The 72,089-nt window shown below is 33.7% G+C and overlaps 6 protein-coding genes and 1 long non-coding RNA gene across 14 annotated transcripts in view; 3 read left to right on the forward strand and 4 right to left on the reverse strand.

Annotated features, from left to right (window-relative positions):
• Positions 1–719: 719 nt before the first annotated feature.
• LOC108480532 (uncharacterized) lies at positions 720–3,677 on the reverse strand. Its single transcript, XM_017783563.2, has 6 exons — positions 3,436–3,677; positions 3,172–3,299; positions 2,243–2,412; positions 2,096–2,173; positions 1,491–1,635; positions 720–1,404 (listed from the first exon to the last, which is right to left on the reverse strand). The coding sequence occupies exons 1-6, from the start codon at positions 3,548–3,550 to the stop codon at positions 991–993; spliced, it is 1,050 nt and encodes a 349-aa protein (XP_017639052.1). The 5' UTR covers positions 3,551–3,677; the 3' UTR covers positions 720–990.
• Positions 3,678–5,921: 2,244 nt separating this feature from the next.
• LOC108483168 (protein translation factor SUI1 homolog) lies at positions 5,922–6,722 on the forward strand. The gene is made up of 2 exons (XM_017786406.2): positions 5,922–6,067; positions 6,176–6,722. Exon 2 carries the CDS (start codon positions 6,211–6,213, stop codon positions 6,547–6,549), a length of 339 nt encoding a protein of 112 aa, XP_017641895.1. The 5' UTR covers positions 5,922–6,067; positions 6,176–6,210; the 3' UTR covers positions 6,550–6,722.
• Positions 6,231–11,090, reverse strand: LOC108483167 (calcium-dependent protein kinase 33). 3 transcript variants are annotated; one of them, XM_053030287.1, is made up of 9 exons: positions 10,975–11,090; positions 9,713–10,479; positions 8,857–9,000; positions 8,602–8,754; positions 8,375–8,490; positions 8,042–8,209; positions 7,830–7,957; positions 7,539–7,638; positions 6,231–7,452 (listed from the first exon to the last, which is right to left on the reverse strand). In XM_053030287.1, exons 2-9 carry the CDS (start codon positions 10,443–10,445, stop codon positions 7,381–7,383), a joined length of 1,614 nt encoding a protein of 537 aa, XP_052886247.1. In that variant the 5' UTR covers positions 10,446–10,479; positions 10,975–11,090; the 3' UTR covers positions 6,231–7,380. The 3 variants fall into 3 exon arrangements, with proteins under 3 accessions (XP_052886247.1, XP_017641892.1, XP_017641894.1); XM_017786403.2 differs by having other exon boundaries at positions 10,605–11,020; XM_017786405.2 differs by lacking the exon at positions 10,975–11,090 and adding an exon at positions 10,605–10,958 and having other exon boundaries at positions 9,713–10,511.
• A 7,925-nt stretch (positions 11,091–19,015) lies between these two features.
• On the reverse strand, positions 19,016–21,453 carry LOC128290174 (uncharacterized). The gene is made up of 3 exons (XR_008279817.1): positions 21,370–21,453; positions 20,816–20,901; positions 19,016–19,223 (listed from the first exon to the last, which is right to left on the reverse strand). It is a non-coding gene; the product is annotated as an uncharacterized LOC128290174 (long non-coding RNA).
• Positions 21,454–31,462: 10,009 nt separating this feature from the next.
• Positions 31,463–32,761, forward strand: LOC108482190 (NEP1-interacting protein-like 1). Its single transcript, XM_017785307.2, has 4 exons — positions 31,463–31,706; positions 31,800–31,951; positions 32,062–32,322; positions 32,409–32,761. Exons 1-4 carry the CDS (start codon positions 31,556–31,558, stop codon positions 32,553–32,555), a joined length of 711 nt encoding a protein of 236 aa, XP_017640796.1. The 5' UTR covers positions 31,463–31,555; the 3' UTR covers positions 32,556–32,761.
• Positions 32,762–63,220: 30,459 nt separating this feature from the next.
• LOC108480392 (OVARIAN TUMOR DOMAIN-containing deubiquitinating enzyme 2) lies at positions 63,221–66,522 on the forward strand. 5 transcript variants are annotated; one of them, XM_017783378.2, is made up of 9 exons: positions 63,221–63,350; positions 64,018–64,102; positions 64,206–64,251; positions 64,902–65,010; positions 65,152–65,243; positions 65,334–65,396; positions 65,755–65,873; positions 65,992–66,067; positions 66,174–66,522. In XM_017783378.2, exons 2-9 carry the CDS (start codon positions 64,038–64,040, stop codon positions 66,228–66,230), a joined length of 627 nt encoding a protein of 208 aa, XP_017638867.1. In that variant the 5' UTR covers positions 63,221–63,350; positions 64,018–64,037; the 3' UTR covers positions 66,231–66,522. The 5 variants fall into 5 exon arrangements, with proteins under 5 accessions (XP_017638867.1, XP_017638866.1, XP_052886249.1 ...); XM_017783377.2 differs by having other exon boundaries at positions 63,345–63,599; XM_053030289.1 differs by lacking the exon at positions 63,221–63,350 and adding an exon at positions 63,408–63,617.
• A 2,191-nt stretch (positions 66,523–68,713) lies between these two features.
• The window catches only part of LOC108483417 (uncharacterized), a 4,424-nt gene continuing 1,048 nt past the window's right edge, over positions 68,714–72,089 (reverse strand). The window contains exons 4-5 of one of the 2 annotated variants that reach the window (XM_053030290.1): positions 71,370–71,498; positions 68,714–70,678 (exon numbers count right to left, since the gene is read on the reverse strand). In XM_053030290.1, coding sequence (XP_052886250.1) covers positions 69,113–70,678; positions 71,370–71,498 — 1,695 coding nt within the window. In that variant the 3' untranslated portion in view covers positions 68,714–69,112. The remainder of the gene's footprint in view (positions 70,679–71,369; positions 71,499–72,089) is intronic. The other variant, XM_017786799.2, reaches the window with a different exon arrangement.

Consider the following 72,089-nt stretch of genomic DNA (forward strand, 5'->3'; position numbering starts at 1 on the left):
ATTGAAAAATTAAATTAAAAGTTCAGATTTATTGAAAAATTAGAGATGAATAACACAAGGGTTAACCCTTGAATGCCAATGAAAAAAACAATTTTGGATGTGAATTTGTCGTCAATATATCCTTATTATGTGCCAAAGGCATGAGACTTAGATCCCACATAAAAAAGTAAGAGATTTCCTAGTGAAGTTTATATGGATTTAGACTAGACTTGATTTAATAATTAATTTTTGGGAAGTGATTCTCTAAAGATCTGTACCACCTTTAATCGAATAATTCAAATATTACGGAATTCATTCTTAGATTTTTAGTCTTTTAGTTGTTTAAATATGAAATGACACAAATCTTGAGAATTTACACTTAATTTTCTTTAGTAATTTGTGAAAATTAAATAAAATTAAATTTTCATGTATAAAATAACACAAAATCATAATTCATATATAACATTGCACATTTGACAAAATTCATATATAATTTTGAGATTTATCCCATAAGCACAAAAGATAAGACCTTGAAGCCAAACATGAGAATCAAACTCATTTTTTACCAAGTTAATGACCTTAGTCAAATGAGTTCCAACATTCAATCTTTTATCTCGAGTGGACTTGATCTTTGAAAGTGGAACTCAATTGACCTCGAGCCAAACTTTGAGCTTGAGTTTCGACTTGTGCTCTACTTGACTCAATTACACCCCATAAACATACGTCCATGAAAGGCGACGTTATAGAACAAAGTAAGTATTAACATTTGCATACAAAAATCAACAACTTATACTAATTTAAGCGTGCCCTCCGAAGTTCCATTTGTCTCCGAGAGGATGATGATGGATATAGGCAAAGAATGCAAAATCAAAGTTATTGCCAAAGCCCTTGCTTACTCCATCATGTATTTTACAGGTTCTATTACACATCCCCGTTCCCCCCAAAAACGAAAATAAGGTGAAATGACGATAGCTTATGGTCTATTAGTGCTGCACATTTAACATATCTTGATCAGCTTCGACCATGTAGAGATTTGGTTGCTTTTGAGGCCAAAGCTAATGCCTTGGCTCGTGTACTTGTCATCATCCACTCCCTCTCTGCACGGCGCTGATGCTGTCTTGCATTTTTCGCACGCTTTGGAGCTAAACGTGTGTCTCTTTCCACAAAGGCAAGTCTAAACTTTTCTGCTATGGATAACTCATTGGCACTTGAAAGTGAAGGAGACATTGCCTTTGGCATAGATCGACAAATAGACCATGTTTTGGGATCAATGTCCTCAACAATCGGATCATCCAAAGCAACATCTGGAAATGCTTCCCTAGGAAATTCAGTCCCTTTAAAACCAAAAAGTGAGGGCTTCGGATTTACAATTATCCGTGGGCATTCAGCCGACAACATCTCTAATGTGTCTTCATCAATTTTCGGCTGCCGAAGAAAAGCAACAAGGCCTATTAACAAGCCTTGACCACATAGATTCAACGGGATGAAAATAAGAAAAAGCAAGTCATTACCCACACAAGCCAACGCAAAGACTGTGCACCATGACCAATCTCCATGGTATCAAGCTCCTCCCAAGAATCTCCCTCCACATCATTCAGCTTTGGCTTCAGTATGCCTAAGCATCGCCAGGCTGTAGACTCGCTTGAAGGGCACCCTCTGCAATATTAACTTTGGTTCATAGCCTGTTTATGAGGTTTATACCCCTTGTCAAACCTTAATGTCCTGCTTCAATATCATTGCATGCGATTGAAACAGGAAAAAAAAAAAAAAAAAGGTCGAAAGTACCAAGTCTAACTATTTTCATGCACAAAACAGTTCAGTAAGCTACAATTCTCTGTCTTCAGGGTCTGACAAGTTCAGAAAATTTTAGAATCAAAGTGCTTATTCATTAATTGAAAACTAACAAGGTTCAACCAAAATACCGCACATCTATTGATTCTACACAAACCATCTGATATGAGATCATTATTATTTATAATGTTAAAGCATTCAAGATTATCTTGTTAGTGAACCCATAAATTTGAAGAACTTAGAGTGGAACTCAATTATTCATATATATAAAACATGAAATTTGCATGAACCCTAATAAATAACATGCATGGAGATGAGAGTTTACCCGCATCTCATTGTCTCCAATGAATGACAGTGCCGTACAAGTTCAGAAACACCATTGGCAGTAATTTTTTTGCATTGGCTGCATAGAAGCTGTCTCAGTAACCAGTTTATCAATTGACTTCATAAGATAAATTACATATTTTCATACCTTATATCCACAGCCCGAAGAGATTTGCACATTTCAGCTACTTTAGCTAAGCCAAAATCGGAAACATCTGAACCAGAAAGGTCAAGAATTTCCCAAGAACTATCGGCCAAGGAGATGATGACATCATCATTCAGTAATTTTCTTCTCCTTGCTATTGCTGCCAATGGTATCTGTCATCATCCAGTAATGTGACTAGGAATACTAATAAAACACTTCTTAAGCAAAGATTGTAGAAGTAAAATCAGAAAATACAATTAAACAATCCAACAATGCAGTTCCCATAAGCATAAAAATGAACCCTAGAGAAACATAAGATAATACATTAATCATCTTCATCATCGCTCTAAAGCTAATCCTTACAATTGCTGCCAAATTTATCTGTCATCATCCAACAATGTAGCTTAGAAGAATGCTAATACAAAGTTTCTTCAGCAAGGATAGTTGACATAAAATCGGGAAGTATGATTAAACAATCAACAATGAATGAAAGCAATTCCCCCAAGCACTAAAATGAACCCTAGGGAAATAAATGACAATACATTAATCATTTACGGGATGGAACTATCAACCTAAGAAAACAAAGTCTTACAAATACATTATCTTCTCAAAAGCTAGTCTTAAAATTGCTAGCAATGTGCCCAAGAAGAATGCCAAATACTAATACAAAGTTCCTCAAGCATGGTTCCAGACATAAATAGACATATCATTAAGCAATTCAATGAATGAACGAACGCAATTCTCCAAAGCATGAAAATGGAACCACAAACCCTGGGGGGAAAATACATTAATTACCTACGGATGAAACTATTAACCTAAGCGAACTAATTCTTCCAAATTAATCATTTCTTCGGAAACTTTAGGAAGCAAACCCTAATACAATATTATTTACCACACACAATTAAGGATTAACAGATAAAATTAAATTTCACCTTAATATCCGCGGGAAAATTAACAGCAATTTCACTTAAATCCTCGATAATTTCCTCCAGATGCCGACCAATAACTCCAAGGCACAAGCTCACTAAACTAGGAGGTTTCGTCTTCTCAATGCGTAACTCTATCATAAAAAATCGTAGTCTTTTTTAATTAATTCATTTACAAAAATTTTCTTGTTCTTTCAATTTCAATTACAAATAACATAGAACTTGCATCAAAATTTAAGAGAAAAAATGCAAAAGAGAAAAAGAGAATACTTGATGAGTGAAGAGAAGATATCAAACGAGAGGATTTAAAGTTTCGATCAGCGTTCAGATTGAGCTTCTTCAACGAGATTTCTACGGCTTGTCGAGCAGATTTTCCCTTTTCCATCAAAATTTTATTTTTTTTAATTATTCAATTTCGTATAGAAAGAGAGGCGATGCGATGAATTTGGATTTTTGATTAATTTCGCTCCTCTTTTATACGATGAAAAAACCATACCAAAATGATTGCCGACTTCATCAAGGGAGAAAATAAATAAATAAATAAACTTCACCAATAGTCCCTATATTTTATTTAAAATTACGTTTCAGTTATCAAAATTTTAAAATTAACAAAATTATCCGTTATTAAATTATTATAAAATGACGACTCTCAATTTTAAAGTGTTATTATTGAATAATGTACATTTGATATCACAACATTTTGCACATGTATTGCCACATAATTAGCTGATGTGGTGATAAAATGTTCTTACAAGAACATGATACATATTTAAATTATTTGGCAATCTGCAATTGTAGCACATCCTAGGGCAAGTACTTGGAGTCTTTAGTAAGGTTGCCAAAGCTGCCATCTGTGTTGTTTAGCATATCTTATAGTATAGCCTTTTTATATGTCTCAGGGTGTTGGTCTTCGCTTGAAACTTATGTAAAGGAGTTGATATCAGGATTACATAAAATTTACTTTTTAAGGGTGATTGCACATAATGATGAGTACAAATTGTGGCTCTCAAGCTCAAGACCATATAGATCATGTCAAGGCACACAGGTCTGAATACGGTTTAAGAAGGCATAAATGCCATACCAATGGTCATGTCGGAAGAGCTATGCCCCAAGGGCAGCCATTCTGTCGAACATGGAAGAGATGGAAAACCAAATGAGTGAGCAACAACTATTAGTGTGAAATTCATTCTCCCTAATGCGTCAACTTGATGAACAAAACCAAAACCTATGACAAGAGTCAGAAGGGCTATATGAAATACAACAAAAGCAAAAAAGGGAGTTAGCACCGTCCAGCCTCGGTGCACAAACACCAAGCCCTTTGAGGCCAATCGCAAAGCAAAATAAAAGAAGCATAATAGGAAAACTGTAGAGATCGTCAAAACCAAACACAAAGGAGCAAAGGAAGAGTGTCATTCCAAATGGGCAGAGAGGAAAGCATGATGGTTGAAAGGTGGGGCGTGAGCGCAACCAGCCAAGCCACTCACATGGCACTCAAAATACATGGTTCTGCATTACAAATTATGCATCTAAATTTGATATATAAGTAAACTTATACATTAGTTGGATTGCATTAGAGGTGTAAATGGGTCGAGCTAGGCCGGGTTCAATTAAAATTTTAAATCCATTTGTTAGGCTCGGGCTTAAAAATAAGTTTAAAATTTTGTCTAAGTTCTATCTGGATAAAAAAACTAAAATTTAAATCTAACTTGATCCGACAGTATTAAATTTTTTATATAAAATATATTTTTAAATATAATATATCAAAATACTAAAAATATTAAAATAAATTTAAAAAATGTATACTTAAATAACACTAAAATAGATACAACTTAATAAGCAACTACCTCTAAAATAGTAACAAAATTAATAATAATACAAAAGTTATACAATATATCCAAATAATAACAACAAAATAATAGTAAAATTGTAGCAAAATAGTTAAAAATAGTAAAAAAATAACAACAAAACAATAAGAAAACAACAAAAAATAATTTTTTTTACAAATTCGGGTTGAACCGGACTCGCACAAAAGACCTTATCAAGGCCAACTTGTTTTCTAAACGGACTTTATTTTTGTCCAAATCTATCTTTAGGACTTATGTTTTTATTCAAACTCTCTTACTTTTTAAGTAAGTATTAATCGAACCGACAAGTCTAGATTGTATTTGAAAAGTAACTCCAATTAATGAACGTGTGTGCGCCGGGGTAACAGCTGGTGGGAGTTAGCAGTCGACGGCCACCCTTTCGAATCACGGTGGGACGCGGATGCTGACCTTTACTTGCTTTACTGAAGAAGCAAGTAATATATATGGTCAACCTTGTTGACAGAAAAAGAAAAAGAAAACTAATATCTTATCTAAAATTTCAAACAACAAAATGTTGAACAGAAAACAAAATTCAACAAGAATATGTGTATGCATTATTTACCGAGTTCCTTTTAGCAAAAGCAAAATCAATTTGTTGGCAAAAAGAGGCCAACTTGCCAAGCATCAGTTCCGATGGCCAAATCAAAGCAGAACAGAATAATATAATAATATTTGATGGAGTATCTAATTTTTTTATATATCTATGATTAATTCAGATAATTTTTAATTTACTAATAATATATATTCCAATGGATTTGGATGGAGTTGGGAACCATGGCTTTTTCTTCGATTTCCAGATTCTTCCCCCTTTTCTTCTGTTTTCAATCAAACTCCATCTCATAATTATTCCTACTCAAACAATCTCGACTATCCACGTGTCAAGATTCTGATCACAACTCATCCAAAAGACAACCTTAACGTTAACCACAGTTAAACCTCCTCCTCCTATATAAACACCCCGCTTCCCTTCTCATGTATTCATCCTCATCATCGTATCAAATCAAAACAGAACTTCCAAAGCTTTCAGACGAGACTAGGTTTGGTTTCTTATCAAAAACTCTTTTCCTTTCTTAGCTTCATGTTCTTGTTTGGTGCTTTCATGGGATGATCTTCTAACAATTCAAGGTCTGTTTGTTCTATTGCAGTGATTCGTGTTCAAAGAACCAAACAAGCCAAGTACATGGTTGATTTGGACGTTCAGATCCCTACAACTTTCGATCCATTCGCCGAGGCTGGGGAATTTGGTGGCACTGGAACCAAGGAGTATGTTCATATACGGATTCAACAAAGGAACGGGAAGAAAAGCTTGACGACGGTTCAAGGCCTGAGGCATGACCTGAGCTACGAGAAAATCCTCAAGAGTCTCAAGAAGGACTTTTGTTGCAACGGCAACGTTGTTAAAGACAAAGAGCTCGGCAAGATCATTCAACTCCAAGGCGATCAACGCAAGAACGTGTCGCAGTTCCTCGTTAATGCCGGCATCGTCAAGAAAGACCAAATCAAGATTCATGGTTTTTAAGGATAACCCAAGTTGCTATTTATTAAAAAAAAAAATCAGCACTGTTCCTTTATTAGCTTAAATAAAACACTAGTGCTGCTGTCTCTCTAATTTATACACCCTTGGTGGTTTTAAACTGTCATGGAATATGGGATTTCTTTAATAAAAAATGGGTTTTTTATTTGCTTTCAGAACATTGTCATTTGAATTCTTTGCAAAGGTCTATGAAACTTGGTTATTGGTTCAACTGATCTATGGACCTGTGATTTTAAGGCAAAAAAATAAGGGCATCATGTACAACTTTATGTTTAGATTTATCTGCTTGACCATGTTGTCCGAGTGGGATCAGGTAACCGGTCGGTTCGACCGGAAGAACCCGTGTCGAATTTATAGATTGCCCACCAAAGGGATTGTTGGCAACAAAGATGGAATCTAAACCTTGTAAGAGAAGTATAAATAACAACTAGTAATGAATCATATGAAAACTTTCCATAAACCCTTTCAAGCTAAAGTTTTATGGAGTTTATAAGAAAAAGGCCGTTCATGGAGGTAGGTTCAATATTTACTTTAAACAAATGGAAATCAACATAATATGCTGTGCATTCATGGGTTTGAGTTTTCCTAGCTCTGAGAAACCATAATTGAAGCGATATTCTATATCTTAAACAATCTCTCTTCTCAAAATCCGTCGATAAAAAACCATATGTGAATATATTACATTCAAAATGAAAAACCAAACCAGAGAAAGTCATGTAATTGACTGCCTACACAATCTCTTTGAAAGTCATTTTGCACTACATTTGGGGGGAACCTTTTAGCTGATTTCTCCAAGTCCAGTCTCGTGTATAAAATCTAAAAGAGTTGTGTGTGTTGGGTTCCGCTTCTCATCATATCGCGGAACTCCTCGTAGTTGATCTTACCGTCCTGTAAACAAAGGCATAAGTGAGAACCGATGCATCATATGCAAGAAAAGAGAATGTGCTTCAAAAGGTAGAAAACAGGGGGCTTACGTTGTCGGTGTCAACTTCGGATATTATTTCCTTGATTGTGTCATCATCACCCATTCCGTATTCTTTCATGGCTGCTTCTAGCTCATCTCTTGTGATATACCTGCAAAATGTTTCAAACAAGTTATTCAATCCGATCATATAATATGATTTAATGGTTAATTCGTGTCATCGACGGAGTGTTGCCCCAAATGTGACTAATTCACAGCAGCCAATTCTTATACGCTTCGCACAAAACTCGGAATTACGAGCTACTGTCCTAAAATGATGCTGCAATTATACAAAAATACTCACCCACTGTTGTCCTTATCAAAATGTTGAAAAGCTTTGTAAAGATGTTCATCTCTTTCAAGCCTATGTCTATGCATTGTAGCAGTGATGAATTCAATGTAATCAATACTACCATTTCCATCCACGTCAGCCTGCAACAAGTAAAAACCGAGAGTTGGAAGCTATGATATGAATCGAAAAAGATAGACATACTATGGATCGAATTATTATCTTACAGCTTCCATTAGTTGCTGCACCTCTGCCTCTGTGAGCTTTGATCCAAGTCGAGCTAATCCGGTCTTAAGTTCTTCATAGGTGATCGTGCCACTGTTGTCAGTGTCGATGTTTGCAAACATTTGCTTCAGACCCTGGATTTCTTCGCTAGAAAGATTTTCCGCAATGACCTATATTATAATCCACCAGGCTTGTTACTTGATGGCTATTAAAGTTCACATTACCAATGGTATAATTGGAGATTGCAAAATGACTACCTGGTTGCTATCGTATATCGGTAACAAACTACAAATTCCGGAAAACAATTATAGCATATAAATAAAACCAAAACTTACCTTTAAGGCAAGTTGCTTTAGTTTGTTCATTCTTCTGAATTGCTTCATTCTAGAAAGGACTGCACTATCTATAGGCTTGTCTGATGCACTTCCACCTTCTCTTATCCATGGATGCTCTGCATAAACCACATAATATCAATCTTGTTCGGCTTGACATGAACTACAATAATCCGTACGCAATAGAATAACACACACATGTATAGAATGTGATTGAGCATCATAAGTACCTAGGACTTGAGTAGAAGTAATCCGCTTTTTCGGATCCTGTGTTAACATCCGGCGCACTAGGTCCTTGGCACTCTCTGAAATAGAAGGCCATGGTTGACTTTCGAAGTCAATTTCTCCTTCTAAAATAGCATCAAATATCCCCTTCTCCGTTTCTGTGAGGAAAATCGTTCGTTTAAATTATTTACTAACATGAAATAGCAGTTCTGAAGGCAATTCAGTGAAGTATTTTCCTTGATCAAGCTTTGAACTTTTACCTGCCCAAAATGGAGGCACACCACTGAGTAAGATATATAATATAACCCCTGCACTCCAAATATCGATTTCTTTCCCATATTTTCGCAGTAATACTTCAGGAGCAACATAGTACGCGCTCCCGACTATATCCTTGTACACCTTTCCTGCAAAAGGTACCAAGAACAATCAGAAAAAAGGAATGCCAATGGTTATGTTGCACATGAAAATTCAATTATTACTATGCTAGTACATATCACGCGGATGGATGTGTGAATCAATGTATCCATATGTAGAAAAAAACTACAAACAGCAGCTATGCCTCTTGCTACAAACAGCAGCTATGCCTCTTGCTTAAATGAAACTTAACCTTCTGGTTCGGTTTAAACGAAACTTATTCACTGCTAAACATAGCATGAACATTAGACCACTGACCTATTCGGCTTCTAAATACAACTTAATCGGCAAGGTAAAACAGACTGCCATTCACGATCTTATTTAGTAACTAATGATTATCTCAGAGAGCAGAAGTTGAAACTTCAAAATGCCATAGTCACACTCACTAATCTTTTACAATTAAACCAATTTCAAATCCACATGAAGACGATGAAGTGAAGGACATGGTCAAAACAGTTGGGAAGATTACGCTACCTTCCATCTTAATCAGGAAGTAAATGAAGGCCTAACCAATAATATTTCAGAATTCAATTGAACTTAATTGACTTATTCTCCTTTCACTACTCATAATATCATTTAGGGGTTAAGGATAAGGTCAATTAACCAATTTACACGGACATCATATAGATCCTCAAAGAGAACATGCTAAAACAATTGGAATATGCATAAATTTACTGAAAATTAGGAGTGGCAAGAATCTACCATCTTCAATGAACACCGACAAGCCGAAATCGGTGGCCTTCAAAAGAGCATTCTCACCCTTGCTAGACAACAAGAAATTCTCAGGCTTAAGGTCCCTGTGCATCACTCCCATAAAATGGCAAGCATGGACAACATTCACAATTGCCCTACAAATGGAAGCAGCTGCCCTTTCACTATAATGTCCCTTGGCAATAATCCTATCAAACAATTCACCACCAGCACATAATTCCATTACAAGGTGAACAGATAGCTTATCCTCATATGCACCTTTAAACTCCACAATATTAGGCTGTCCACTCAAATGCTGCATAATTTGTATCTCCCTTCTCATATCCTCCTTATCATTCCTCGTGACTAATTTCTTTTTGGATATGGTCTTGCAGGCATATTGCTTTCCAGTTGAATTTTCAATACAAAGATAAGTCACACCAAACTGACCTTTCCCTAATTCTTTACCAATTGTGTAGTGCATCCTTATATCTTCAAATGGTTTACCAAGAATGGTGTCAACCCTTGGGGCAACAGGCTTGGGGCTTGGCGATGGAGCCACCGGCTTCCAAGGTGTTTGAGTACCTGGTTTTTCAGGGATGTGGTGGAATTGGGGTTGAACTGGTGCAGGCCTAACAGGCTCCTGGTACCTTTGTTGGTGCACAGCAGCCGTAGTTGTCGGTCCTGATCCATACCCATTATGCGTTGGCTTCGAGTCTTTGCTTTTCGTCAGGCAAGTACCCATCTGGTTTCACTTGTAACACCCAAAATCACCAATACTGAAAAAACAAAAATGACCCAGATTCAGAAACTGAAAGAAAATTAAGAAACTGGATCAGAATTCAATGATTTACTAGAAACAAAAACAACCCAGATTCAGAAACTGAAAGTGAAAAAAGAGTACCAAGATAGTGACTCAGGAATCTACTGAGAGATTTGATGAAAAAAGAATCAAACTTTAGGCTTGTAAAAGAGAAGGATTTAGATGGGATTAAAATAAATATATAGAAGTTTCAGGCTTTGAAGGGGCTAATTGCTATGAGACAAAGAAAGAAGGGGAGGCTTGGCTTGGGTTGCTTTGAGTTGGTCAACTGAGTTATGTTGGAAAGATTGAAATTTTGATGAGACCAAAGACAGAGAATCTTCTTGGCAAGAGAGGACAGCAAAGCCAAAGAGCAGCCAATGCATCTGAAAACCTGTCAATCAAAATATTAAATAAAAATGAAGATGCATTAGCTGTCTCAAGTCTTAGAATATTTTTTACTACATCATACCATGTTTTGGGGGAATAAGATCTACATCTTCTTTATTATTTACGCTGCCATATTCTTTTAAGTAACTAATTATTTTATCAATTCTTGTAATATATGATTTACAAAAACACATTTTACTTTAATTTCCTTTTTAATACCAAAAAAAAAAAACCTACTATGCGTTATGCTTGCTTGGATGCTAAGATATTAGTTTATGGCAAAATTTTTAAGTAATGTTCTTTTCGATAAAGATAGGTTGTTAACGTTATTCATATATAGGATCTGAGATTAAGAATATCCACTTGTGAGTTAGTATATAAAACTATTTTAATGATTAATGCATTATTTCTCTTGAATATGATTTGATTAAAAGGTGGTGTACTTTATTCTTTTTAAATTTTAATTTTTTATCTGAAAAAAATCAAATTATTCTTAATAAATCTATTTATAAACCACAGGATCAAGCTTTTGAAATTTCTTTATTTAAGATTCATATATTTATTCCTTAAGAAATAAGATATTAAAATTATTTTTACATTTTATTAATTATTAGAGAAAGAAATAATAATAAGTTTTGTTTGTCACTGAAAAACATGGCATAAACAACGGGGAGATGAACCCAAAAATCAGAGAGCCGAGATTCAATGATCATGAAAAGATGTGAGAAATCCCGAGCCACACGATCATCATAGGAATTTTCACAAAGTGGGTCCCAATATGAAGAATCATGGCTTGATAAAGTGGGGTCCAGCAAGTGGTAGAAAAATTGACAGAGGAAGAAAACGTGGAAATTGGTTGGAATTTTTATTAATTTAATTTTGGCAATAATGACTCAATATTAGACGCTGGAATTAACACGGTTTTACTAAAACCCAATTCTATTTCCAAATATAAATTAAGGAACGGAAAGAATTGCAGGATACACGGTTTTCTTGTATAGAATGTTTCTTACGTAGAAAAATGAATGACTAAAATTCAAGCTTCCTATTTGGGTTTAAATGACATGAATTTTCTTTATGTAATTTATTGAGGTTTCTTAATTCTAAATATGATATGAGATTCAACATTACTATAATTGATTGGATTTAATGTTTAAGTATGAAGATTCATTTCATTAAGATTCGCTTTTTATATGGATCAAATTTAGAATAATATTATTTTATCTAACTTAACCCGATCTAAATATATTTTGTTAAATAATAGTTATATATATTTATATTTATATATATATATATATATATATTAATTCACTAATTTAATAATAATTAAACCCGTTTCTCAAACATAAAAATAACTTACCCAACTAAATAACCAACCTAAAATGTAAAATTTTAAAATTTATCTAATAAAATAAAATAAAATATTTATTATATTTATGGTAGTATTTTTAATATAAATACTTTTTAATGTGTTAGAAATATTTTATTTTAATTTTTTAGTGCATTTAATGTATTATATTTTAAAAATATTTTAAATAAAAATTAATTTTAAAAATCAAATATGAGCAGGCGGGTTGGGTTTGAATTTACCTTTCTTAAATTGACTCGAGCTTAAGCAAAAATATAAGTTCATTTTTTGAATCAAACCCAAATTTTAAAAATTAATTTAAATACCTTGTGTCAATTTAACCCAAACCTAACCCCTGACTCATAAATACCTCTAATTATATATTTTTTAAATAATAGATGTTTAAAAAATCAAAACCGAACCCATCGAAAATCTAACCTAAGAAAGATGTGAAAGGGTTGCGTAAGATAGGCATGTTGGTGTTGCTTTAGAGAAGCGAAACCTAAGGAGGAAAATTCTCTACTTTAGAAGTTTGTGCTTTTTAATCCATTTGTTTTTTCTTTCCTACAAATATAATTATTTTTATATTAAATTATAGAATAAAAATTTAAATAATATTATATATTTTAAGCGCATGTAATTTGAATTTAAAATTTAAATCTAATTATTAACATCATAAAAATTCTTTTATTAAAATATGTGGATTTAAAATTAAAAAAAACACTCAAGAATCATATAAAAAAGGTAAAATTATAATAAATTTGAATTTAAAAGAGTTAATAATTCTTAAAATTTCACATAACCATTTTAATTAGAGGTGTTCATGGGCGAGCTACTGCCAGACCGAAGGGCCCTCGAAATTTTGGGAGGGTTTGGGTAAAAATATAGGCCCAAAAATGGGCTTGGATAAAAAATAAAGCTCATTTTAAAAATGGGTCGGGCCTCAGGTAAGGTATTTTTAGCCCGGGCATGACCCGGCCTGGCCTGAGTTCACTAAAGGACAAAAAAAATTTGCATTTTTTTATTTTTAAATGTTATTTTCTTGTTGTTTTTTCCCTATTTTGTTACCATTTTACTATTATATTGCTAATATTTTGTTGTTATTATTTGGATATTGTATAAAACTTATTTTATTATTAATTTTGTTATTATTTTAAAGGCATTTGTTAATTTTTTATTATTATTTTAGAGACATTTGCTTGTTAAGTTGCATCTATCTTAGTGTTATTTAAGTCTACATATTTTTTAAAATTTATTTTCAATTTGTTGAGAAATATTTATTTTGATGTTTTTAGTATTTTTGATGTATTATATGTATTTAAAAATAATATAAAAATTAATATGGGCGGGCGGGCGGGCCCGGGTTTTAGTATTTTTATTTGTGTCGAGATTGGACAAAATTTTAGGCCCTTTTTTGGGCCCGGCCCGCCTGCCCGAGCCCAATAAATTGGCATAATTTTTTAGTTGAGCCCGGTCCAAACCCGACCCGTCCCGGCCCATGAAGACCTCTAATTTTAATCAGAATAAAATATTTACATGATATATAAAAGTTGAGATATAAAAGTATATCAAAATTAAAATATAAAGATTAAAAATCTCAAATATAAATATAGAATAGGAGTAAAACTAAAATTTGGATTAGATTTAAAATTAAAAATCATCTTATAATTAAAAGAAAGAAATATAATGGACATGTGTTTCCTTTTATTCATAGATTTTAAATTATTTTATTTGTGTTTTGTAATATTTGGAGAATTGTCCAAATTGGTATTTGTTTTAAAGTGAAGTTCATGGGCTAAGCCCAAGAGAGTATCCTTTCAATTTATCGTATGGGGACTTAGGCCCATTAAATTATGGTTCCATGGTTTTGTAGATATTTCTAAATAACATTGCATAATGAAAATTTAAATTGTTAATTTTATTTAAGTACCAATTCGTAAAAATATTTTTTTAAATTAATACTAAAGTCTAGTTTAGGAATAATTTTAGAAAAAAATATTTTTGGGGAGAAGTTAAAATTTTCAGGTTTTGAAAAAAATACTTTTGGGCCAATTTTTAACTTGAGAGAATAACTTTTTCTTTCAAAAAGCAGCTTAGGAATATTTTTGTCCTTAAAAGTGCTTTTGAGACAAAAATACTTTTGAGAAACATTCTTAAACTAGACCTAAATAAACCATTTACAATAAAATGGGTTTAAATATTTTTTTAAAAATTCTAAACTGAGTTGAAATAATTGTATTAGTAGTCCATTTTAAGAACTTGAATTTATACTATTTTTTTGTATTCTTTTATATGAATATCAAATACAAAATTGAACTTAGATTGAGTAATTCCAACCTTGGAGTTTGATAGCTAAAATCTTAAATTTAAAATTCTTTTTAAAATTAAAAATTTACAAAATTTAGCTCAGTGTTTTGTTCCTTTTTCTAGTTCTACATTGTTATTCAACCATAATTATGAAAAAACAACTTTATCATATATATATATATATATATATATATATATATAATTTTAATAATATATACAAATAATCTCTCAATTCAATAATATTATTTATTTTGTTGTATTTTTACTATTCAGTTGTCTTATAATGAAGTTCTAGATATGGTATATTTATATAAACTTTCATGCCCTTAGACCCTTAGTATTTTTTATATAGATTATATTTGAGAAATCTTTAAGTAAAATGAAGTGTGTTAAAAGGCACAACTTTTATTACACATGCATATGTTAAAGCCGCGCAAATGAGTTTGTAGTTGGTGTGCATATTTAAACTCTTTATATTCTCTTGAGATCATTTGGCTCGTTGGGATTGGTCCATCACATAGAATAGATTCAAGGCTCATCTATTTGAATAGAAACATTCCAGTAGATTATATTTTATCAGAATAATTCTTGTAAACATTAAAAGATAAGCATGCATATAGAATTTAAATTTTGTAGGACTCTCTTATTGTAGATGAGAATTATTCTCAGCCATTGATGTAATTCGACCTGTGTCGTTGGATCTGGGGGAGCTTAACTATAAATAGATGCATTTCCCTTCATTTGTAATCACTACATTTCTTTCTGGGTTAAATAAATATTTGAGAACATTTGCTTGAACACTTAGCGTGCACTTTCTTTCTGTGGCTTTCTCCGTTTGTTCATAGTTTCTTCCTTTTTAGAGTTTTCTTCCACAATTTCTGCAAGAGTTCTCAATGACTTAGATAGATTTGAATCCAAGGAATTGTCTAGGGTACGAAAATTCTAACCTTGTAATACATACACAAAGATAAAACAAGAAAATAAAATATAAAAAGTTATTAATGTAATTAGGATTACGGGCTTTGTTTAGAGAAAAATTCTCAGATAGGATTATTGCAGTTTTATTCAAGTAGATTTAATAGCATGGTATAATGCTTTGCCCGTTCAAAATAAAAAAATAAATCACATAAGAGTTCCCAACAAAATAATGCACATGTGTCTATGCATTTTTTAAATGTTATGTTTAATTCTATTATGTCAAAAATGTGAGTCTATTTGCCAATCTTTCAGAGCTCTAATGTTATGTCAGGTGTTATCCTATTCATGCTATTTATAATTGTCTCGGTAATTAACCTAGTAAATTGAAAGTATAATTATCAACTAAGTCAATTGTTATAACTACTATAACAAATACCAACAAACTCAACAAATATGGATACTCTAACATGTTACCCATATTTCGCAACCCCATCTCATGAGTTAACATTTTTTACCAAAGAAGATCACGTTACGAACTGAGATGCCTGTGAGCTTAAAACTTTGCAAACATGAATCATCAAGATCACTTACATGACATAAACGAGACATCTACCATTTATGTCACAGATATTTAATCCCCAAACATGTCAACCCATACCTAAACCCTGTTAAGGACAACCTACAACGATAAGACACCCATAGACTAGTTAACTTGTTGAGTTTGAAACCAATACATGGGCAACAACTGAAACCTTGAGAACTATCATAAAGAACTCCCCTAAAAGTTTATGGGCACTGAAAAAAGAGGCCAAAATACTTTCTCTTTTAGAAAAAGGTTCCCAACTATCTTCTACAAGAGTCTCCTCTCCAATCATTTCTCCATAACCATATTTTGATCATCCTAACTTACCTATAGCTATTCATCCTTCAAATAAACTGCTTTAAAATGCCTCAAATTCCTCCTTATATCAACAATACATATATAAAATGTAGCCAGAACCACCTTGATACACCTACATTCGAAAAATAGTTTATCAATTTTTTAAGCATAATTGGATACCATAGACTTCTTTTTACATAAATGAAAGAAGGTAAAAAGACCTCTCCAATCTCTCTCAATTTCGATATTGAGTAAATTGGTTTCTTTCAAAATAATTGGAGCAATTTAATCCATGTCAATATCAAAAGTGAGCATCTAAGGAAAATTAATCACAACATTAATGTTTTTTTGTTGTTGTCAATTTTACATAAATTTGAATAGTATAATAGCAAATTTAACTCTCACAATTTACACAATCTATCAATTTGGTCATGATTTAACAAATTTAGCCCACAATATTTTGTAAATGTATAAATGTTGAGGTTAAATTTATTGAATTTTTTAGAATTAAGACCAAATTAACAACAAATGTAAACATTAAGGGTTAAACTTGTTATTATTGTAACATCCCCATTTAAAAAGAAGAAGAAGAAGAATATTTATGGTAAAAGTTTTTAAATAAGTGATCTATAAATAAATAGTAGTATAAAAATTATGATTGTTTTTAGAGAAAACTGTGAGACATGAAAACATAAAGAATTATTAGTAGCAGCATGTGGTTAAGTTAAAATTTTGGTGTCAAATTCAGGGGCTAAATTGGATAAGTTAAAAAAGTATAAGAACTAAAGTGCAAGTATTCCATTTTATTTTGATGGAAAGGACTTGATGACAATTTTACTATTACTTAAAAAAATCAATGGTTTCATTATCGCTTTTAAATGATATTTTATTAAATAATAATATTTTAATAAGTAATAATATTTTATTAATTAATATTATAATACATAAAAGAGAAAAGAGAGAACATCTTTCTCATCTTTCTTTTTTTTTTTTTACGAAAACTAAGGGGGGAAGAAAAAACAATTTGTTTCATTATTTTCCTTCAAATTCAAGCATAAGACATTGTTTTTTCTTCAAAATTTTCATAGATTTTGAATCTTTAAATCTTGTTTTACATATATGTACCAATAGTTTTTATTTTATTTTATCAAGTATATTGAAAGTTGCCATTAAAGGGCATTGATGGAAGCTTAGAAAACTTAAGTGAAGTAGGTATATTTTTGGATAGGAAATGATTAGAAGATAAATTCTAGCTTGTTGGTATAAAAAAGAAATAAAAATGGATGGAAAGTCTATTTGGTATATTTGTGCTAAATGATAGCTTGTGAAGTAACGAGCATTCTGATGAAGACAGAATTAAAAACGGATAATCGAGTCGAAAGATATGCAAATTTCGGACTAGGAAACTTATGTTGTCAACTTGATATGCATATTTAATTTTGTTATTATTAGTTTTAGTATTAGAATGAATAAATGACATTGTTTCGTATTCAGTTGCTCCTATTGTAGCTAAAAACAAAGTAAGCATTTTGAAGGAGAAAGACGAAGAAAATGAGTAAAGCGATCGAAACTTCGGTTTGTGTTAATATCTTATTTTCATTACATAATGCTTTAGAATATCTCGAGCTAAATGCACTTTCCAAGGCAACCGTTGAGATAAGAATAGCAAGAATATCTCAAGCCATTTGTGCAAGAATATGGATTCTAGGACTGTTCATTTTCCAACACAATAATAAATCAAATGAACTTGAATTTTTTACTTTTTCCTCTTTACCCAAATACCTATCAAACTCATATTTACTTTTTAGTCCAACTTATTTTTTCTTCTTAAGGTATTTTTCCGTGGCTAAGTCCGTTTGTATTTCTGGCTGATCTATTTTCATTGAATTGAAAAGATTTGTTGAAAAACTAGGTCTACCTTCAAACAATTAAATTCTTTCGACATTAGAAGAATACTCATTGAACAAGCAATGCAATTATTTATCAATCATTTTCATAATGTCATTAGCAACATTAGGAAAAAGCAAGTTGACCTCAAAGTCTAAAAAGCTCATTTTACATTGCAGATCAAAGATAACCGCCACAATCTTGTTTCCTTCACCCCAATACTTATTATAATTATCCCTCATTTTGGAAGCCATGGAAATTATATCTAGTTCTTCATAATCTTGCCACCCATCAAAAAGACAATGCACATCTTTCAATACTTCAAAAAGTGAATGAGAGGTAACATTCAAAGATTCGAACACCTTCAGTGTAAGATGATAAAAAGGCTCTAGCACTTTTATAACTATTCGAACAATTTCCCAATCATCAAATGTAGAAACTCCAAATCCAACAATGAGATCAAGGAAAAAGTTACGATCATCATTTACATATGATTCAAATGCACGCTCATATTTTTCTTCCACCTTTAACATCATATAAATTGAGTTCCATCTAGTAGCCACATCTAAACACAATTAAGCCTTACTATCTATCATTTCTTCTTTTGCTTGTTGGTTGAATTTTTTTCAACCTTGATGGTAATGCTCTTATATGTAACTCCCCGTACCCGAGACCATCGCCGGAGTCAAGCGCGAAGTATTACTAAACTTAATTCATCAATTAAACAACTTAAACAAATTATTACCAACCATGCATGACAACCAAGCATATGCACATCACCAATATCAAACATAACATAAATAGCTAGATTTATAAGTCAGAATCAGTAGCTCACTAAAGACCAATATATTTGGCCAAATAATAATAACACATGTTATAAAATTAGGTCCCTATACATGCCACTCACTTGATAAATCTAGCATATGTGTTTATACTGTCAAGGTGTGATGCTGCCTCCGACGATCTCGAACCCTGAGCTAACCTGACAACACTAAAAGAAATGAAAAGGAGGGGGTAAGCTTTATGCTTAGTAAGCTCACATGAAATAATATAAGCAACTTACTAACATGCTTCCCACAATAAAACTAACTCATATGTACATTTACACATGTTCTGGTTAAGCTGTTTTCTTGAGTAATAGTCACTAAATCATTTTTATTTAGAGTTACAGAACTCCAAATTAAGACCCATAAATTTTCTAAAAAACTAGACTCATATATCTTTCCACCATAAAATTTTCAGAATTTTTAGTCCAGCCAATAAGTACAGTTTATTATTCAAAATCTCCCCTATTTTGCTGTTTAACAGCTTCGACCTTTCTTCACTAAAATTTATTTATCTCATAGTAAAAAACTCGGATGATGTTCTTGTTTGTTTTTTTTAAAATCAGACTCATCCAAGATTCTAGGCATATAAATTATACCCCAAAATTATTTTTATATAATTTTTAAAAAATTTTCCAAGTCAGAACAGGGGATCTCGAATTCATTCAGACACTATCTCACAAGAATTCAAATATCACATAATATGGAATTCTTTTGCTTCCCCTGTTTCTTTTATATGAAAGTAGACTCAACAAAATTTAATTACATATTTTATTTGAAATTTAATTCAACTTACACAATTTTTTGTAAATTTTCAAATTCATGCACTGTTGCTGTCCAACACTGTTTTACTACTAAAGCCCACTTTTGCACAATTTCACTTAATCCCTTCCATTTTACCGAGGTTCGCTCAAATATCGAGCATATTGCTCATAAATTCAAATAAACATATACTTGCACTTTTTCATCACATAATCACTTTCACATTTATTTTCACTTAATCGATTTCCCGTTGAACTCATCGGAATAATAACAGATACACAATTGCCTGCACATTTTCTCATTTCCACACTTGTAGCCGAAGCTATCTGGTACACATATGTGACCAATTATCCGATACACGTAGTAGCCTGCACTTAGTACTACACACGTGATCGAAGTTATCAGGTACGCATAGTAGCCTGCACTTAGTACTACACATGTGACCAATTATCTGGTACACGTAGTAGCCTGCACTTAGTACTACACACGTGACCTCACAATAGCTCATTGGTATCGTTTCTATTCCGAAGGTTCAACAGGGAAATTCCTCAATTTTCAACATTTTACTAAATTGTCCGTAATCAATTTAAATTCATAATTTACATCAAATAATCATTTGATAGGTAGTCACATTTCATATGATATCAAAATATATTAACATAAAAAGAATCGATAGATTATTTATATACGAACTTACTCGAAGTGTCGATCTCACTATCCATAGTACCAATTGTCCATTCATAGTATAATAAGATACAACTCAAATAGAAAATCAGCTTTTAAGAATTTACATAACATAAATCACATATTTCATATATCACTTGTCATGTATCATCATTTTCTTGCACTTCAAGTAACATTCTTTCATGTCATATTTCCATATCATAAACACCATTCCATCAACTTTTCCAATATATTAAATCATACAATATATGCAATAATAGTAAGAAATATAATTCAAACATAACATTGCATTATTATTATCATACGAACTTACCTCGATACAAAATATTAGCAATCAGGCCTATTCCTTGTAAACTTTGTTTTTCCCTCGATCACGACTTGAATATCGTTTTTCTTGATCTATAATACCAAATTAATTTATTTAATACATATATTTATCAAAACAGCCTTTCATACGAACTTTGGAAAAATTACCATTTTGCCCCTAAACTTTTGCATAATTACACTTTTGCCCCTAGGCTCGGGAATTAAACTTCATCCCTTATTCTTATATTTTATGACATGCTGATCATTTTTCCCTTCTATGACAACATCAAATTCTCACTCTAACATGCACTTATGACTATTAGGTATTTTTACCGATTAAGCCCTTTTACTCGTTTTCACTTAAAACCAAGTAGCACAAGTTGTCTAACATAATTTAAAACCTCAAATTCTATCATAAAACACCAAAATACACAAATTTCATCTATGGGTATTTTTCCAAATACGAACCCTAGGTTGAATTATTGCTAGCATAAGCTTAATCAAGTTATCGGGATTCCAAAAACGTAAAGAACTTGAAAAACGGGGCTAAAACGGACTTACTGTTAAGCTTGGAAAGCTTGAAAACCCTAGCCATGGCTTCCCCCATGCTAATTTCGGCCTCCATATGGAGAAGATGACCATTTGTGTTATTTTTCCCATTTTATTTCATTTAATATACAAATGACCAAAATGCCCTTACTAAACTTTCAAAAAAATTCCATCCATGTCCAATTTTTGTCCACAAACTTCAAAATGGTATAATTACCATTTAAGGACCTTTGATTTAAAAACTCATAACAATTAAACACTTCTAACATGTAAAACTCAACTTTTGCACTTTTTACAATTTAGTCCTTTTGACCAAATTGAGTGTCCAAACGTTGAAATTTTTGAACGAAATTTTCACAAAATCATTCTGTGAAATCGTAAACCATAAAAATATAATAAAAATAAAATTTTCCTTGTCGAATTTGTGGTCCTAAAACCACTGTTCCGACTAAGCCCAAAATCAGGATGTTACATTATAGACCTCACAACACCTCTAACTCAATCTACAAACACAAAAGCATCCATAATACTGTATTGCAGAAAGAGATTAAGAATGTGTACAACACATCTCATATGCATAAATTTCCCATTTGTAACAGAAGCATTTCAATGATTCAATTTACTTCTCAAAAATTCAATGGCAACACTATTGGCAGATGCATTATCAACTGTAATAGTGAAGACCCTATGCTTTCACCTCTATGAGCAGATATTGGACAAAAATTTATAATCCTTTTTCGCAACCTCCACTCATCATCCACCCAATGTGCCATTAAAACCATGTAAGATATCCTCTGCAATGAAGTATAAGTGTCTGTTGTCAAACAACCTCTACTTATATCTTTTTCAAAATAATTCTTCATGGAATTAAATAAATTTAGACAATCCCTTCCAATTATCCAACGAGATGGAATACTAAATCGTAGGCATGCTATAGAAAGAAAGTATTTGAACCTCTACAATTTTAAAAGGTAGTTCATCCACAATTATCATATGAACCAATGCCTTTCTAACAGTATCTTTATCAAACACCCAAGTTGATAAATCTGTTGTTTATTGGCTAGTCTTCACAATGTTAATTTCGATTGTTTCGAGTTAGATGTAATGACTCAAAACCCGTGGGCACTGGAAAATACATTATCAGGCCTCCGTCTTAATGAAACGGGTTCATAAATAATTATTAGGAATAATTATGAGTCTAGTTATATGTCTAATTAGGTTTTATTTAGGTGAAACTAGTTTAATTTAGAGTAATTAGTAAAAAGGACTAGATTGAGTAAAGGTTAAAAGTTTAATTATAAAAAAATAGAAAGAAAAAGGGATTAAAATGGCAATTCAGCCATTTGTAATAATTGATGCGGCAAAACGGATAGAAAATTTTAAGATTTTTCTTAGATTTTATTAATTATTATTGTTAATAATATTATTATTATTATTATTATTATTATTATTTGATTTAAAATTTTGTTATTAGATTATAAATAAATTAAAATTTGTGCCAAATGTATGATGATAAAAGTGTACATGTGTGATATGTGTAATTATACACTATATTTATATTTTCTTAAATAATAAGTAAAAAGATATTTATATATATTAATAATTATTAAATTGATATTATATTATGAAATAAGACAAGTGCATAATTATTATTGGTACATGTGTAAAATTTATATATATAATTTCTTATATAATAAGTATATAATAATAATTAAATTATAAGATTTTTTATAATAAACAAATTGAATAATGAAAATTGTAATAAAAATATTGGTACATTTGTTATAAAATAATTTATTTACTTAATATTAAAGTAATATAAAATAACAAAAAGAAATAAGTAAATAGAATAAAAAGAAAGTAAAAGAAAGAAGAACAGAAGAGAAGCAGAGAACAAAACGAAAACAGGGGAAAAAAAAGGGAAAGAAAAAAAAAGGGGGGAAAATTGGGATTTTAAAGTTTCAAGTTTAATTGCTAACAAGGAAAACGAGGCATCGACATCCAAAGGAAAAGAAAAGATTGTTGAGGAGTAAACGCGTATTCCAGGTTTGTATTACTATAACTCAAACTATTTATTAAATGTTATATAGACATCTAAGATAGTGTAAGTAATAATATTTGAAATTAAGTTAGAATATGTGTGAATATTAAATTATATGTGAATTGAGATAATAGATGTTTTGAATTGATTGAATATTTGAAATTGTCGTGGAAATGAATTCGGAATTGGAAAAGTAAAATAATACCCTATTAATTTGTTGGACTAGATTGGATACAAATAGCATGCCATAGGATTGTGATGTGATGAGGAGATTTGTAGCTCGGCCGAGAAGATGATTCTGTTATTATATGCTTCGGTTTAACCGAAGAGACATTTAATGCTTTTTGGTGTGTTTGGGAGGATATGATATACCGGTGTGTTTGGGAGGCTATATTATACTGGTATGTTATGGAGGATTTATATATTCCGGGTGTGTTTGGGTTGGATATTCTGGTGTGTTTGGGTGGAATCCGCGTATCTATCAGATTTCGAGCCTTGTTAATAGGGTAAATAATTGAAATGAAAATTTGAAAATGAGATTGATTGATTTGGCGCTACTGAAAAGTACGAGAAAAAATGTATGAATTAAATTATGAATTGAATTAGTATGTGAAAAAAATGAAATATAAATTTAAGATTTATGAAGTGATATATAATTATGTATAAATAATTAGTTTAAATGATTTATAAAGCTTATGGTTGATGTTGTAATTTATTAATGTTAAATAGTTTGGTTTATAGTAATACCACTGAATAAAATACTCAGTGTACGGCTGTTTCCATGCGCAGGTCATTAGAGTTCAAGATCCAGTTCAGCATCCAGAAATATCCCGACTCCAACAAGAAAATTTTGGTGATGTATTTCTTTTTGTTGAAGTGGCATGTACTAGGTGGTTGTACATGAGTCATGTATATATATATATATATATATATATATATATATATAGGTTAAATGATCTTGTTGTAATTAGATAGTTATGAAATTTTGGATGATAAGTAAGTTTAAAGTTATAAATTAGTAAATTTGGTATTAAATTTTGAAATGAAATGAAAGATATGAATTAGTTCCTTATATGTTAACACTTTAAAATTTAAGTAATAAATCTATGGATTAAGCATGATCTAGTAGCGTTTAAGATGTAAAAATTTTTTGGTTGAAACATTGGTATTGGTTTGTTTTTGGTTTGAAGTTATAGGGGATTTTAGGTAAAAATAAGCAGAAATACTGTCGAAATTTTTGTAAAAAAAAAAACAATTTACGAAAAATTTTTCGGAATATTCGAACAAGTCCCGTTCTACTTTTAATACATGTTTTGGGCTTCGAGAGTCCAGTATAGGGACTTAATTATTAAATTATACTATGAATGTTATATTAATTGTAAATTATTCATAAGTTGTCTGATATGTCTGGTAATGCCTCGTAACCCTGTTTCGATGACGGTTTGGGGTTAGGGGGTGTTACATTAGAAGTATTACCTTAAGGTCTTTTTAAACATGTTTTCAAATGATTATTCAAATTCGTTGTAGAAAATGAAGTTGATTCCATGGTGTAAGTAGCATCACAAGCATTGCACCTTACTCTCTTCTCCCCCTTTTCAGTAATCTTTCTTCGAACATTTTCCTTGGTTGTTGTTTGATCATATCTACTTGACGAATAATTTAGTGAACTTGGAGTTGGACCATCTCACTTTGGATCACTCATCTACAAGTTAAAAAGAACAAATTAATTAATGACAGAGTCAAAAAGAACAAATTAAACCCTTACAAAAAAAAAAAAAACAGAATTAATTAGACAAGGTTGAATTAACTATCTATTTTAGTATCTGATTTAAAGTTCTAAATTGAGTTTCATATAAGCAATTATTAAAATATAATAATTACAAAATTAATTGGTTGAATTGGCAGATGAGATGTTGTATGGTCTAATACATGTCCGTTACATATTAACTAGCTGGGCAATGTCTTGCTACGATAAAATTGTTGTCGCTTATTTCGTACATTGTTTTGCTCTCTATTGACTTAGTCATATCTTGTTTACAAAAAGCTTACTACTGTTGTGGACAACATTATCATCCAGTTGACCAATCAAATATTCCTCGTCCAAGTACTGTCCAAAATGTGAAGATATATATTATCCTCTATCCAAGTATCAATGCAGTATCCTTTCCAATTTTACTAGCAATGGAGAATAAGATGCTTATTAGTTTTAGAACTAAAATACATATAGCTTGACTTATTTACTACATTACACTTGCTAGTTGCTTGTGACATTCTACTGAACTTAATACTTTCAAAATTGAAAAAAATTAAATTATTTCTTTTTAAAATACTAATATCGAAAATGAAAGTAATCAAAATGAGATTTTTTAACTTCAATAAATCTATTAAGTCTTATTATAACCATCAAAACAAAACTAGTTGCAGGGATGAAACAAAGGGCAGGTAGCTCAACTATTGTTGCTCTGTCTTGATAAATCACCATGTTTTCTCAGTTTTGTTAAGATGTATGCCACTGCCCACTGTAACTTTGGTACCCAAGGCGGAGTGTGCAAGATATAGGTAGGTCACACCCCCAAGAAGAAGTAATGTTTTTGCCACAAACTTCTTTGATGGTCTTCTTAGTAACTTTTTCTTCCTAGATTTGTCATTAGAAGAATTTTGATTTAGAGGGTTTGAATGAACTGATGAAGAAGAAATAGAAAAATGGAGGTTTTAATTTAGGGTTTTTTGAAGAAGAAGGGTAAATTTTGCATTTTGGGAATTGGAAGTTTCAGGTTTGAATTGAAGAAGAAGAATGGACGATAGTCTTAACTTTTGGGGAAATTGAGAAAAAAAAAAGTGAAGCTGGTCAGGCTTAAAGGTGTGCATGGCCCGGGCGGCCCAGCCTGGCCCGAAAGCTCGCCCGAAAAATAAGAGGGTTTGGGTAAAAATATAGGCCCAAAAAATAAACTTGGACAAAAAACGAGGCCCGTTTAAAAAACGGGCCGGGCCCCGAGTAAGATTTTTTTGGCCCGGGCCTAGCCCGATTTTAATATTAAATTATTTTTAAAATTTGTTTATTTTTAATTTTAAGCAACTTTAGTACTTTGACTTTACTCTTTTGTTGTTTTTAATGTTATTTTGATATTGTAAAACTTTTGTTATTAATATAATTTGGTTCTTAATTTAGTTCTAATTTGTTTTAATTTTTCAATTTTAATATAATTACTTTTTATTATATTTTTAATTTATGTATTATTTTAAGAATTATTTTAGTCTCATTTTTTTTGTTTTTGTTTTAATATTTGTTTTATGTTTTTAAATGTATTTGATTTATTATATTTTAAAATTTTTATTTAATAAAAAAGCAAAAAAATTAATATGGTCGGGCCGGGCTCGGGCCTACTATTTTTTCCCCGAGTCGGGCTTGGATAAATTTTTAGACCCATATTTCGGGCCGGGCTAGGCCCGAGCCTTGAAAACGGGCAGAAATTTTTTTATGGGCCTGACCCGAACTCGGCCCTGCTCGGCCCATGCACACCTTTAGTCAGGCTTTGGGAAAATGGCAGATGGGCTTTAAGAGGAAAATAATGTGGGTTTAGGCTTTGGGAGGAAATGAGTATTGTAAAAGGATTTGGGCTTGGGGAATATAAATTTAAAAATTAAAATTATATAGTTTGTATTTTATTTATTCAAATTCGAAAATTTAACTCGACTTGAACTCGAAATTCGAAAAAAATTCGATTTGATTCAATTAACTCGATTAACAAATTCGAAATCTAAATTTTTTTCTGAATTTTTTAAGTCAAATCGAATTTTGCTTACCTTTAACTATTGCGATACCTAGGGTTGGATATCGCGATATTCCCTGTTTTTAGACCTTGTAAATTCCCATTTTGTCTGAGGTATTGTAATAATGAGGATTGGTTATCGTGATACCACTATGTAAAACCAAAATTTTTAACTTTTAAAATTCTAGAGGTATGTGATACCAGAGGTCCGATATTGCGATACCCAAAATATCTTTAGCCCTCAATTGAAGTTATTCAAGAAATTGTGATACCCCCCTTGGATATCACGACTTCACTAAACAAACCCCAAAATACTTATAAAATTATCAAATTTTCTCTCAACTCTAAAAAATCCAACCTATCAAGTTCAAAATTAAACCAATATAAATTAAAATTCTAATCTAAATGTAAAAAAAAAGTGGATTCCATGCTTAATAATCCAAATATTTACAAATTTTTTGTTCAATTGCTACATGCGGCAAGTTAAAAATTTCTCTCTGGGTGATATGTAACACCCCTATAGTGATGCTTGCACAAGGTTCCGAGCACCAACAAACGTCTCATTTTCTTCAGTTGTACAGGTTGATTCACTAATTGTCTCTTCACAATACCTCATTTCCTCACTTGGATGCCTCGCATCCTCGAACTTGAACTTGTAAACATACACCACTTCAAATATTTCACATTGTTAGTCGCATGATCGGACACTACCTGAACGGCTTGGCACTCTAGCTCACTATTAAAGGACACTTCCTTCACCTTAGGTTTGAGTTCTACACACTTGAAGTTCTCTACCTCCCCACATACTTCCATCGCCATCTCTCATTTAACCACATCTATGGTGACTTTAGAGGTAGATAGGAACGACTCCCCTAATAGAATTGGGATCTCTAAATCCTCATTAAAGTGAAGAACTATGAAGTCAATCGATAAAATGAATTGTCTAACTCTTACTAAAACATCATCCAAAACTCCCTTTGGGTGAACTAGAGACTTGTCTGCTGGTTGGAGAGTTACCGGAGTTTCCTTAAGGTCATCTAGACCTAACATATGGTAGATGGACAAAAACAGTAAGTTTATACTTGTTCCAAGATCGCAAAGTGCCTTGCCAAAATTAGCACCTCCAATCTCTATGAGATTGGTGAAATTACCAGAGTCCTTGAGTTTTGGTGGGACTCTTCTAGACACAACAACACTAAAATAGACATTAAGAGCAAATCACTTTTCCCTCTTAATATTTTTTCTCCTAAACATTACTTCTCTAAGAAACTTGACATATTTCAGCACTTTTTCTAAGACCTTAAACAATGGGAGGTTGATATTCAAAGCTTTAAACATCTTAAAGAAGTCTAGAAACTCTTCATTGTCTCACTTTTTCTTCTCTTCTAGTTTACTCGAAAAGGGTATGAGGGTCGAATTTGATTGTTGTATTAGAATGGTTCTATCCTTTGGTTCAGTTCATGTGGGCTCGCTCTTTGGTTCTTCCTTCTCTCCCACCCCATCTCCAACATTAAAAGTGTGGGTGCTCTTATTCTTCTTTCATATCCTTCTCCTACTAATTGGTCGGATAGGTTTCTTAACCACAACCCCGAATCTAAGGGTAATTGCCTTAGCATGTTCTTTTCCTTCATTCTTTGGGCATGACTCGGTATTACTAAAGATGCTAGAGGGTGCATGGTTTTGCAATAATTGCATGATTTGGTCTAATTGACCACAAATTTGACCCACGTCGGCTTGCAACACATGCAAGCCTTCCTCTACCTTATTTACCCAAATTGACATCAGAGGGTTCACTATTAAAAGCTGGTTTTCTTTTCGAATCTTGGGATGCCCTAAATGGTAATAGAGGTTGATAAGGTGCATTGGGTCTAAGAGGATTAAGATTTTGGGCTCCTTAATTGGAAGGACCTCCTTGGTTCCCTCCTTATCTAAGATTAGGATAGTCACGCTACCCCATATTATAGGTGTTGGAGTATGGGTTATATCCTCTATTTCCTCCATAGTTAACCTCCTTTTGGTTTCTCTCATTAAACTGATGTGGGCTTTTTTATTGGTCTAGTAACAAAATTAACCGTATAATATTTACACATTCTATCAATTTGGTCTTAAATATAAAAAGTTCAACAACTTTAACCTTCAATGTTTATAAAATTTGTTATTTTAGTTCTAATTCTAAAAAAAATCAATAAATTTGGCCCTCAATATTTACAAAATCTTTCAAACAAGTCCTAACTCTATTTTTTTTTGACAAAATTCATTTTTAATCCTTTATAATTCATCTACTAACCAATGCTATTGCAATAATTAAGAGAACATAAATCTAAGTATACTTAAACATATTTTTTAACTTAAAATTAAAAATATTTATAAAATAAAAGTAAACATTATAAAAACAGTAGCCATTGCAGGCAAAGAGCTGTTGTAACATTAAAGTTTGATGAATATCTTGCGACATGATTAAAATCTTAGATATTTTCATCTTGAAACAAGGTTAAAAAAACATCATTAACTTTGGTTTTATTTACTGATATTTATTTATAAACCCAAAGAAACTGCAAGTGACCGTATCAATAATACATACTGGTGATGAATATATATACCATTTAAAGGGAATCTCCTAAGAGAAAAAAACCATATCAGGGGGTCACTGAATCCATTAATCAATGAAGGGGAAGGAGACCCCATGCTCAGTAGATAAAATCAATTAATGCCCATTTAAAGGACCACTTGCCCCCATCCATCCCTTACCTCAATGTCTTTCCAATTTCTAATCCATACATTGTATTCTGCTCGTATTATTTTTCGTATTATAATCATCTCTATATTCGTTCATACGTCTTTATCATATTTGTTCATCGAAAATTATCTTATTTTTTTTAGTAAAAAAATCTCTTTGATCTCTCTTAATTTTAATATTAAATAAATTGATTGTTCTTTTTAAAAAATTAAAATAATTTAATTCCGATCAAATTTAAAAATAAACAACTAAAAATAATTAATACAAAATATGTAGAATGAATACAATAATTAATTATGATTACATTAATTTAAATTATTCTTCGAAATTGAGAGATAGTGAAAAAGTGTTTTCCCCTATTTTTTCCAGCCCACAGGATTTAACTATATTTTGCACATGGTTTCTCACAGGTTTTGAACTCTAATCTACTTTAGCCTGAAATTGGTTGCCCATTGGTTTTTTATTTTGGCAACTGACAAGCCAAAGCAACCCCTTTTTATTACATGAAAATTAACTGTTTGGATAGCTTTGGACAACCAATATCTCCATTTCCAATTGCTTAGGGTTTGCAGACAAGTTGTCAGGCTCTTCCCCTAATGACCAATTGGACTCAACCCGAATTTATTCATAACTCATTGGACTACTTGGTATTGAATGACTCAAATTAGTATTCATTATATAGATTGTAAATATACATCATTTTTTCCCCATTTTTTTCTCATTTTTAGAGGGAAATTTTTTTGAACTTGAACCCCCCCCCCCTTTTTTTTTCTTTATTATTTTTATTAATTTCAGTCTCACTTGATTTTTTTGGTTGTGAGTTAACAGTGTTTTCAAACGTTGTCCACGAATAAAATAATTGACCTACTTGAGAAAGAAAACAAACAACTTTATTAGATACTAAAGGGTCAAATGATTAAATCAAAATGGTGGCAAATTGATTTAACTAAACATTTTAAACACCACAAATTTAATGTGATTTTAGGTCTTCTCACCTAATGTTATTAGTATATCTTAAGCTTCTAATTTCTTTATTAGGGAAATCAAGATAAAATTAAAAAGAAACTAAGGGTTTAAATTGAATTATTAATTTTTAAAAGGGACTAAAAATTAATTTTTCCATTTAAATTGAGGGGCTAAAAATTAAATTGAATTATTAATCTAGAAAAAGATAATATACCATCTAGGAGTCCATGCTTCCTTTTCTTGTATGGCGCTGTAAAAGGTTTCCTATAAGAAACCTAACTGATGACAGTTTCTCGTGAAAATCATGTAAATATATATATTATCCATATCCTTATTTGACAATTTTAATTTCCTTTCTTAACTTAACATTGTCTCGTAAGGGCAATTCAGAATCAGTATTCTCAAACACACAGTAAAATGTCCAAAATTCCAACCCTAAACTCCTTAAATGTCATTTTAGATGTTACATATGACATTGTGAGAATCTAAAATACGTAGCCCCCTCCCCCATTGGATATTTCGTGCATGCATTACGGGCCTTACTTTACTTGGCCCCTCATTAATGCCGCCTGCTTTCTTGACTCTATAAATGCTTTTCTAAACTTCTTCAAAATCATCTCTTTTTCATTTTCTAAAACATTCAACCAAACAGCCCCCTTCACTGTTTTTTTTTTTTTTCTGCCAATGTTAATGGAGTGGTTTTCATGCATAACTGAGGTGCCATTTAGGTGTGGAGACTGGGTTTTTGCTGCAATGAAACATCTTCCAATTGGCTTCTTCATTAGTGTGTTCAAAAGAACCTTCTTTGCTGCTTCCACCTGCACTTTTGCATTAGGTATATATACAAATTATACATACACATATACATATATAGATATATATACATGTTTTCTTTGAGACTCAACGTTTGTTTGTTTGGTTTTTAAAGGAGGATCTATGGTGGGAACAGTAGTTGGAGCAATGAAAGGACAAACAACAGAAACTGGGTTTTTGAGAGGAGCTGGAATTGGTGCAGTTGCAGGTGCAATCACAGCCGTTCAGTTACTGGAATCATTGGTGGATGGGGAGTCATTATCAAAGGTATATACCTATATGGTAGGATTTTGCTAATTCAAGTTGGGATGAGAAATAAATTCCAGACCACTACCATATTCGTTTTTAACAATGCATTAAATATTATTTTTTTACAGGTAGCTTTATTAGTTAGCTTAGTAAATGGGAAGGTGTTCATTGAATGGGTGAGTCCAGCAGTGTTGAAAGCTTACCAATGGCAAGTAAGTATTAACTCAGTTGAACCAACATATAGAGAAATCTCAGACATTTATGATGTAAATGGAGCAAAAGGCTTGTCCAGACATTGCATTCAAAGGCTTCCACTACATCAGTTTCGTTCCAGTGATGACATCATCATCAAATCAATGGAGGAACCTTGTTGTTCAATTTGCTTACAGGTAAGAACAAATATTATAATGAAAAAAATAATTAGAAAACAGTAAAGGAGTGAAATGAGATGTTTGTGTTTGTGCTTTTTTTATAGGGTTTAAAGGAAGGAGAAATGGGCAGAAATCTGCCAAGATGTGGCCATAGCTTCCACTTGAACTGCATAGATGAATGGCTAAGCCGACAAGGGACTTGTCCCATGTGTAGAGAACATGTTCTTAATGATGCTTCTCACCAATTGTAAATCATCAAAATTTTGATTTACCACCAACAAGAAAATATGGTGAATTTTTTTTTTTTTTGGAAATGAAACTGGATGTGGGAGATGATGCAAAGAAAGAAAAAAAGAACAGTTGTATTTATAGATCATTGAATTTGAAACCTTTGATTTGAGCATTGATTGATTTCACTTGTAAAATATTGTACAACTATTCATTTCAAAACAGAAAATATTAGACAAACCTTATAAAGTAACTATAAGAGAATCATTTTAACAAAGTATTAAAAATTTTAAATTAAATTTTTATGTTTGGGTAAACAATAATTTTAAACTTTTAAGAAATTTCAAACGACTAACTCAAATTTTTATTCAAATTTCATCTCTTGTTTTTCAAAATTCATTTTATTTTATTATATAATGCTAAATTTTAGTTATTAAGCGTTTACATCTTTTTCAATTTAGCCTTTATTCTTTTTATTTTGAATAATTTTTTAATAAAAATATTGATTAAAACATTAATTTTTAGTGATGTTGACATGGCAACTTGCGTGGTAGTCCACAAATAACTCATATTGATGATGTGACACTATTTGTCTTACATATTATGTCAATAATAACAAATTTATAAAATTATTTTAAAAAATTCAAAATTCAACATAAAATTTCAAAAGAAAAAATAGCATCGAGTACAACTAAATTACCATACAAGCAAAAACATTTTAAAAGTTTAACATAATTATTTTTATATTTTTATTTTTATGAATAAATCGATTTGTTATAGAGAAATAAACACACGATATCTATTGATGCAGTTCAGATTCACCAGTCCTACTCTACATAACTTCACTTAGTGAATGATTTTATTCAACAATTGTTCAAATCACTTATTGGCTTAAACTCGATCTACCCTTACACGATGGACAATTACAATACAATAATGAACCCAATTGTTACAATCACTCACCTCAAATAACCTCACATACAAATTATCATAAAGGCTAAATGATAAATTTGGCCACTGAGGTTTGTATGTTTTGTCAAAATGGTCCTGATTGTATTTTTGAACTTTTTTTAGCCATCAACTTTTATTCTTTTTTACGATCTGCTTTTTCTAACATATTTAATGAATAAATTTAAGATTTTAATTTTTTTTTCTTTCAAAAGGTTTCAATCTTTCATACGTTTATTTATTGAGTTAACTTTTTTAGATGATTACATTTATTTTCTTTAAATTAAGAATTGTTTTTTTAATTTAATGTATTATTTATTTTATTATTTTCCACATATAATTATCTTATTGGGTTATCTACGTAATAATTTACATCTCATTAAAAATATTATATATATGAAATTTCACATCATCCCGTTAATTTTTTAATAGTACTTTCATTAAATCTATTAGAAAAAGCAAATTGAAAAAAGAAGAAAGGTGCCAAAAAGGCTTAAAAGTACAATTAAGACCATTTTAACAAAACATGCAAACGTTAATGATTAAATTTATCATTAAACCAATCATAAAACTCTCCAAATAATTCTTACAAAAGTGTCAGATAAAAAACAAAAAATAACAGAATAAAGCAAAGTGTTTAACTTAGACACTCTAAAACCACATATAAGTAATGCCAATCAACTACCTATTTATAAGTTTCTTTTAAATGATCATTCATTTGGCCTTTAGATAAGATTTATTAACTTAAAACTGAATTTAACTTTTAAAATATCTTGAATATTTATCTCATAAATTTTATAAGATTATCGTTCTTTCCTTATTTAATCTTTGAAAATCAAGCAACAACATTAAGAATAGATTAAAATATGATTTTAAAATTATTTGTTGATTAAGGTCCTCTTTAAATGGGCGGTGATTATGGTGCAATAAAATATTTTATCTCACAATTATAATAACTAATTTTATCATACTGTTATTTTTAATTTTACTGAAGTAAATGTACCATCTATCCAAATCTACTTTCCACTTAAAATGTTGAAATCAGATGTAAAAAAAATTGAAATTCACATAAATCAACCAGTATAATAATTAATCTTGAGAATTTAACCTGAAAATGATGAATTTTTGATAAAAAATTGTTGACCCACATCACTTTTTGACGAAATAAACCAGTTGTCTAAAATGTGATGATAAAATAAAAGTAAAAAGAAACTAAATCCATGTAAACCGATAAGTATAACCATTATTAAAAAGAAACTAAATCCATGTAAACCGATAAGTATAACCATTATCCTGACAATTTTAATCAAAAAAATGATCTACAAAATCCACACCAAGCTCAAACTTTAACAATCATTGGGTGGAAAATCATCAATTTGGGCTTCACCAACAAAAGGGATAATCTACTTTACACCATTTTTCCTACTGTTTTTTCAGTTCAGTTCACCTGCATACACAGCACAACTGCAAAATAAGGCCTAGAGGTTGATTTTTATTTTTAATTAGACCTTTACCTTTAGGCCGGTTTTAAAATTAATCAGGGATATAGGTTGATTTAACTAGAAACTGCGTCTAACTGTTAACAGTCAGATTCCAACGGCTTTTTGAACGCTATCGTCAATGGTAAAAAAAATTAAATACACCCAACGATAACTTTTTTCTTTACACTATAAAAACCTCTCAAATTAATTTTTTCATTCACATCCTTCTCTCAACTCTCTCAATTATCTCATTCAGCTGTTAACTTTTTAATATTTTGATATTTTTATTTAAAAATGTTGTTTTTTTAAATTATCTCATTCTTATTCGTTTAAATCGATTTATCACGAATGGTCATCTCCCTAATCCGATTTGACAACAAGCATATTTCTACCACCCAATTAGCAATGGTCAGATCGAAATTTAAATTTTGTTAATTTCAATAATGTTAAATTTAATTTTTTTATTGTGTAAATAGGCTGATAATCGTATTCTAGAGGGCTTTATCCATAATATAGGAAAGCCTACTATTCTTGAAATTTGTGGCCACTTGCAACCGTTTCGATTCTTACATGCATCTCGCATGTCTTGGGGCTGCAAACTCGATTTGCAACTAATCAGCGTGTTGGTGGAAAGATGGAGGCCCTAAACACACACTTTCCACCTTTCACGCCACAAGCGTAGAATCACACTCGAAGGTGTAGCGCTACAACTCAGTTTGATAGTGGATGAGCTAGTCATCATGGGATTAGCAATCGTTCCGGGCAAAAAGAGCCTCTGCCAATCACTATTGGGGAAGATCTTGGAAAAGTTTGAAAGTGGTCGAACATCGATGAACTAGTTGAAGGATAATTTCAACAAGCTCTATAAAGACCCTGAAAACTGAACGGAGAAGGTCATACAACAATACGCCCGAGCATACATCATGAGGTTAATCGGGGGCATTTTAATGCCCCAAAAAATCTCAAAATTTGGTACACGTAAGGTAGCTATTACATCTAGTGGACTGCAATGTATCTATGAAACTAAGTTGGGGATTTGCCATATTGTCTACATTATACCGGGAGATGTGTCAGGCCACGCTACTGAGTGCGACGTTGATCGATGGTTGTCTACTCCTACTACAGTCGTAAGCCTGGTGGCGACTACCATTTCTACATCCCAAGATGACCGACCCATATATGTTTCCCTTGGTGACGAGGTAAACATAGCAAATACGTAGTTGTACAATAATTTTTATTATTATACGTTTCGACTAACATATCACTTGTACAGGTGAAACCATGGATCGAGCTACGTGGGACTGCCTGAGGATCCAGAAGATATTAAACTGTTGTTAGATCAACGCTCAGAAGTCGAGGTTAGATACCTATTCTTTTGAACCTATATTAATTACGTATTGATTCGTAAAAAAATTCATAAATAACGATATTTACAATTTTACTTTTTAGTTTGAATAAATGTCGTACGCCGACACCAATGTCATATCTTACATCCCGTTAAAAGTGTTGGGCAATCGGTAGATGTGGAATGCGAAGGTGTCGTTGATAGTGTACGCAACGGTGGAAATACACGAAACAAATCGGGTGTTGCGGTAATTCGGATGGAGGCAACGAATTCCGCCACCATTACAAGACCTGAAGGAGGTGTACAAGATAGACATGAAGGGAAAGGACAACATCGACTGGGCAGTGCGGCACAAGAAGCACATCAAGGCGTGGGATCATAGGATGCAATTCATACCCATTCACAAATAATTTTTCTCAACAGACACGACGACAGTTGATGATTGCTTGGCATGGTTTAGAGCTGTCGGCAAGCCATATCTTCTATCACTAGTGGAGAGGAGTTGGCAAATTTGGGCGAAGAGGTCACGTTGATTGCCATAGCAAACTTGGAGACGATGCGGTCACACAACAGGTTCGTCATCCGCTTCCGCAAGAGATGAGCCGCCTATGGCTGTGCAATATTTGGATCACTTTGCTCTAGGTATTCTCATTCAATTAAATAACCATATGTTTTATTCATAAGCACCACCACATTACGTACCACCATCACACGTGGCCGGTTCTTTTGTTCCCACAGGTACATATTTCACTCTTTTGATTTCCCCCGCATACTATACCCCTGCGCAGATGTCGATGCCAAACCCCGTGTCAAAATAGACACCGACATACCCACTGCCACTGATGCAAATACCAATACAGCAGTCGATGGCGATGTCGATGCCCGGTATCATTTCGATGTACCCAAAATTTGGGGTATCTTATGGTTTTACCCCTATAGTGACCTAAACATCGTACACATCACTATTTTACAAAGGTGGCTCATCGTTGCAATCGGTAGACGAGGGAGTGTCGGATACACGATGATAAGCGAGGACAACGCATCAACCGACCATGGAGGAAGATGATAACGGTTGTTATAGGCCAATTTTGACCTCATATACATAAAACCCACACCCAATTTAAACCCATTTAACCCATTACATCAAAACCCAATACAAAGACCCACAAACCAAAACCCAATATCCATTTACCAACCTAATACCCAAATACCTAGTCAACCCAAGAAACAACCCAAGAACCCAAAATAAAAAAACCTAACCCTAGCACTGACAGCCGCAACCACCCCCTGGCGCCACCTGCTCCACTGGTCACCCCCACCAGCCATACCCTGCAAAAATGAAGCAAACACGCAAGACAGAAGCAAGAAATAGCAAAATAATAATAAAAGCATGTAAAAGTGGCTATAAAAGCCAAGCCAAATATTGTAAACGATTTTGGCAGTTGTAATACATATACTATATTCTCAAACACAAAAACAGTGACTAGAGTAATACCAAATCAGAAGCACAATACCAAATCAGAGGATCTAAGTACCAAAAAATCAAGATTGAAAGCCTAAGGTGATTCATTTTTTTGACCGAATCGCTTATTTTTTTATTCCTTTTTTATTTGCAAATTTATACCTAAATATATATATTATTAAGCAAAAAAAAGAAACTAAAAAAAAAACTAAAAAAGTACCTTTTTTCTAATTTTCGACCACCGTGTACGTTGGCCGGCAGTGGCGGCGACGGCGGCCTTCCTGGCCGGAGCTAGGGCTTAGTTCAGAGAGAATTCTCTCTTCTCTCTCTTCTTTTTTTCCCCTCATGCTAATAAATTTTTTTTTTTCAAAAAATGACTTTTATAGCCCTCTAAAACGACGTCGTTTTGGGGTTGGCCATTAACACACAAAATGACGTCGTTTTGAGCATACCCGATCCGTCCGACCCGAACCCGCCTCAGGATCGGCGTGTTTTTGCTTAATGGTCTATTTACGCATTAGGCCCTTCCACTTTTTTCTATGTTCTGCAATCAAGTTTCTATTTACTTTAATTTGGCCCCGAAATTCGTTATGCTCTACAATTTGGTCCCCCGTGTTGAGCTGCGTTTTGAGGGGAAGGAATAATTTCTGTTTCGGTCCTTCCAGGTTACGCGCATGTTGCATTTTGATCCTTTTCCCTTTATTTCTTTTTAAATTTGCCCCAAAACTTTGTTTTTAGTTCAATTTTAGTCCTTTTTTTTGTTTATTTTTGTTTCTTTATTAAATATTAATATTATTATTATTTCTAATATTATTTATATTATTACTATTATTATTATTAGTGTATATTATTATTATATATGTATATATATATATGTTTATATATAGTATTATTTTTAATTATTTTATTTTGATATTATTATTATATTATATTTGCTTTTTGTATTTTATTATTGTTGCTAGTATTATTATCATTATCATCATTATTAACATATATATATACATGTGTTGTAACGCCTGTGCCGAGACCATTGCGGAGTCGAACACGAGGTGTTAACAGACTTATTTCGTTTATTTACAGTTCATTTTAAAATTTCGGACAAAAGTTGGTTAATCGCATCACAGTCATTTTAAAATCATATCTCGAGTTCCAAAACTCAAAACTGATTCCGTAAATTTTCCTGGAACTAGACTTATATATCCATCTTTTTTCTAGAATTTTGGTCGGGCCAATTAGTACAGTTTATTAGTTAAAGTCTCCCCTATTCTGAGGTTCGACTACTCGACCTTCATGCATTACGACTTAGATATCTCCCTGTACAGGGCTTCAATACTTATGCCGTTTGTTTCTAAAGAAACTAGACTCGAAAAGGAATCTGTACATATAGGCCATGACTTCAAATTATCTCTGGTTAATTTATAGTGAATTTCCAAAGTCAGAATAGGGGATCCAGAAATCGCTCTGGCCCTGTTTCACGAAAACTTAAACATCTCATAAAATATGGCTCATATGATCGTTTCGTTACTTTAATATGAAAATAGATTCATCAAGGTTCGATTACATAATTTATTCACTATTTAATTCCATTCTTACTATTTTAGTGATTTTTCAAACATACTACACTCTCTGCTGTCAAGCATCTATTTTAAGGCAAATTTCACCTATTTCATAGTTTCCATGTCACTTAATAACCATACCATAAGACCATGATGTTATACTTCAAAATATACGAGCCATTTTGCATGGCTATACGAATATACATTACAAATGGGTACTCAATTGACAACAAGGGTCAGCCCTATACATGCCATTTTCAAACCGAACTAAAAGAGTACCAAAAGTGGTTTAGATAGTGTGGACGACTTGACTTTGACACTCCCGAGTCCGATGGTGACGAACCAAAATCTATAAAACAGAGAATCAAAGAAACAGAATAAGCATTTAATGCTTAGTAAGTCTTAAGCAAAACAACACTCTATATATTAACATAACTTTGAATATCTATCAACTCAAATATCCAACTTAATTCCATGCGTTCGTAATATTATACAAATACAATTTAATAACTTCCATTAATGTGTATATATATATATATATATATATATAATACACATCATGCCTTTATATTAAACACTTTCATTTCGGCCGAATATATTCATGTACATTATCAATAACTTTCAATTTCAAAGTTATAAACTCTTGCATCACAAGTTATTTAATTACATTCCTACCATCGCCGAATTTACTTGTATAAAATATAACCATAATTCAATTAATCACATGCTCATAAACGTTTAAGACTTAATTCCGCAAATGTTACAATTTTTCTTTTCATCTCATGAAATTTGCACTATAATCTCAATAACTAATTTACAGTATAACACAAACATAAACTTGCTAAAACATACCTGTTCCCTTTAGCTTATTGTTCATATTCATAAAACATTTCAGCATCAAAACTCTTTAACGTCAATTCCTTATAACTCACCGCTTTAAGCTGTTAAGTATCAATCAATTCATAACAGACACACGACCCTCTTGGCCTGTAGTTTGAATTAATAATTTTAACATTTCAAAATAAACAGATTTTATCAATGACGTTATACTTTTACTCAATCATATACTATTATCGAATGTTCAATCCCCAACTTTACATCACATAAATGTTTACCTATGTAATCATTTATACCATCTCATTATATCATCACATAAATGTTTACCTAGGGGCGAATACAAAGAAATAGTAAACGTTCAATGTCATCTTTAGTTTAATTTTATATAACATCCCATTAACTGAATTTGCACATATATAACTAAGACCGCATGTTCATGTGGCCAAAATTAACATATTAAATTTTAACTTCTAAAGCCAAATAGTTATTAAATCTAGTTCACATACATTCAAGTATATAAATTCATGTAATACCATATATTTTCACATACATAAATTAGCTAGATAACCTAATACACATTATCACATATGCATACAATTAAGACTCATTCAGTACTATTCACAAGACCCAATATACTTAACTAGTTCACATAATAATCTTTACATTGAGTAAATATCAAACTGGTTCTTACCTGCCATTCAGCTATATACATGCTAACTATATTACTTTCAATTTATACTTACCATTCGGCCATACAAACATATCTCGATCTTACTTTCATTTCATAGTAGCCAAATTAAACATTAACGATGTACTTTAATCCCATTGAGTTAACTTGACCGAGTACTCAAAGTCAATTATACCATCATATAATTACTTACATATGTGGCCAAGTATATACAATTCACCATATATATATACATATATTTATACGATATATCCTTACATGAAATTCAATCCTTTAATTAAATGAAACACTTCATATGACTGAATATGCAATTTCTATTCAATTCCCCACAAAAACAAATATATCAACTCAATATAGGCTTATATGTTTCACCAATTCAATATAACTTACCTTCAATTGGATATACCAAATCAATATCATTTAAATCATAGCCATCATTCAATCATAAATTACATACAAAAATTCTCATAACTATTCACATGCGTACCTTATTACAAATTAATAACAATTTAACTCATACTTGGCTTTACACTCATTTTAACTTGTTCAATAACACATCAATTCTTAGTCACTAAAAATCATACCAGCATGTAGCCTGCTAGAATTATAACTCGAATCATATCACCGCAATATGCTGCTAGGCTTTTAGCCCGATGTTACAATCATTCACTACTTAGCTCATTGCTAAGATTACACATAGTATGAGTCGTAACACAACTACTTTGATACACATCAATTTCATCAATCCTTTTATTTAAAAATACCTTGACACCTTGTCTCAATGTCTATTTCAATTCAAAAGTATAACTACATTCGCTCAATTTATTTATTCAAACACACATGCAGCATATTATATTTCTATGTCTATTTCGGATTAATAATTTAGCCACATTCGGCTCTAATCATTTCTCCAAACATATATCCATCACATTATATTTATACATCTATATAATCAAGCATTTTACCTTACTATGTTTATTCAAATTCTAAGCATACCGAATTGAATTTAAATTACTTAAGAACTTACCTCGACAACTTCGTACAATAGTGTCGATTACTCGGCTAACTTCGCCTTTCCCGATCCAAATCTCGATTCTTTGGGTCTTGAGCTTAAATTAAAGTAAAGCAACTATTTAATCGATCAATTGATCCACTTAACATTACCCTATAGATTATATATATATATATAAAATAACACAACTTAAAATTAATTCGCATAACAGATCCCTTTATAAAATTCGGACATTAACAATTAAGCCTTAACATCCTTAACATGTAATTATCAACATTTTATCTATTTCACTTCATCCGAATATTCCTTAGTATTTTCAAGTCCTTACAAATTAATCTAAGTTCATGCAAAATAACAAGAACTAAATTTGTCAAAGATACTCTCAACCGAATGCCATCTCTTCACATACAAGTCCCTCCAACCCAATATTTTACCACTTAGTCACTTATAATTATAGATTCATAAATTTCTCTCCTTAATTAAGACAAACAACCAAATTTGATTCAATTTTCTCTATGACCGAATGCACATACCTCAACCGAAATCAAAATTTCAATATGGGCTTTAAGACTAATTAAACAAGGATCACACATCTATTAAAATTAACAAAACTACATGAAATTTACCTTAAATTTTTAGCTTGCTATATTGCCAAATCCTCAAAGCATATTTCTTCTTTCTTTCTCAAACATTCGGCAAGAACAAGGCAAGGATGTATGGCTTTCCTTTTCTTTTTTTTTCTAATACTTATTTCCTATTATAAAACCATGTAGTCATTATAATATTAATACAAAATGCATATATTTTGTATCCCATACCATCATGGCCGGCGTACCAATGTTACACTTTCAATCAGAAAGATATACTCCGACCATAGAAGAGTATGCTGCCTTACTTTGTGTTGACAACGTACACTTCAACAAGATATGTGTAAAAGAGCCCAAACCAATGACTTTCAAGAAAAAACTAGTGAGGTTGACGGGAATGACCGATATATGGGCTGAAACACAGATAAAGAAAAAGAATGAAGTCAGTTGTGTTCCGTGGTTTTCTCTACGAGACTTAGTTCAAAACCATCCAGATATTGCAAAGAGAGTGGATCTGTTTGCTTTGGCCATTTACGGATCAATTGTCTTCCCAAAAGTTCTCGGGCATATAGAAGTTGCGGTAGTGGATTTCTTTTTGAAAGATTGAAGCAAGGGATCAACCCTGTCCCGACTATCTTGGCCGAGACTTTTAGATCTCTAAGTTGTTGTAGGAGGAAAGAGGAAGGACGTTTTATCGAATGCGCGCAGTTACTTAATGTCTGGATTCTAAGCCATTTCTAGAAAGTGGAGCACACACCTTTCCACATGTTTTCAAAAACATTCGCCCCATTAAAAGCTTACCTTTAGAAGGATTGGCCAAAGGATGTCACCAAACAGCATTGGGTTTCAGTTTTTCAGAACCTTCGCACCGAAGATATAACCTGGAGAGCGCTATGGATCCGTCCTTCAGTTTTATTATACAAATGTGGAAGCCAAGATTGGGTGCCTTTACTAGGATTATGGGGAGGAATTGGATACGCTCCGTTAATGGTACAAAGAAAGTTTGCTTCACGACAGTTCATACCCGCTACCAAAGGATTAGCACAATCAGAGTTCGCCTTTACGGGTGAAGGCTATATAAAAAGAGTTCGAGATACTGCAAAATCTTGGAAGAAAATTCACCTAATGGAGTTAGCCCTTTATGCTGATACTATCACTCAAGATTATGACATATGGAGAAAACGACGAGTGAATAGTAAACAAATCTCACCGACGAGTTACACTTTCCAGACTCTTTTCTCAGAAAAAATGCCATCCGAGCTGGAAGTAGCAAGACATGAATTCGAACGTGAAAAGGCCAAGCTGTTACGGGATATTAGTTCTCTTCAAGAGGAAAACTACTAGCTGAAGATCGAGGTTTAAATTGAAGAATCCAAAATCATGAAAGCTCAAAAAGAAGCTGAGATCGTGAGAAATGACTTAAGAGACCTTCATTTGGAAAATAAGAAATTAAAAAACACTATAAAAAATAGTGGTTTGGGCAAATCGTTAGCAGAATGAAAGGAAGAAATTAGCAATATCAAAGGTGGGATGGAATTCTGGAGAGGGAAAGCGAAGAAAGAAGAGGAAAAAGCTGCGCGTGCTATGATAAAGTTAAAAAAGAAGAATCTTGAATATGACACCGTGTCTGTAGAACTAATGACTAGTCAGTCTAAACATCAAGAGCTAAGAAGGAAAGTATGAGATTTAGAAAATACACTGCAAGCTCAACAGCAACAGTTGGATAATCTCTTAAAAGCCCTGGAAGAAAAGAATAGTTAGTACAACAGAAACACTCATGCCTACGAAAGAGCTCTCTAAGAAAAGGAAATGCAACTCGGCTTTTTTATCAATGAAATTCGCAAGGCGGCTATGCAAGTTGTGTAATTATCAGATGAAGCCGAATCTCTCAGTTGCCAATTCTCTCCGAGTCAAACATCAAGCATATCAGAATTCTTAGAACAAGTGAAGAAACAAGGTAATGTGGCTAGAAAATTTGTGTAACTGTTGAATCAAAGATAGCGAAACATTTTGTAATAGACTCTTTTGATTAATGAAATGTCTAAGTAGGGGCTATCTTGAAATCAACACCAAATTCTTGCACATTCATTCACGACTAACATTCATTTTTCATTCTTCCATTCATCCGTTCATTGCATGTACATATCGCCATAATCATTCACGGAGGCTAAAACCATATAATCCGCAGTTGCGACACTACAAGTCTGGAATCACGCCATTCTTATAGGACGCGCCGAAAAGCTAGAATTATGGAAGCCTAGTTCAATAAGAGAATTGAAAGGATGGAAAATACCCAAAGAGAATTACAAGAGCAGTTGACCAAGTCACAACAGGAAGCAAGAGATCTGATATTAAGATCTCGAGAGGAATCGCTCGAGCAAAGATATCAGATGGCCAAAATGATGAAGATGATGACAGCTTTGGTCAAAGGAAAGGGACCTATGTAGAGCCCTGACATTATGGAGCCTCAGTCGAGAGTTAATCATGATCAGGTTCCGCTCTATCCCCCAAGATTCAGTCCACCTCACACCCATGCAACGCAAAGAGGATATCCTCAATGGAACCTGCAAGCCTCAAACAACGACTTGTACCACCTGCTCATCTAGGGCAAGGTATATTCGTATCAAACCTAGGAGCTAATCCTGCTGATCCCAGTGTTTCAGATTTGGATGATCCGGTAGAAATAGGCAGGTTGAAAATGGATGATCATGATGCCCAGGATAAGTATAAGAGCTTGGAAGAAAGGCTCAAGGCGATAGAAGGTGCTGAAACCTTCTCTGCACTAAGTGCCAAAGAGCTCAGTTTGGTGCCTGATTTGGTTCTGCCTCCAAAATTTAAAGTGCCAAATTTTGAAAAATATGATGGAACGAAATGTCTAAAGGCGCATCTTATCATGTTTTTTCGGAAGATAACTGGTTACGTGAATGAAGATAAATTGCTAATACACTGTTTCCAAGACAGCTTGGTCGGATTGACCTTTCGATGGTATAATCAACTTAGTAGAGAAAGGATCCGATCATGGAAAGACTTGGCGTCAGTATTTTGTGAACAATACAAGCATGTATCTGACATGGTGCCTGATCGACTAACTCTGCAGATGATTGAAAAGAAGCCAACGGAGACTTTTAGGTAATACGCGCAAAGATGGATGGATATCTCGGCCTAAGTAGAACCCCCATTAACTAAAATCGAAATAACGGTCCTCTTCATCAATACTTTGAAAGCACTGTTTTATGATAAGTTGGTAGGAAGCGCCATGAAAGACTTCGTAGATATTGTAATATTCGGGGAACTTATAGAGAATGCCATCAAGATTGGAAGGATGGATGGCCCTGAAAGCTCGAAAAGAGCAGCACCCATAAAGAAAAAAGAGGCAAAAACCCATATGGTAGGAACTGAGAGCCGCTACACTTTTAATCCTTACCCAACCCAGCCACGACCTCGATATCACCCGCCTCCAAACTTCTATTATCCTCCCTAAAACCCTTACCTCCTCCTTACCCCGTCTACGCCACAGATAACCAAAGACCATTTGCCATGCTCCCACTAAATAACATGCCTACTCAAAACCAACCCAAAAATGAACAAAGACCGGTAAAACCCAATTCTGAAAAACCTCAATTCACCCCTATCCTCGTGTCATACGGAGAGCTGTACCCAAAACTGTTGGAAAAACAATTAATATCCCCACATTATATGGCACCCCTGAAGAATGCCAGTTGCATGTACCACGTCGGAAACCAGGGGCATTCTACAGAAAATTGTCTGGCTTTTAAAAGGGGGTTCAAGGTCTTATTGATGCAGACATTTTATAATTTGATGGTGCTAGCAATATGGTTAGAAATTCACTCCCTAACCACAATGAAAAGAATGTGAGCGCAGTGATAAAAGAAGACAGGTGGCGAGCCAAAAGTTATGTTTCGGAAATAAAGACACATTTGCAGAAAGTTTAGGAGATAATGGTTAAAAAGGGGCCGTTTTGTCATCCCAACAAAATTTCAAAGAAAAAAGTTATGTTTTTGTGATTTCCATGGTATCGAAGGGCATGACATTCAGTCTGGTGAAGGATTCAGAAAATTACTTCAATACATGATGGACAACAAGGAAATCGGGATCTTTAACAAAGTGGAGGAGGCCGATGAAGAAGAAGTATGCGCTTCTGATAGTAAATCATCAAGTTTCCCTTATAGCACCGATCGACCATTGGTGATTTATTACGATGCAAAAAAGGAACAAGTGAAACCAAAGATGATAATTGAACTACCATCTCATTTTCCTTACAAAGACAACAAGGCGGTGTCGTGAAAATACGATGTCAACATTAACGTACCTGAAGGTGAAAAATTCAAAGCTACGACTGGAAATGTTGGTGAAGTAGGACACTTTACCCACAGGGGGAGATGTTATTCTAAAATGGTTGAACCAATAAAGAAAACTGGTCACTCGAACCAGAAAGGAAAAGCACCAATACATGAGGCCGAAGTCGAGCTTGAAACTCGGTTTGAACTAGGAGTTAAAAAGCCTGTGGATGAGGAAGAGGTACATGAATTCTTAAAGTTCATCAGTCATAGTGAATATAATGTCGTGGAATAATTGAGCAAACAGCCAGCACAAATCTCGGTATTATCCCTGCTGTTGAACTCAGAACCACATCGGAATGCTTTGCTGAAGGTGTTAAATCAAGCTTATGTGGCAAGCAACATATCTGTTGAAAAGCTTGATAGGTGGGTGAATAACCTGAACGCGGATAATTTTATTTTTTTCAGTGATGACGAAATACCGCCAAATGGAAAGGGTTCCGTAAAAGCATTGCACATCACAACTCGTTGCAAGGGTTACATAATACCGAATGTGCTTATTGATAATGGGTCTGCACTCAATGTCATGCCTTTGGCCATGCTTTCTAAAATTCCAATTGATCAGTCTTATCTGAAGCCTTGTCACTTTACAGTAAGGGCATTCGATGGGACAAGACGAGAAGTCATGGGAAAGATCAAAATCCTTCTAGAAGTGGGCCCCTATATATATGATATCGAGTTCCAGGTCGTGGACATAACGCCTTCGTATAATTGCCTTTTAGGAAGGCCTTGGATCCATTCTGCTGAGGCAGTTCCTTCATCTCTCCATCAAAAAGTAAAGTCCATCATGGATGGCTGTTCGATCACTGTCGCAGGTGAGGAAGACATTGTCGCATCCATCTCTGCTGATGCTTTATACCTCAAAGTAAGCAATGACGCAGTGGAATGCTCCTTCTGTTGCCTCGAATTTATCAATGCTACATTGGTTACTGAAGGAAATAGAATTGCCATGCCTAAGCTGTTAAGGAATACCAAGATGGGAATTAAGTTGACTATGGGAAAGGGAGCCCGAGCGAGGAAAGGTTTGGGAAAAAATATTTTCTTAATCCGCCTTTACTAAAGATCAAGGAGTATACTTGTACTCTGGCTAATAAAGGAAAGGTATTTTTTCATTTAAAATTGAAGTTTGACTGATATCAGCAAGGGATAGTTAGAGCTCTGAAACCAGTGCCCTATAAGGCTCGATATGGTTTAGTGTTCCAGCCGGATATACGACAGAGAAGAAAATAGTTTCAGAAAGATCAAGAAAGGAAGGTTTCAAGAGCCTTAGGCTGAGAATTGGAATAGGAGCCCATAACGTACCCTCCTTTGTCAAAAACATTTACATCTGCAGGAATGATATACCCCGGGCAAGATAATCCACGAAGCACGCTGTTATTGATTGAAAGGGGTCTTCAGAATGTCAGTATAAATGTTATTGACAAAGGAGATGATGTAATTAAAGATGTTTCAATGATACGCCCTTATCCTCCGGGATTCGTTTTAAACAATTAGACTACTGTGGACCTTCTTGTAGTTTCTAAGTCTTTTCCAGAGTAATGCTCAATGTTAACACTCTTCTTTTTGTGTGTTCCTAAGTAATAGTGGGATTCTTTTGTAAGAGCTTATGTTTGCTCTTTATCATTTAAATGAACATTAATGGAGATGCATTTTGTCATGGTCTTTTCATTCTCATTAACTTCATAATTTTTCCCTTTTCTCACAGCCTGTCATTGCATATATCTCACATCATGCCATAATATTATGCTTGTTGGTCTCAATACTTTGATGCTCCTCTATAGTTTTCTTTTCCATTCAACTTTCAGGTGCTCAGATATCAACGATATGAACAAACCCGTTACAAATCTTGAAATCGATTTCGAGAAAGCTATTTGTTTAGAAGAGTTCGAAGCTGAGGAAAATGTTGAAGACTATGTCTCATCTACTGACTTACTAAGAATGGTAGAACAAGAAGATAAACAAATTGTACCTCATCAAGAATCTGTTGAAATAGTAAACTTGGACAATGAAGAAAAGAGGCAAGAAGTGAAGATTGGGACCTCCATTTCAGATAACACCAAACATGATTTGATCACTTTGCTTCATGAGTACAAAGATGTATTTGTATGGTCGTATCAGGACATGCCAGGATTGAATGAGGATGTAATGGTCCGTAGACTCCCACTGAAACCAGAATACAGACCCATTCAACAGAAGCTAAGACGAATGAAACCTAAAATGCTGTTAAAGATAAAAAAAGAAGTCAAGAAACAATTCGATGTTGGCTTCCTACAGGTCTTCAAGTACCCACAATGGGTAGCTAACATAGTCCCTGTACCGAAGAAAGATGGCAAGGTACGAATGTGTATGGATTATCGCGATTTGAATCGAGCAAGTCCTAAAAATAATTTTCCTTTGCCACACACCGATACGTTGGTGGATAACACAGCAAAACATTCATTGTTTTCTTTCATGGATGGATTCTCTGGTTATAATCAGATAAAGATGGCTACTGAGGATATGGAGAAAATGACTTTCGTAACGATGTGGGGAACATTCTGTTATAAGGTGATGCCGTTCGGATTAAAGAACGCTGGGGCAACATATCAGAGGGCCATTGTGATGTTGTTCCATGACATGATGCATAAAGAAATAGAAGTCTACCTCGATGATATGATTTCCAAATCCAGAGGGGAAAGAGAGCATGTTGGGAACCTCAGGAAATTGTTCGAAAGACTAAGAAAGTTTCAGCTGAAGCTTAATCCAACCAAGTGTACGTTTGGGGCTACCTCGAGAAAGTTACTAGGCTTTATTGTCAGCAAGAGAGGCATTGAGGTTGATCCAGATAAGATAAAAGTCATACAAGAACTACCACCTCCGCGCACGCAAAAAGAAGTCAGAGGATTTTTAGGGAGGTTGAACTACATCGCTCGGTTCATTGCTCAACTTACCAACCAGTGTGACCCAATTTTTTGACTCCTTCGAAAACATAATCTGGGAGAATGGAAATAGGAGTGCCAAGTGGCTTTTGACAAGATAAAATAGTATTTGTCTAGTCCCCCAGTGCTAGTACCACTAACTCCAGGAAGACCGTTAATATTGTATTTGACTGTGTTCAAAAATTTAATGGGTTGCGTACTAGGGCAACATAATGAGTCAGGGAAAAGAGAAAAGGCGATTTACTATTTCAGTAAAAAGTTCACAAAGTATGAGGCAAAGTATTCGTCAATTGAAAAATTCTATTGCGCTTTAGTTTGGGTAGTTCGGAGGCTCAGGCAATATATGTTGTATCATACGACATGGTTAATTTCAAAGCTAGACCCAAAAAAGTACATGATGGAATCACTTGCACTCTCAGGAGGAATGGCACGATGGCAGATCCTACTATCAGAAGACGACATCGTCTATGTGAGCCAAAAGTCGATAAAAAGAAGTGCAATAGCTGACTTCTTAGCAACTCGAACAACGGAGGAATAGGAACCATTGAGATTTGATTTTCCAGATGAAGACTTGATATGCATTACAGGAAAAGAATGTGAGTCATCCAAAGAGAAGTCATGGAAGATGAGCTTTGATGGTGCACCGAATACATTGGGGCATGGGATTGGAGTAGTCTTAATATCACCAGAAGGGAACCATTATCTGTTCACTGCCAGGCTGAATTTCTTCTGTACCAATAACATAGCGGAATATGAGACCTGTATCATGGAACTTCGTGCAGCTATTGAACGAAACGTCGAAATCTTAGAGGTGTACGGGGACTCAGCGTTGGTGATATACCAAATCCGTGGAGATTGGGAAGTGAGAGATTCGAAATTAGTTAAATACAGCGATCTAGTAGCAGAACTGATTAAAGAATTCAAAGAAGTAACTTTTAATTACTTCCCACGAGAAGAAAACCAATTGGCTGATGCCTTGGCCACTTTGGCTTTAATGTTCAAAGCGAACAGATAAATAGAAATAATGCCTCTTCAAATGAGCATATATGAAGTCCCTGCACATTGTTTCAACATTGAAAAAGAGCCAGATGGATAACCATGGTTCCATGATATCTTAGAATATGTCAAGAATCAAAAGTATCCCAAACAAGCAAATGAGAACGACAAATGAACAATCAGAAGAATGGCAGTAGGATTTGTTCTTGATGGGGACATTCTGTACAAAAGAGGAAAAGATCAAGTGCTCTTGAGATGTGTGGATGCTGTTGAAGCCAGAAAAATACTTAAATATGTTCATAAGGGAATTTGTGGGACACATGACAATGGTTTCAGTATGACCAAGAAGATTATAAGACTCGGTTATTACTGGCTAACGATGGAAAGTGACTGCATTAGTTTTGGACGAAAATGCCACAAATGTCAAATTTATGGTGATAAAATTCTTGAAGCCCCTTCGCCCCTTCATGTCATGACTTCTCCGTGGCTTTTTTCTATGTGGGGCATAGATGTTATAGGGCCAATTTCTCCAAAAGCTTCTAATGGACACCGATTCATTTTTGTAGTGATAGATTACTTTACGAAATATAGAAGCCGCTTCATTTGCTAATGTGACGAAGACTGCAGTTTGCAGGTTCTTAAAAAAGGAAATCATTTGTCAATATAGTTTGCCTGAAAGAATCATTTTAGATAACGCCTTCAATTTGAACAACAAGATGATGAAGGAAGTGTGTGAACAATTTCAAATAAGGCATCATAACTCCTCACCCTATCGCCCGAAAATGAGTGGAGCAGTTGAAGCGGCCAACAAGAATATTAAGAAGATTATTGGGAGAATGACCGAGACATATAAAGGCTGGAAGAAGAAGCTACCGTTCGCTTTGTATGCATATCGCACATTTGTGCGGACATCTACGGAAGCAACTCCTTTCTCTCTGGTCTATGGAATGGAAGTTGTGTTACCCATCGAAGTTGAGATCCCCTCTCTACGAGTCTTAATGGAGTCGAAATTAAAGGAAGCAGAGTGGTTTCGAGCTCGATATGACCAGTTAAACCTTATGGAAGAAAAACGTTTGAAGGCAATCTGTCATGGACAGATGTACCAGAAGAGAATGATCGCGGCCCATGACAAGAAAGTACGGCCAAGAGAATTCCACGAAGGAGAACTCGTGCTGAGAAAGATTCTTCCAATACAAAAAGACTTCCGAGGAAAATGGGCACCAAATTGGGAAGGACCATATGTCGTAAAGAAGGCTTTCTCAAGTGGAGCTTTGATTCTCACTGAGATGGATGGGAAGGAGTTACCTAACCCAGTGAACTCAGATGCTGTAAAGAAATATTATGCCTAAAAAAAAGATCAAGGTGAAAACCCAAAAAGGGCGTCTTGATGAACAAAAAGGATTAGGATGAAAACCTGAGAAGGTGTCCTAATAAAGCAAACCTGGGCTTAAAGAGCAAGGCGATTTTAACGGTGGGTCAAACGGTAAGACTATAGTATTTCTCTGAAAGCTTGAAATCTTTTACGTAAGAAGCCATGCTCGAAAAGATTCTTGATTAAGAAACATGGAAGAGATCATGCGTTGAATATCTAGAGCATTTGTATTTACTGAATGCGATCCCTTTTTCTTTATGACACTTTTTTACTATCCTTGGTTAACTTTTTTGTTTGTTACCTTCGAAATAAATAAATGTGAAGTATTTCTTTTGTACCTACTTGACCATTTTCATGCATCTTATTGTATGGTTTATTTGAATAATAAATAGTAGAATAACATACTCTAAACAAAAGAAATGTTGAGCATTATCCGGATGAGAATTCGATAAGTACAAAAGCCTCAAAGCAAGGACAAAGTTCAACAGGGGGCAAAATAGTTATATCTGAGAAACACAGATTACTCGTAAAGCTTGAGGATGGGTACAAAGCCTAAAAAAAAAAGTCAAGAATCGAAGCAATGAATGTAGATCATCACAAGAAGCATGACGAAAAGAGATACATGACAAACAAGCCCAAGGCTCATAGTATAATCATATAGGCATAAAGGCATTTAAGGCCAACATGTGCATATCATGATAACATCATGCATGACATATATAGGTACTCCAGCAGAGCAAGAGGATTTGATGATAGTTATACTGGATCAAGGAAAAGACACCTGAGTTCCACCAGGTGATATGTTTTGGTATTCTGATATTTTTATTTCTGTTTTTAAAAAAATCAACTCATATTGCGAGAGGTGAGTTGAGTCTCGGGTCACACGCTAAGGTATTTTTAGTTTCTTTCTTTTTAAAAAAAATCAACTCATATTACAAGAGGTGAGTTGAGCCTCGGGTCACACGCTGAGGTATTTTTAGTTTCTATTTTTTTTAAAAAATCAACTCATATTACGAGAGGTGAGTTGAGCCTCGGGACACATGCTGAGGTATTTTCAATTTATGTTTTTCAAAAAAATCGACTCATATTGCGAGAAGTGAGTTGAGCCTTTTAGTTTATGTTTCAAAAAAAATTAACTCATATTGCGATAGGTGAGTTGAGCCTCGGGTCACACACTGAGGTATTTTTAGTTTCTATTTTTCAAAAAAATCAACTCATATTACGAGAGGTGAGTTGAGCCTCGGGACACATGCTGAGGTATTTTCAATTTATGTTTTTCCAAAAAAATTGACTCATATTGCGAGAAGTGAGTTGAGCCTTTTAGTTTCTGTTTTTCAAAAAAAATCAACTCATATTGCGAGAGGTCAGTTGAGCCTCAGGTCACACACTAAGGTATTTTTAATTTTTACTTTTTTCAAAAATTAACTCATAATCCGAGAGATGAGTTGAACGTCAGTTTGTATGCCGAGCTATTTTCGATGTTTGTTTTTCAATAAAGAATAAAGATTACAGCTAATCGAATATACAGATTTTGCCTCCCTGAAGTTGCAGTGGAGCAAGTTGAAATTACAAGTCTTATCTCCATGAAGTTGTAGCGGAACCTTGAAGTTGTAGTGGAGCAGACCGAAGATATTAGACCTTATTTCAATGAAGTTATAGCGAGCAGTGAAGTAGATCGAAGCTATGAACCTCATACCCCTGAAAAAGCGAGCAAAGTGAAGCTACGAGTCATATCTGTGAAGTTGCGGTAAGGTAGATCAAAGCTATAAGATGTGGTGGACTGGAATGAAGCTACTTAAAGAAGAGGAGTGCCAAAGAAGTTAATACTCAATAAGACCGGGCAAAATTGGCCTTTCTTTATGTCTTTGCTCTATTCTCGTTACACGACAATGAGCAAAGAGGGGCAGCTGCTGTAGGCCAATTTTGACCTCATATACATAAAACCCACACCCAATTTAAACCCATTTAACCCATTACATCAAAACCCAATACAAAGACCCACAAACCAAAACCCAATATCCATTTACCAACCTAATACCCAAATACCCGGTCAGCCCAAGAAACAACCCAAGAACCCAAAATAAAAAAACCTAACCCTAGCACTGACAGCCGCCGCCACCCCCTGGCGCCACCTGCTCCACCGGTCACCTCCACCGGCCATACCCTGCAAAAATGAAGCAAACATGCAAGGCAAAAGCAAGAAATAGCAAAAATAATAATAATAAAAGCATGTAAAAGTGGCTATAAAAGCGAAGCCAAATATTGTAAACAATTTCGGCAGTTCTAATACATATACTATATTTTCAAACACAAAAACAGTGACTACAGTAATACCAAATCAGAAGATCTAAGTACCAAAAAATCAAGATTGAAAGCCTAAGGTGATTCATTTTTTTGACGAATCTCTTATTTTTTTTGTTCCTTTTTTATTTGCAAATTTATACCTAAATATATGTATTATTAAGCAAAAAAAGAAACTAAAAAAAAACACTAAAAAAGTACCTTTTTTCGAATTTTAGGCCACCGTAGCGGCGGACTGGCGAAGACGACGGCGGCCTTCCTAGTCGTAGCTGGGGCTTAGTTCAGAGAGAATTCTCTCTTCTCTCTCTTCTTTTTTTTCCCCTCATGCTAACAAATGAATTTTTTTTCAAAAACATGACTTTTATAGCCCCTTAAAACGACGTCGTTTTGGGGTTGGCCATTAACACCCCAAACGACGTCGTTTTGAGCATACCCGATCCGTCCGACCTGAACCCGCCTCAGGATCCGCATGTTTTTCCTTAATGGTCTATTTGCGCATTAGGCCCTTCCGCTTTTTTTTTTATGTTCTGCAATCAAGTTTCTATTTACTTTAATTTGGCCCCGAAATTCGTTATGTTCTGCAATTTGGTCCCCTGTGTTGCGCTGCGTTTTAAGGGGAAGGAATAATTTCTGTTTCGGTCCTTCCAGGTTACGCGTGTGTTGCATTTTGATCCTTTTCCCTTTATTTCTTTTTAAATTTGCCCCAAAACTCTGTTTTTAGTTAAATTTTAGTCCTTTTTTTGTTTATTTTCGTTTCTTTATTAAATATTATTATTATTTCTAATATTATTAATATTATTACTATTATTATTATTATTATTATTATTATTATTATTATTATTAATATTAGTGTATATTTTATTAAATATGTATATATATATATTTATATATAGTATTATTTTAATTACTTTATTTTGATATTATTATATTATATTTGCTTTTGTATTTCATTATTATTGCTAGTATGATTATCATTATCATCATTATTAACATATATATACATGTGTATTTTTCATGTACATATTAGTATTTTCTACAATTATTACAAATATATTATTTCTTTTATTATATTATTAGAAAAATATTTTTTATTATTATTTTCTTTATTGTGAATATTATTGATATTCTATTCTAATATTATATTTCAATATTTTTCATTAATTGTATCATCGTTTGCATTATTTACAAATTCCTATTGCAAATGATTTTTTAATGTTTTTAATTAATTTCAATAAATAAGGCAACGTACCGATTTCAACAGTCGCTGATTTCATCACTATGTTGGGTGGATATCATTGGCACGTGTTAAAAACGAGACGTCCTTCTAAAAAACCAAAAATTTCAAATTCTCGTATTTCAATTGGATTGCGATTAAATATTAAATTAAACTTGTATTTTTGAGAATTAAGACAACGCGTGTTTAACAAGATACCAATTTTGGGCGTCGCGAGGGTGCTAATACCTTCCTCGTGCGTAACCGACTCCCGAACCCTATTTTTCTCTGGATTTTCACGTAGACCCAAATTCGGCCTTCATTTTTGTTGAAAAATAAAATTTCTTTTAAAAAAAAAAAGAGAATTTATTAAGTGTCCGATCACACCTAGGAAAAAAGATCGGTGGCGACTCATTTTCTCTTTAAAACCGAAATTCCATTTTCAAATTTTCAAATAATCGCTTCAATTAGCGACCAAAGCAAAATTTTTACGTCGCTACAACGGTGTCGATCCAGAAGATACGATCGCCCAGAGGGCCATTCTAGTTACGTACTCAGGCGATGATGACGACGACAAAGAAGTCTACAAGCCCGTATTTCTGCTTTTGATGTGGATGATATAACTGTCTCGAGATGCGTCTTGTAACGGCCTAATTTTCAGTGGTGTCGGAAATGGTGATTTGAGATCACTAAATCCGACAAGTAAGATTGAACAAGATAGTTATTAAATATTTATGAGTCAAGTAAGAATTTAGAAGAATTTGTGAATTGGTGAATTTGGTGAATTAAAAGAATTTATTAGGTCAAACGGGTCAAAAAATGAGGTATCGAGACCTCAAATTTGAAAATAGAGCTATAAATATTTTTATAAATATTTATGAAGTGTCATTTAGCTAGTATTAAAGTTTGGTTGAGAAATTTTAATGTTTGGGTAGTCAATTAAATAAAAAGGACTAAATTGTAATAAAAATAAAATTTGCTAAAAGGATTAAATAGCTCAAGTGTTAAAAGAAAGAGGATTTAAAGAGCAATTAAGCCTAAAAGTGAATAGGCTGGACGGAAAGGGCAAGAAAATCAGCAGAAAAATAAGGGAAATAAGGGAAATAAGGGCAAAATTGGAAATTTCACAATTTTGACATATAAAATAAGGACAAAATTGAAATATCTAGAGATCTCTTCATATTTTCTCAGCCAAAATGCCATATAAGGTCTGGAGAAAGCTTTTTTTTCATATTTTTACATCATGTGAGTTTAATTCTTGCTTTTTCTTGATAATTTTTATGTTTTTATGATTTTTACAATTAGGTCCACTTATAGAATTCATTAGTTTTTAAATAGTTTCCCTGGATGGGTAAGGGAAGTTTATGATTAATTATTATGAAATTTAAGTTCTAATTTCATATTAAGGTGGTTTTATTAAGTGATTTTGATAGAAAATGGTATTTAGGACCTAATTGTGAAAAAGTTGTGAATTGAAGGTTGGTGTTGAAATTAAGAATTTAAAAGGTTTTTAAATAGTTTATAATGATAAAATAAAGTGTTAATTGAGAAAAATTGGTTCAATTGATGGGTGAATTGATCAGGGACTAAATTGTAAAAACTAAAAATTTTGGGGTAAAAGTGCAATTTTAAAAGTTGAAGAGCATAAATTGTGAAGTGAAATAGAAATCAAATAAATGCTAATGAGTGGAAATAGTTTATATTATAGATCAAGAATTCAAAGGAGAACGAGGAAAAGAAAAAGTTGCAGAATAGTCCCTAAATTTAAATATCTTTTACAAATTAGCCGAGTAAGTTCATATGGTTGAATTTAGATTCTTATTTGTGAATGATTGAATGATATAATGTGTTATTATATATGAATTTGTTGTGGGATTGTGAAAATTTTGTTAATGAAAAAAAATGTGGAAATGCAAATTAGGAAAAACGCAGGATTGAGTACGTTCTTATCGTGACATGTGATGAATTGACAGATAAGACCATGGTTGTTTCATGGAAAAGTGTGAAATGTAGGTATTTGTATCATCCATACTGAGTTGTGAAATGTAGGTATGGTATTATCAAATCTATACTGAGTTAAGAAATGTAGGTATGGCATTTCCTATACCGAGTTGTAAAATGTAGGTATGGTATTTCAATGAGGAAAACCATACTGAGTTATGAATCGTGGCACTGAACAACGACGTACTCAATTTCGTAAGCCGTTTCCTAATTTGATAATAAGAAATACAAGAGAAGTGAACCAAATGAAAGAGATTGAGTAGTTGTTACTATTGAACTCAACTATGTGAAGTATTATACAGTGGTTGTGAATGGTAGGAAACTTTAGTAAATGTTTTGGTAATTTTTGGAAATATTATGTTTGGTAAGCATTACTTTTAAACTTATGAACTTACTAAGTTTCAATAAGCTTACTCGTGTGTGTTTGATATTTTTATGTAGATTGAATTGAAGTGAAGTTGGTAGATAGGATCAACACAACAAGGCACACTATCCAGATCAATTCCGGTAGATTTTGTTTTATGTTTAAAGATTTATATGGCATGTATAGAGTTTAAATGAATTGAAGTAAAGATGTTATAAACTAGTTAACAATATTTTGTACTAAAACAGTTTTTGGTTAGTACCAGTAGTTTGATTTTGAAAATTCACCATAAATTATGAAAATCTAATTAGAGGTTTAATAAATTATGAAATTAAAGCTTATTGAATATAGTTTCACATAGAAGAAACGGTGTAAGCAAAAGACTTTCATATCAGGAGATATTTGAATTTTTGTGAGATAAGGTCAGAGTGATTTTGAGCTCCCCTGTTCTGATTTGTAAAAATAATTAAAAATTATAAAAAAATAATTAGGAGTCATACTATATATCTATGGATTCTTTATTGAGTCTATTTTTAATAGAAACAAATTTTTTAGTTATTTGAATTCTATATAGGGAGAAATTTGGTTCGTAGTGCACAGGGGTCAGAGTAGAAGAACCCTAAAGCAGGGGAGACTTTAACTAATAAAATGTACTAATTGGCCTGACCAAAAAATTCTAGAAAAAAAAATTAGTAAGTAGATATATGAGTATAGATTTGGGGAAAATTTATGGATTTTGATTTCAAGCTTTGTAACTCGAGATATGATTTTTTTAGCGACTGTGACGCAATTGGACAGCTTGTCTAGAAAGTATGATATAAATTGTCTGAATTTGTTTAAATGCTCAAATAAGTTTAGTAATGCCTCGTGCTCGACTCCGACGACGGTCTCGGGTAAGGGAGCGTTACACGTCTGGCTGATCACATTGAATAACTCATACTTATGAGGTCAATAGATGCAAGATATTTGCATTGCAACTTTATAATTCTTCCCTGAGTCGATCCCCCGACTTTCTTCCTGATCCTGTTCTATAGCTCACACATTTGAATAGTACTAGTTAACACAAATTTCATGTACTTCGCCCCTACAAACACCACCCCGAACTTTGTATTAAAGATTTGATTGTCGTAATACATAATGGATTCCACTCGTCAACTCATTTTAATACGTTTCAAGATTTGGATGAACAAACAAAAAAAATTAAATAGATAATTGTCCCAAGGATATTTACAACTCTCACCCGTAATGCAAAGTTCTTATGTTTTATATTAACCAGATATGTGCCTATGTTATGAAAATTACACCCCTTTTATAATAGAATTATGTAAAGAGAAAAAGAATATGTACTAAGTATCTCGTTTACGAATGTACACATTCGTTGCATATCATATGGTGCAATTAACTTTCATCATACATTCAGAAGTCATATAATTTCAAAAGGTACCATCACACTAGGGGGAATAGGAATTTTGTTAGAGAAAGCTCACCCAACTGAGGGGCTTTCCTGCCCAGCTGGGCTAGCTTTTCTCTAACAAAATTCTTATTCCCAAGGGAGAAATGCTTGAAGCTTCGAATAATTCAGACGCTTTAAACACATTTAGAATATGTTTATTACTCCTGCAACGCGCTTTCAAGGTTTTTTTTTTTGCAAACAGACCATTCCCTGCGATTATAAAAGGGCTCTAACACATCAAGGCTTCATCATCCTTGAATCATATAATTTCTCCTCCATCCTATCCATTTCTTCATTGCAAACCATTTCCCGGTCTTAAAAAATTTCAATCGTTAAAAATATTTGGTTTATGTTCGATGTATTCTTGAGTCGTCGGTGATACGATATCACTCCAAGCCGCACACATTTCATATATAATGTCAAGATGGGATCATTGCCTCCGAAGCCTATCTTAGGGAAGTCAATTATGGGGTGATTTTACTTTCTACGGTTGAGGGTGGAAGTCGACGTGGAGACCTCAATCGACGACTGTTATACAGTAATGGATCGGGGTATAACAGGGAGCCAGTTGACAGTTGTCACACGGCCATAAGCTCGATCTTTTTGAATACTCGAAAATTATGCCCTATAAATACCATAAAGAAGTTGAAGGCATATTTATACGGAAAAACTCTGAGGCTTCTGGTTTTAATCTGTGTAATTTTTTTCTCCATTTCTAGGCAACTGGTACCTTTAATCTTCCTTTTTATTTGAAGGCCGACACCATAGTTGAAGTAAGAGGACTCTCAGGCTGAGCATGGGCCGAGCCGGTATTTCTCGGTTCCAAATTTAACTTAAATATCCATTTATTCAACCTTGATTAAAAAAAGTGTCAATTTTTTTTACCGATTTAAACTTTTTTTTAAATTATTTATTGGATGAATTACGAGAGCTAGAAATCGCAATAGCAAAAAAACTAGAATAAGAAAACTCACAAAAACTATAAACACAATAGCAGAAAAACCCAATAGAAGAAAAACCAAAATAAGAAATACCACAAAAACTATAAGCACAATAGCAAAAAAACCAAAAGTAGAATGAGGAAAAAAATAGCTACAGACCTCAAATGAAGAAGAATAAGAAAAAAAAATTAAACTACAGCCTACAAGTAATATTCAACTTGTGGTAAATAAAGAAGAAGCTTAAAGTTACAACTTGTGGGGAGCTCTAAGACCTCAAATGAAGAAGCTAGAGACGAGAGAAATGAGAGAGAGCTTCAACGAGAGAAATGAAAGAGAGCTTCGATTTTGGCCTGAGCTAAGCTGAGCTTCGACATCAAGCTCGGAAGCGACTTAACGAATGGCAAATTTCTTCCATTTTGGCCTGAGCTGAGTTGACTAGGGAGTAGGGGTCAGTGGAAGTGGTGGTGTGAATTAGGGATTTTTTGGAAATGGCTTATTCGGAGGAAGAGAAAGGCAGGAAAGCTGAGCAAAATAAAAGATAAAGACAACTGAGCAAAATAAAAGGTAAAGGTAAAGTTAAAATGATAAAATGATAAAAAATAAAATAAAACATTTAATATATTCGAGCCGGGCGAGGGCCAAAAAATTTATCCGAGGCCCAACCCGTTTTTTAAACGGATCACATTTTTTGTCTAAGCCCATTTTTCGAGTCAATAATTTTACCCGAACTCTCATTTTTCGGGCAGGCCTTCAGGCCGGGCCATTTTAGGTGAAATCATGCATGATGGGATTTCTGGGAATTTATATTCATATATGGCTATTTTAGGGACTTTATTGTGATTGTAAACCAATATCTGAGAAAGAAAACTGTTATCGTTTCCTGTTGTGGATTATAACCTTGAATTTCATTAATGTCGAATGATAAACGACATTGTGGAAATTAACGACATTGTGGAAATTAGGGGCTAATGATGCTATAAGCAAATTCATCATATGTTAAACACTTTGGACCAATCTTTGTTTCATTATCAGTTGCATTGTTGCTTTTCTTTATTATGTGTCTACGGTTCGTGTCGTGAGTTGGACTATGTCTATGATTGTAGTGAAAAAGGTGGCCGTGGTAACCGACAAAGCTCCGGCGACATTGGGATCGCATTCACAGGTCATCAACGCTAATAATTTTCTCTTTGTCTCAAGTGTTCTCGGTCTTATTCCATATTTGTTGAAGATTCTTGACATGTTAAGGTTGTAGTCTTAGATGTCTGGTTTATAAGCAAGGTACTGATAATGTCTGTAGGGTTTTATTCCAAACCAGAAGTTCATCTCGATCAAATAGAGGATCAAACGGAGCAAGTAACTATGAGTCTGTAAATCTGCTATTTTAGCTTTCCAATTGTGGAACCGAGTACATGTCCGTAATTGATTCGACACTGCTATGCAAATCTACAGGTACTGAAAAATATGGGAGAAATACTGAAAGCTGGCGTTGCTAACTATTCCGCTGTGGTTAAGACAACAATTATGTATTACTCTTCTTCGGTTTTCTCCGGCATTTTGCTTGTTACATGGATAAGGGTGGATAATCTGAAATGGATAAGATCTTTACTGTTTTTCTTTTCTGGTTTCCTTCATGCTGGCTGGCCGACTTGAAAGACATCAAGAAAGTGAATGAGATTGTATGCTAAATGTGAGTATTGCTTTATACATGGTTTTGCGAGTTTGCCTTAAATCTCGTATTCATCAATATATATATATATGAAAGAAAACAAGATCATAGATACATAACTCGGTATCTGGTATATCTGGCATTTTGGTCAACGGCCGGCTTGTTCTAGGCCAGATATACGGCAGATGCCAATGCCATTTCCATTTACAGCATATCGTACTGAAAATTTCTAGCTGTCTCTAAAGACTTCGAATGCTGTCACATGCATCAATATGACCTTTGCGCTTATGTAAACTTATGACTTGTCAAAATTTGTCGACTAAAACGAGCTGGACGTTTTCCTTTTCCGAATCTTCCTACTGCATAACTAACCTTATAACATCGTTAAAAATAGGACATTTCAATTCATTTTTCGCTTCACGGTTCCTTTTGCAGACTTTCCTTCACCGGCTCCAGCTCGTTCAACGTGTCGGGTAGCAGCATTACCATTGGATGCCAAGGTTGAATTCGAATGCATTGCAGCACTTAAGGCATGACAAAAGGGAGAGTTCGTAAGGTAGGAAACTAAGCTTTTAAGAGTCTCGCTTTTTCGATTTTGAATTTGGCTGTCATGTCGGGTTACTGATGCAGTTAGTGGATCCCATTCGATATCTCGAAACTAGCAAGTCTTGTGTAGCAAGCAGCCTAGCAGAGCTACATTGAGTAAACTTGAATGTGATTTTTGAGCTTTAATAATGTTTTTGAGTCGCAGCTCCTACAAATTGCATTGTGTTCAGGCATATGACTCTTGTTTACCAGAGCATTCAAATCAATCTCACTGCTCTTCGTTTTCGGAAATCGAGTACCGTGTATATTCTGTTCTTCAGTTTCCAAAATTGGCAATCGAGTTATTAATAATTAATGGCTAATGATCGATGTTAATAATAATCAAAATTAATACTTTAATAGCTAATCAAACCATAAAAAATTTCATCGTTGTACAATGCATTTACCAGTACTGCACTGATATTTTGATTTACGGAAAATTTTTAAAAAAAAATCATTTTATTTCCAATAAATAAATTAAGCATTTTTAAGATGATGGATATTATCGAATCCAAGGTTAGATTTTCCCAGAAAAGTGGGACCAAAGGGACAAGGGAACAAGATAAAAAAAAACTTCAGAGATAAATGGATTTTTTTAAAAAAAAATAATTAATTAATTAATTAAACTTCACACGTTTCCCATGACAATAATTACCAAATAAAGCAAAAAAAAAATCCTTTCTTTTTGTCATTAACTAAAAACTCAGTCAGGAGGAAAACCAAGAACGAAAGCTGTAAGATTTTTCTTGTTTAAAATTTTCGTCTTTCTTATGAATTTTATTCATATGATATGAGTTACACGTGGGGTCCAGTCATTACCTTTTGAAGTTCCTTTATTTTAAAGTTATTCTTGGCCCTAATTCTAGATCTGAGCCATATATATTCTCGTGATAAATTTGGTTGTTGAGGAGTTTTTTTTCTTTGCTTCAATTATTTTTGAGGTGATTTAATTCTTAAAATTTGCATCATATCGTTGGTTTTCGGTAGGTTTTTGAATCTGGGTTGGTTTTAGATCTTGTTGATAGTAGCTCTTTTCCTTTGATTGAATTCGTTCTTTGTTCAAGGTCCAAAGTTTTGATTTCTTTTTAAATATGTTTCTTCTGTTTATTTTAATTTTCCTTGCCATACTTTTTTTATTATTTTCTTTAAGAAAAAAAGATTCATTGTTATCATCATAGATATTGGCTAATTGTTCAAGAAATTTTAATGGAATTATATGCTTGATTAATCTTCTATTCTCTGTTTCATCTTCACATGTTTTGTTTCCCTCTCTGCGTGCGTGTGTGTGTGTGTATATATATATATATCTGGAATTTAAAGGACCAGTTGCTAGCTGTTTCCATTACCAATTATTTAATCATATAATGATGCAAGTTGATTTTGAGTTTGTGTTTTTTTTAGGTGCATAATAGTTTGGAAAAATGGAAGGTATCATCGTTAGAAGGGTCATCCCCTCAGATAACAGCTGCCTTTTCAATGCTATTGGGTTAGCTCATAAACTGCTTGATGGTTAATTTTCCATTTGGATTTGTTATTAGTTTGATTGGAGTCATTATTGTTTATTTCGGATTGTTTTTCTTTGTGTTTAGGTATGTTATGGACCATGACAAGACCAAAGCTTCGGAATTGAGACAGGTTCTTATCTGCATGATCTCGTGGTCGTTCTTTAGATTATGTTATTTAGTTCTTGCAATGTAATGGGTGGTCGAATATTGGAACTTCGTATGCAGTTTATGTTAACTTGTCAATTCTAGCATTTTAACACATTGATCTGTGGATAGGTAGTTTATGTTAACTTGCGAATTCTAGCATTTTAAGACATTGATCTGTGGATAGAACGGTTATGATTACAAAATAGGAAGCTTTATACGTTTATATGCAAATCAATACAACAGTGGCTTTAAAGGGAAATGTTCAAGATTACGTGTTACTAATATACCATATTTAGCTTATTTTGATATTATTAGCTATTAATAAAGCTTTTTTGTTGTTGCTTGCTATTACCAACAAAGAAGTCTATGCTTTGCTTTTATTTTGCTACTGTTTTACTACTATAATTTCTGATGTACCTGTGGGAGGTACGATATACTTTACATATTCAGTCGTTATCATCATATGCTGCATGCATGTAGAATGCCCAAGTAGATAGAAAGAATAATGTTTTTTCATTTGAAGGCGGAAATCTATGAGCATACTTAAAAGTGTCGATATAAGGCCATTTATCCTTACCATATCTAGATGCTATTTTGTTTTCTTAACCTTGTGTGCTTGATGATTGTTTGAAGGTTATAGCAGCAACAGTGGCCAGCAATCCGACGAAATATTCTGAGGCATTTCTCGGAAAGCCAAATGCAGAGTATTGTTCATGGATTCTCGACTCGGAAAAGTGGGGAGGTTAGTTGAAAGTTGAAACTTCTCCCCTTCCATGTCCGTTCTTCTAGTTATTCATTTTATTGAATCTATTACGAGGACAGTCGTCTTTGGGTTATTTACTCAATTGGCTGCTATCTCATTATGTTATGTGCTATTATGAAGGTGCCATTGAGCTTTCAATATTAGCAGATTATTATGGACGTGAAATCGCAGCATATGATATTCAGACATCCCGTTGTGATTTGTATGGTCAGGTTAGAACTGCTGATGTTGTTGTCTCTAGTTGTAATATTGTCGTTATCGATACTTACAATTCCCCCTTTTTATTATGGCCTTCATGACAGGAAAGGAACTATTCAGAAAGAGTCATGCTGATCTATGACGGTCTCCACTATGATGCTTTGGCTGTACGTTGTTTTTTTAACCAATTTACTATTTTCGAGGCTGTCCTTATTGTCATCTTCTTAAACTAGAGGAATATCACAACAGCATCGGAGTATATTTTTGAAAGTTTTGAAAAGATAATATTTGTTACTACTTGATTACATTCATGTGACCTTCATGTTTGTGATCATCCAAAGATAATAAATTGCTAAAAAGGGAAAACTTTAAGAGTATCTATACAGAATAATGACTATTAATATTGCATCACAGATGCTGATGGTGTTCTTATTCCTTTCGTATGTTTTCCACTTTGTTACTTGTTCCTGCTATTCTCCTTTCTATGCTTATGTTTTTTCCGGTTCCGGGGTTTTGTATCAATAGATGTCTCCATTTGAGGATGCTCCCGAGGAGTTTGATCAGACTATATTTTCCGTACAAAAGGATAGAACCATCGGGCCGGTTGAAGGCCTAGCACTGAATCTGGTCAAGGATCAACAAAGGTAGCATTTTAATTTTTTTATTATATTATATCTGTTTGTCGGGAAGTGCTCGAATAATTCAAGGTTTGATGTCCATGTCTGAACTGATTTTGGGTAATTTCATGTCCTTGTTTCTTAGTAAGAGGAGATACACCGACACAGCCAACTTCACTTTGCGTTGTGGAGTATGCCAAATTGGCGTCATTGGCCAGAAGGTCATTTTCTTCTCATTTCTTTATCTCACTTTTCTTTTTGCATCCGGTTTTACTTGATATTTTTTCAAATACAACGCTTCTCACATAATTCCGTGTGAATCTTTAGGAAGCTGTTGAGCATGCACAAGCAACGGGCCATGTAAACTTTCAAGAGTATAGATGATAGAAATCTGAGAGGTTAGTGGCATTTTCTTAAGCTCAGCTCCTTCATACGCTACCTAGTTCATCGGACTTGTATCATTTGGTTGATAAATCATCTTATTGAATTCTCGGATAACAAAATGGAGTTGGTTCCAGTTGGTTCCAGTTGGTTCGGGAACTGTTGTTGTAGGATGGATGTTGTGTAAGATGAAAATATTGACTGTTTTACTGTTGATTAGTCCTATATATTTGTTACGGCAATGAAAAACATTTTACATTCACGGAATGATAAAAATAAGAGACCATATAGGAGATTTTTCTCTTGTTTTTTTTTATGCCTAGAACTTTGATATAATTTCTCAAACTCTTAACCTTGATCCATGCCATCAATGATCGATTCAACCGGAAAGTTCGGAACCCCCTTCTCGAAATTAAACAGGAATGCAGAAAATGACACAATTTGGGTAGCAGCTGGTATTTCTAGACACTAGCAACCTTGCATTCTTTGAATGGCAAAGATGGCAGCCTGATAAGCTGAGGAGGAATGTTTATTAGATACTTGAGGGTTGTCTTTCGAGGAACGATACCATCATTCTCGAAGAAGATAAGCCATGGAAGATCAAGGCAAGATACATTCTATGGTGTTTTATCTCAAGTGCAAGTAATCAACTAACTATTTGAGTAATTTGCATTTCAGTTTGTAGTACAAAGAAAGGCTAACCAGATAGTTTAATAAGAAGGCTACAAATGCTAAGATATAATATTGCATGAATCAAAGTTTTGATCCCAAATGAGAAATATGTGGACATTGGCATTCATTGCCCACTTTGCCTCTTACAGTTTGGAAAATGTCTTGCAATATAGTATATAGATATAGATATGTGTGTGTGTGTGTGTGTGTGTGTGTGTGTGTGTGTGTGTGTGTGTGTGTGTGTGTGTGTGTTCCAATCCTATGCGCATATTAGTTCAGTTGGAACACGTTTCAATTTTGGAGCCAAGTAGTTTAGGAAGGATGGTGAAAGGGGAAAAGCTTGTAGCATGTCCAAGATGTTAATGAGGTCGGTCCCAAAAATAGGGTTCTTTCTTTGGTTCTTTGAGGGTTTGTAAATAGAACCTTTTGGTGGGGCTCATGGAATAATGCCCCCGCTATTTATAGCATTTGCCTCCATCACATCTTTCCAACTTTAGAGCCACTTTATACGGTATCATTGTACAGATCCCACCAAAAGACTCCTTGTAATATCCTTTTAAAGGAACAAAGAAAGGGAGGTCTCTCATTTTCTTCTCCAATAAAAGAACACATTTTGGGACCGCTCTTGGAAATCCTACAACTTCATTTTTTTCACCATCGTTATGGGCCCATTCGGTTTTTTGGCTCTCAGCTAGAGGTGTTTATGAGACGGTCCAGACCAAGCTTAAGTATGATATTAAAATATTTTATATTTCATTAAACTTGATTTGGCCCAAAATATGAATTTAAAATTTACTCAAATTTATTCATAATTATAAAAGGCTAATCCAAGTTTATTTTAAGTCATGTCTCATATTAATTTTTAAATTTATTTGAGAAAATATTTATATTATTTTTAATTTGATATTTAATAATAATGCATATTCTGTTTATTAAAATTTTATATATAAGTAACTAGACATTTTTTAATGCTTAAAAACAGGCTAGATCGAGTTGAGTTAAAGCCTTGAATGCTTGAGCTCAACTTATTTTTTGAAACTAATATTTTTGCTAAATCCCTGTCAAATTTCAAACTTCAAAGGAACCTTCAAATTTAGACAAAGAAACCCTGCAAACAAGACTACTCCCTACCCTCCAAAGCTAACTCATCTCCAAACTCCCATGTATCAACAATACTATATTAAGGAATGCTCATAGTTTTCAAAGTGAGATTGAAGGTCCAAGATTATGATATTAGATTACGGACGTTATATGTATTTTATCCTTATGCAGGGATCATCTTAACCTTCTACTTCCATGCAGACATTCTCAAACCAGTAAGTTATATTCCCATAGGCCCAAGTCGCTCAAGCCATCGAAAGAACCTTTCTTCAGTTAATAACCCAATCAGTTAGAGGATAGCCTAGTGGTCCTTCATTTCACCCATAAGAAACTTAAAAAAAAAAAAAAAGGGTAAATTTCAAAATAGTCGCTTCTGTTTGTTTCATATTACATTTTAGTCATTTATATTTGAAATATTACATTTTAGTTACTTACGTTATCATGTTGTAACATTTTAGTCACTGAGCCATTAATTGTCGTTAACGATGCTACAGTAAGCTGACATAACACGTTAAATCATCATTTCAAACGAAAATTTTATGTTAATTTATACAATAGGTCTCCATTTTTTTTTTGAGCAATGACTAAAATGTTATAACGCGATAACATAAGTGACTACAACTTAACATTTCAAATATAAATAATTAAAATATAATCTGAAATAAACAAAATGACTATTTTAATAGTTTACCCAAACTTAGAATAAGAATCACTTTTAACAAATATATATATATATATATTAAAAAGAACAAGTTTACAGACGAAAATGATATCACTTCAGACTACCATGAACTTGTTTTCCTTGATAACCTCGGATCCGAGTGATACAATACAAATGTCATGCATTGGTTTTCTCTATTACATAGAGAATGGCAATGTCTCCAGGCAGTGTTACAACTATTACAAATGAAAGGAGATGATCCCAAATAATCTGTTTCATGAACAACATCATCCGGCTTACTCAGCAAGAACTCGAAAAACCGGAGGATCGAAAAATCTATGGGACCAATCAGTTGCCTGTATTCAACTTTTAACCGATTTTGAACTAGCAGCAGAGGTTGCTCATGTCTCTGACCAATATAGTCCTTATTTCATTTGGGAACTTCACTGTTCTAAATCTTCTGTTTAAGAACATGCCGTAGTTGGACCTTTTGGCTTTCCATTCTTGCTTCCAAAAGCTTTGCCTTCAAACTGTTCTTTTGTGCACCACGAGGCCAGTCAATGCACCCTTTCATCCCTTTCGTTATGTGTGGATGACCAGAGTCAGGTGAACTCCACTGTCCCATTGAAGGACTGAGCCCACCTTTACCGGATCCTCGATCTGGGGATACAATACCCCCATTAGACTTTCTTCCACTTGAAAGTCTGCCATTTGCTCCTTCTACTGAAATTATCTTGTAATTTTCTCCATTATTCGGGCATGACCTCCAAAGCCTCGTTATGGACGACGCCTTCTTCGACTGCCTAGCAGGTAATGAACAAACTTCGCTAATTTCAGTGATTGGGGTATCTCCACATGCATTTTCTTCCCATTCAGTTCCACTACCCGAGAAATTGCTGTCCCGGTGATTCCTGGTGACAGATGCAACACTCCCTTCTGGTGAGTAACTTGAGCCCTGATCCTCGAGATGGCTGACAGTTTCCCACCCACTCTCATCTTCCTCTATCTCATCATTCTGATCAAAAAGTGCATTTGAATGTTTCATAATGCTGTCTTTCTTCATCATGCTCATTTCGGGACTCACCATAAGAACTTTCGAGGCATGGCTAGCAGGACTATATGCGGTAAAGGGTTCAATTTCTCGTTCATTTGCTTCACCGAAAGCAACATCTTCAAAAACGGCAAAAATATCATCTGGGTTTGCTGGCTCATATGTAAATTCCTTAATTTCTTTAACATTAACTGAATCAGCAGCCTGTCTTAGTGATTCTGCTTCTTGCATGTCTTTCGTGTCCAGATTTCCAGTCCTTGACCTTAGAAAAGTCTCCAAATCTGCTATAAGCTTGTTCATTTGTGAATACCTCTCTTCAAGTGCTACCTTTGCATCAATGAGCTTCATCTGTACACGTTCTTCACGCCAGACCTCAGCCATCTGCAACATTTTTCTTTCCTCATCGACTTCCTCCCGAAGCTTCATGGAATCTCTCTTAATTGCCTCCAATTCAGCCTTGTCTTCTCCAATTTCTTTAGCAAGTTCATCGCATACTTCTTCAATTAGTTCTCTGGCTTTTCTTTCCTTTTCATAATCCTGCATATATTGCTTCGCCGATAACTTGGCAGCAGCCAACTCATTCACCAATTTGGAATTAACAATTTCAAGCCTCCGCCGTTTTTTCTTTTCTTGATTCAAGTCCGCTTTAACATCGTCTACAAAGGCACGTATTTTCTCATGCTCTCTACTCCGCCAAGCAGCCCTTTCCTCACTAACCTTCCTCAAGAAGTGCTCAAGTTTTTTCTTCGAGGATCGGCGCTCAGTCTCAAGCTCCTCAATGTGAGCTCGAGCCTGCTCGAGCTCAGCTTCAAGGGCAGAAACAATTGATACAGCACTTACTTGTTGGTCAATACGCTTCATGTGGTTGTAAATTTGCCTTACCTCATCCGTTGTTTTTAAGCAGATAGGATCCCACTTTGTTGCTCCCTCCATCGCAGAGTTGGAAAATTGAATTGAAGGCTCGATCTTAAGAAGGAGAAAAGCAGGTTAATATCAGAAGTGCAAAGAAATCAATATGCAAAGCATGCAGTTGTTTTCTTTTTTCTTTTCTTTTCTTTTTCGTGTAACTATCACAAGCTACAAGCATGCCGAGAGTAAATATATGGATCTAAGCAAGCAAACATCAGCAATGTCCTCATTTTGTAAATTTTTTTCTTACAAATTTCTTTTTTGAGCAGTTTCTCTAGTTTATCCCAGAGTTGGGAGTGATTATTGGCCTTTTTTCCCCCTAATCATGAACTGGTTCACTCTACTGATACAACTAAAACCATGTTGATTCATGCATTAAATGCATGTGATCTGTAATTTTATTCTTTCCCCTTCTAGTTTGTCTAGACTTGTCAAGAGTTTTGAATAGGCAATGAATGTAAAAAGTTTTAATAGATAGACTAATAATATACCGGTCCTGCAGAGTGCAGACATCTTTGATAACATCCAAAATGCCCAAAAATGAGCGAAATGGTGCACAACAAATCCCATCTAAAAGAAAGTACCAAATGCGGGTCCCACATGTAGCATGACACGTGTGCCGTATTATGTGTGAGATGACAAAGGTTTGGTTTCCTATACGGTTTCCATTCGTCATTTCCATATTGATCGTTGATGAGGTCAGCAAAAGTTCAAGATTCAGATAAGGAGCTCACGGATGCAAGCATACCTTACGCAAGAGACCGTTCTTAGTGCCAGAGGCAGAACCAGGGCTCTGTAATGGATCCTTGGCATCTGAACTACAAATTTTGTCCTTGTGATGATAATGGAATGGAACACCCATAAAATCTTTACCAGGCTGCGGTAAAGCACAAAGTAATGAACTCGAAATGTCCAAAATTGTAATTCAAATTTCATAACACATAAATTGGATCCATCCATCGAGACGGAAAAGAGTAAAACTATCAATAAATACTAAGTAGGATGACTTTCCGAAGCAATTTAAACAAATTATCAAATGCATTCGCTGTGTGAATCAAGCAGGGCCGTAAATATGAGCAAACAGTATAGCACGTTATCGAGGAAATGTCCATAGAAAACCTGTAAAACCATGCTCACAAAAGCCTCGCATGATTAGAAAAACAAAACTATACCAGAGCATACAATGATGACAAAACTACTATAAACATGATAAATGCATCAAAAAGGAGACTTTTGGGTACATAATCATATGAATCAATTACATTTAGCAAGTTTTCAAAGGTTCACTTTTTTGTTAGACATGCAAGCAAAATGTAAGGCATCATAAACATCAAAAATTCAAGAATAAACCAATGAAACAATGATGGCATTACAAAGATCAGTGTTCTTTTCAGTATCAACAGTTGAAACTTCAAATTTAAGCACAAAATTAACAATCGTTAACAAGCAAAATACCCAAAATAATCCC

Source organism: Gossypium arboreum, chromosome 1, assembly GCF_025698485.1.
Source record: "Gossypium arboreum isolate Shixiya-1 chromosome 1, ASM2569848v2, whole genome shotgun sequence".
NCBI classification, from domain to species: domain Eukaryota; kingdom Viridiplantae; phylum Streptophyta; class Magnoliopsida; order Malvales; family Malvaceae; genus Gossypium; species Gossypium arboreum.

Bases quoted from the DNA above. Each gene is read 5' to 3' on its own strand.
- LOC108482190 (XM_017785307.2), top strand. From the start codon at position 31,556: ATGTTAATGGAGTGGTTTTCATGCATAACTGAGGTGCCATTTAGGTGT. The intron at 31,707-31,799 runs GTATATATACAA...TGGTTTTTAAAG, and splicing joins CACCTGCACTTTTGCATTAG to GAGGATCTATGGTGGGAACA. The intron at 32,323-32,408 runs GTAAGAACAAAT...CTTTTTTTATAG, and splicing joins GTTGTTCAATTTGCTTACAG to GGTTTAAAGGAAGGAGAAAT.
- LOC108483168 (XM_017786406.2), top strand. From the start codon at position 6,211: ATGGTTGATTTGGACGTTCAGATCCCTACAACTTTCGATCCATTCGCC.
- LOC108483167 (XM_053030287.1), bottom strand. From the start codon at position 10,445: ATGGGTACTTGCCTGACGAAAAGCAAAGACTCGAAGCCAACGCATAAT. The intron at 8,491-8,601 runs GTACTTATGATG...TGGTTTATGCAG, and splicing joins TACTTCTACTCAAGTCCTAG to AGCATCCATGGATAAGAGAA. The intron at 7,639-7,829 runs GTGAGTATTTTT...AACATTTTGCAG, and splicing joins TTTGATAAGGACAACAGTGG to GTATATCACAAGAGATGAGC.
- LOC108480392 (XM_017783378.2), top strand. From the start codon at position 64,038: ATGGAAGGTATCATCGTTAGAAGGGTCATCCCCTCAGATAACAGCTGC. The intron at 64,103-64,205 runs GTTAGCTCATAA...CTTTGTGTTTAG, and splicing joins TGCCTTTTCAATGCTATTGG to GTATGTTATGGACCATGACA. The intron at 65,011-65,151 runs GTTAGTTGAAAG...GCTATTATGAAG, and splicing joins CGACTCGGAAAAGTGGGGAG to GTGCCATTGAGCTTTCAATA.
- LOC108480532 (XM_017783563.2), bottom strand. From the start codon at position 3,550: ATGGAAAAGGGAAAATCTGCTCGACAAGCCGTAGAAATCTCGTTGAAG. The intron at 2,413-3,171 runs GTGAAATTTAAT...GGATGATGACAG, and splicing joins ATTTTCCCGCGGATATTAAG to ATACCATTGGCAGCAATAGC. The intron at 1,405-1,490 runs GTAATGACTTGC...TTTCTTCGGCAG, and splicing joins CTTTGCGTTGGCTTGTGTGG to CCGAAAATTGATGAAGACAC.